The following is a 57664-nucleotide window of genomic DNA, read 5'->3' as shown; positions in this document are numbered from 1 at the left end:
ATTTCCAATAAACATATCAATTACATGCATCATACCTTAATGATCGTCTACATGAAAATAAAATTATTTAAACCTAACATTTGGGCCATGGCAGAGAATGGCTTTTGTATAGGTATTAGCCTAATGGCTTTCAAGAGACCTTTTTCACAGCAGCCATTTTGACATGATACAGTAGGGTAAATACAGGTGTTACCAATGACCCCAATTAAGGTTTCATTACACTAAGTGTAGCAGAACCTTCCCACTGCACAATAGCATCCCCCTGAATCTGTTTGACCTGAATGGAACTGAACCCAACTTAATATCACTGGTGACACCTGTGTTTACCCTACTATTTCACGTCAAAATGGTTGCTGTGAAAAAGGTCTATAATTTGCTTTTAAAAGCTTCTAGCTCTGCCTGTGACCGTAATTATTACTTACTGCGTGTTAGGGAGGTGTTGAGGGAAGAAATTACTTGGCAATGTGCAGCAGGAGGGAAAAATGTGGATTTAATCTGAATTGCGGGAATTGTAGTTTTGGGACTTTCTTAGCTCCACTATCTTTGAAAAGGAGCAACATGTCGATAATATAAACATCCACCTGGGCAGGAATAAGTAAAACACCGGACAGTGTAAAGGTGAGTACACCTCCCTCCAGAGTTACCAGGGGTTGCACTCATTCAAAAGCAAGTACAGAACACCGACTTCAAATCCCAGAATGCTTTGCGCGCAGCGAGTTCCTTCTGGTAGTTGTAGTCCGTCAAACGTCGTTTCCGTGTATCTAGCCGACGTTTAGGTGGTGGAATCTGCTCTGCAAAGACAAACACATGTGAAATTATTGATCAGGTAGGGCACACAGTTTATTCTGTCGGCTCCCGCCTTTTGAACTTGTCGATCGCATTAAAAATGTCCATTCATTTCTCACGGTTAGTCCTTTTTTTGTTTAGTTTTTTTTTTTTGTGTCCGTTAATACAGAAGCTACAACCAGTGTGCAAAATCAGCGCTTACATGGCGATGCATTTCCTTTTGTTCAGCTAGCTTATGTGTAGAAATACAGAAGGCACAGTTGTCAGAAATGTAAAAGTCATTTGAAACAAACAGTGAGTGAAAGGGTTCATTAAGCTTGGCTCCATATCTGTTTCCTATTTTAGACTCACACTGCAGCTACACAACCACACTCGACACGTCGGCATTTATTTTAGCCAGTGTAGGTGAAGTTATACATTTATCCGCTGTATGGTTAGCTGTACAAATATATATATAACCTGTAGGTTGTATTAGCATTTAGCTACGTTACTTAGCATTAGCGTTAGGCTTGTCGCAGTAACGTTGTTTACATCCGGTAATGCAGGTCTGTTGGCTAATTTGCATGGCAGTGTTTGAGTTCAGGGCAGGCAGATCTGCTGAGTAACTAGAGTCCGTCTGCTGCACATTAACTACTGAATAAAAGATCATTTTATGTAACCTGAATTAAAGTGTTAGAGAAGAGTGTGAGCGTCAGCTGGTCCTGTCACTAACTGGATTGTGTTGTGTCTCACAGGGTTGTGTGAATTTATGGAAACATGTCAAAGAAACGGGGCAGGTAGGTTCACCACTCTTCTGACTAGAATACTTCACTGTGCAGCTCGAATGGATGCAGGAAATACTCCTAATAACTTGTCATAACGACTTTAATCCCAGTGTTTATAGCTTTCCCCTTGAGTTCAACCTCAGTTTAGTGGCTTTAAACCTAAATTAAATATTATCCCAAAACTGTTTGACATATGTTTTATTATTTACTAACTTGTTTCAGCTCTTCACTAAAGCCGATTCAAATTCAGACTGAGGGGGTTACATTGAATGGGTTTTTGTAACGCGTCACTTTATTTTGTGATCTGTTGTTTGTAATTCAGTCTGGCAAATGTTCTTCTGTACTTGAATGATAATTAAACATAATGTTGTGTGTGATAGGGCTGTGTTTGTAATGATAAAAGGCACATCATAAACAGTACTGACACTATTGATAAGCTAAAGTAGTTATTGTACAGTACTGTTGGCTCAGATAACTCTTTACAGTGAGTGTTTATTGAGTTTGTTTGTGTCAGTAATGGCATATTTAGAGGCAGTAATCAGTGGGAAGATGACTAAACATGACATATTGGTTAATTGGTTAAGCTGTAACACTTTAAGGTGGAGGCACTTGTGGGTATTACTACAGGCTATGACAGGCTCTCTTCCTTGTGTGCATATGTAACATTTCTGTAGAATAGAGTCCTCTGTTTGTAGCAACTGTACACATGTGGCACCGTGGATGTTTGCTAAAGGCACAGTACCAGTTCATTTTATGTCTCCTCCTCAGTCAAACCAAATAACCAGACACTAATATTGATTGAATAGCTCATAAAGTACCTCAACAAGTTCATCCAACTTTCAATCTACAGCTTATACTAATATGGATCCTATTCACTCCATGCTCACAGGAAGCGTAGCAGTGGAGAGCTGAGTGAGAGCTCGGCGTCGACCCTGAGCCCAGACCCTGACAACCTGCTGGGTCGCAGGATTCAGCACACCTGGAGGGAGAAGGGCAACGTGACCAAGTGGAAAGGCACCGTTCTGGAGCGCCTAACTGTGAACAGCTCCCTCTACATGGTCAAATATGACGGCTTTGATTGCGTGTACGGCATCGAGCTCTTCAAAGATAGCCGGGTGTCCAACCTGCAGGTGTTGGCAGAGAAAGTCGGTGAGTGCGACAACGTCTCTCTTTAATCGTGGACATTTGCTTTGCTTTCTGCATTTTGTAAACAGTAATGTATTAAGACGTTGTGTGTTGACTGCTTTTGTCACACTTGATCATTTATGCTGTGTGTTTCTCCGTCCCTCAGGGATCACCTTGCAATCAAACAAGGTGTTGGTGTTTTTCTCTCAATGTTCTTCTCATGTGGTGACTATTGTTGTTAGGACTAACTCCCCAGTTCTTCTTTTGTTTATTCTGATACTAATACGCCTGTTGTGGCTGACAGAAAATATCAGGCTCTCACAAGTACCACCATTACGACCAGTGTTAAAATACAGTAGCATAGGCCGACCCTATTCAGCTACGAACAGTTCACACAGGAGGCAGGTTTATTCCTAATAAGAAGATTCTGAATTGTTGACTGTTGTTGAATCCTAAACGAAGAACCAGAGCTAATGTGGTGGGAAAGTGGTACTCCTGGTTCACACTTCTCTTGCTTATAGTTCCTGTTTGTGGTGTTTTTGAACCGTTCAATTCTTGCGAACTCACTTTAGCTTGTAACTAATCATGGATGTATGTGTATAGTACGTGCATGAATGTTGATATTGAAACAAAATATGACAGGAAATACAGAACTTATTTTAAATTACATTTCAGTGATCTCATAGTTTTAGTATTTTCATTTAAGATGTTGAAGTGCATGAGGAAGTTATTTACGTAAGAATGTGATGGGTTATCATTTGAAATGAGCCACTTCAGTCCAATCGATGCTGATTAATTATATCCGATACATCATTCAATCTTTTTTATTCTGGTCACCTAAAAACATTTCATTACTTCAGGGAGCTATTGTTAAGCTGATATTAAGCAAAACCGATAGCCTGTCAAGGGTTTTTGTATATTTTATTGGTGCTTTGTCAGCACTGTAAGATAATATAATATTTTAATCTCCTTATATAATGTGTCATTTGGGATCTATAACGTTTTCCAGTTAACGTGCTTATAAAAAATGTCTTCTTCCTGCAGTGAACAATAAGATCAAGGTGCCTCCCGGGGCGGAGGAGCTGGTGGGCCGAGCTGTGGAGCATCTGTTTGAGAAGGAGGACGGTGAGAAAAATGAGTGGCGAGGCATGGTGCTGTCCCGAGCCCCCATCATGACCCACTGGTATTACATCACGTACGAGAAGGACCCGGTGCTGTACATGTACCAACTGTGGGATGACTATAAAGACGGAGATCTACGCGTCCTGCCCGAATCAGGTACGGTAACCAGAGCTTTATTGTTTGTGTGCATAAAACTGTCAGCGTATCAAATTTTACATAATCTGGAAAGGTGGGAGAAAAAGAACAGAACAACATTACAAAAACAAATTTCTATGCTCCCTTTTTTACAGAACATTTTGTGCAGGTTTTCTGCTTGATTCAATAGTAAAAGAGCTGGTAGGGGTTAAGGTTCGGCTTCAAATTGTAGATAATTTACTGGCTTAACCTTGAAGTTGTTTTGCAAATGTTTAAACTTTGGCTGCTTAAAAATGATAGAAAAAGAAATCGCACACGCTTCTGTTACATTGGTCTTATTTTGGCTGTTGTTTATCTGTCCGTCCTCCAGAAAACAAACATCTGCTGCCAGCAGACAGGAAGCCGGGTGAGGAGCCAGAGAGCCTTGTGGGTAAACAGGTGGAGTACGTCACAGATAACGGTCTAAAGAGGACGGGCTTGGTCATCTACCAGGTCCCAGCTAAGCCCACCGTGTACTACATCAAATATGACGATGATGTCCACATCCACGTCTACGATCTGGTGAAGACCACCTAGTACTGACTGTCTGGTTTCATCTCCAGCTGAAGGCTCACCTCTGACCCGACCTGTCATTACCTGTTAAAGTGTTTCAGTTTTCCTCCAGTGCGAGGCGATGTGCCGAAGATCAAAAGCCCCGGTCTTTTTTTTTTTTTTTTTGGCCTCCAGAAGCTTGTTTCATTCTCACATTACAAGACACGTTGGTTTTTGATTCCCCAATTTTAATTTGACCTTAATATATGACTATAAGGTTGTTTTCAGTGTAAATAAAGCAGGTCTGAGACCGTTGTATAGCCCAGCAGATGAAATGGAGCCTAGACGTTTGTTTTGGTTGAATTACACTTGTATAGTGCAACTTTCAAACTCCAAATTCATACTTTTTGTAAGCAACACATCAAACTAAAAGAGTTCAGCTTTCTTACCTATACCTCCGTGTTTTACTCGTATTTCATTTCACTTTTATATGCCTGTGCTATTTATTTCATCTGGAATATCTGGCTGTGCTGCTGGTAACATTTTGACAAAACGTGTCTGCTGTGCTTTCATGTGTCACTGGGTAGGCCTCAGTTTGTTGAATATAGAAGTAATATTCATTTGACCAGTGTGCTTATTTTACCATCACAGTGAACTCCATTTCAGTTGAAGTGTATAGGCATCGACGAGACCTGACTGTCTCACAACATGGATTAAAAAAAAGAAAGATTATTCTAAAAAAAAAAAAAAAAAAGTCATGTATCATATTTCTGTTTTATTTTAATCATGTAAACTGCAAGTTTTCTACATTATAATAATATATGAAAAAGACTGGTGTTGATGTCGAGTTGTTTCAACAGTGTTTGTGCTACACACTATTTATGTAGTTCAAATTGGCCACCAACATTGTTTAGTTTTTTGGACTTAATATTATTTGCCAAAAATGAATGATGTGATATCATATATTTAGGCCTTGAAATATTGTTCATTGTGACCCTAAATATGTTTTGTTCTGTAAATATAATCTGAGACATTTTTATGAACGTAAAAAAAACAAAAGCTGCTTGAAAATTATTTTCTCGTCCAGTTATTGTGCTGTTTGTGTTGCAGTGGATATTTTCTTTCATCATGGTTGTAAAAGGTACAATACACGCATTTAATCAAACAGTTAACACGATTTTACCTGATTAGGCCCCTGAGCAACTCTATAATATATAGAATAGGCTTGCATAGTATACTGAAAAGGAAATAATGACATGATGTCCTTGTGTTTGACTAACACTTGAAGCTATAATTCATTATCCAAGGTTAGGGTTATATGTCTTTATCTATATATTGCTGATATAGAATATAGAATTAAATTCAGGTCCAATGGTTGTATTGAAAACATAACAGAATGTGAAATCCCACTTTTATACAATTATATGAGCAGAGACGTCTCTCCTTGACCTCTCTGAATACAGTGAACACACAGGGACTCAGATACTCTACGCGTCATGAATATAAAGATATTTTTTTATAAAAGCACCCGTCTTCCTCTTTTAAATGCGCTAGGTCCAGTAACTCTACACATTAAATAAAATATATATTTTTGAAATTGATTATATGCCGTCCCCATCATCCCAAAACACTGTCATGTTATGAACAATATACACATCACATTACACATAACATTATGGGACAGAGGACAGTATGAAACATTTAACAACCTACTGTTAACATTGTGCGAAAAAGGTGGCTAATAGCTCAGGTGTGTTTTTGAAAGTAAAAGTAGTGCTGAGAAAACTCAATCGGCTCCCTGCATAAATATATAAATACAATATATAAAATCGACATTTTTTGCAAGAGGTGATCAGACCTTGACACATGCGAAGTTCCAGCATGCAGTGCAGGTTGATGTTTACACCTGCAAAACAAGAAACAGTTATCTCAGATTAGAGCAGGAGTCAGGAACTTTACAATGAAAACAGCAGCAAAATATATTTGAGCCTTTTAAAACAAATTAGTTCACTATTAAATTCTGTTTTCCTCCAAGACTTTTGTTTTCTTGGATTTAGAATTTATAGCTAGCCTAATACAAGAGCAGAATACAGAGGACAGGACATATGACCCACAGTTTAATGATGAAATGTTAAATTTTTGTGGAGAATGTAAGAATCACTTTAGGCCATAACAATGACAAATGAAAATAACTGTTATTTATCTCCATATATTTTTTTATCAAAGCCACAGGGAGCCACTGGAGAGGGGCTGAAGAGCCACATGTAGCTCTGAAGCCGCAGGTTGCCAACCCCTGGACTACAGGAAGGTCTGTGCTGCATGTAGACGTGAAAATGTTTCAGGTGTCAGAGGTGTTTTAGTTTTCTATTTGTCATTGTGGTGGATGCATTGCTGTGACCAAGTCAGAAACTCAGTCCTCAGCTCATATAGCTTATGTAACACGGACAGCAACACAATAACCCAGATAATATTGGTCTAAAACAGGCTAGTGGACATTAACAAAAAAAGTGAATCAGTGATGTCTGTCATACTTTAACAAGACTAGAGGTCTACAGCCACGCTAGCAGCTCAAGCTGTACTTTGACACAGTGGTGCTTAACACTAACATTAGCATGCTAACATAATAAACCGAAGTACTGGACCAGTTAAAATCTGAATCCGATGGTGGCGAACAGGCCCTACATTAAAAGACACAGGATTATCAGAGTAATTCAATTAATCCTTAGGGAAATATTAGTCTCTGTAACAAGTTTCAGTCTATCCATTCAATAGTCTTTTACACATTTCACTCAAATGTAGCGAATGTTAATTTTTCGCGTTTGTTTGAAATTTCATGGCAATCCATTTAATTATAGTTGTTGAGATATTCAGCCTGGCCTCACGTGGTGGACTAACCAACTGATGTTTTCATCTGGATCAAAACTTTGTTCACATGGCCCTAAGTTCCCTAACCCCTAACCCCAGTACTGAGGAACATGGGGCCGTTTGTGCCCGTTATGTGCCATTTAAATCTCGGGAATTACCCTTTTGTGGGACTAGAAGGACTAACAATAGGGTGTTACACCAAATCAAAAAAAAATCAGTATGTTGTGGTTCTCAAAGTAAAGTAACTCACAGGATAAAGCATGACTCAACATTTTCCCTCTAGTTCTGCTGCTTCACTTTTTTTTTAGCCAATTTTAATCAGATTCCTGATTAGCTTCTGCATTTAAAGGCCAATGAAATCAGTGGAGCAGAAACTATTAACTTACACAGTAGATAAATTCAGAATCATATAAACGTCTATTTATACAGCAGAAGACACTCTGTATAATCTAAACGTTATCATAATCCTTATTGATTACTTTATAATTCTGACTTGTGCTCCATAAAGTGGGCTATTAAAGCTGCAGGCAGCAGCCGCTATTTCCCATACAGTGCTGTAAACCATTTATCATCAACAAAGTGATGTTAGAGATGACCCTGCTTAGATATTTATAATTATTTAATGCCAAGCACAATCTGCCATGAGGTGGAGCTTATGTCTGAAAACAGGATTGATCTGTTCCTGTTCATCAAATGTCAGCTCCGCTTTGATGACGAGCAGACGTGTTCTCTCCTCATTCCTGCTCTTCCTCCTGTCCACACATGTAGCCACATGCTGACTGCTGACGGCCTCTCCCTCCCCCTGAGTCCCTCCGAGGTGCCAGGGTGCTGCTGACGGGTGCCAGTACAGACGGCGGGGGAACAGTTGGCATACCATCACGCCAGGCTGGGTGCCCAGATAGTAATAACAACGAGGAGGGAGTACATGCATTACACAAGGTCTGTGCTCTTGACAATGTGTCTGATGCAGTTTGTCACCTGTTGTGCACTTCCTTTTACACATCCATCACTATTTTCTATAATTTTCTTTCTTTTCGTATAAACCATCTGCCTGGACTCTTGGCAACAGCCTTTATTGTTCAGACATACTGCTTATAAACTCAAGTATCTTTGACTATGAATGCGTCTCTTCTCACAAGGTCAGAGTAGCTTTGATTCTTAATTCAGGACAAATAAAGGACCATATTTGTCTGGTTATGGCTGTGATGTGTGATTCTGTCCCAGTCCTTTGGGTGGCAGGAGTGCTTCGGGGCCCACAAAGCTGGACATGTAACAGGGGGCATGTTTTGTTCCCCTTCTTTGTGTACAGAACAAGGGACACAACCAGAGTGTATTATAAAATGGTCAAATTCAGTGCTCTTTAGGTGTTGAATTTATAGAGGCTCTTTCACACAAAAAAGAGGGATTAAGTGATAATTTGTATGTTCTGTATGGAGCTAAAACCAACAGTGAATCAGCCACCTTTTTACCAAACAGGCTGAGGTCTGTTTATGAGACTTTTTTTTTATGCATAACACTATTTATACCCTCACTCAAACATACAAAAGGTGGTTATTAGAGAATCCTCGGCTCAATTTTTTTTTTTGTGTGAGTTACATTATTACAGGACCTTCCTCTAAAACCTTGAAACTTTGTCTGCATTCTTATTGGCCAATAAACAAATGCACTTGACTCTTTTGTGTTGCTTAGCAACGCCAGCCAGTCCCTGGTTTTTATATATGAAAAACCAGCATGCTGCCAATCTGGAGACTTACATGGAGAGCAGTGTGAATGAGACCAGCCTCCGATGCATTTTTAATTAAAACGTTGCAAGCTTTTCTGACTGAAAGGGGCTGTAAGCATTGTCTGGGATCATTATTAACAGGAGATGGTGACATGATTGATTTTTTTCCCCATTCAATGTCAGTGAGAGATAAAGATGATTCATCATTTAAAATTTAACTTACGTGTTGGTTTGGTTTCAGCTTTGGATAAATTAAACAATCCTTACATTGATTTAATTTTATGTAAATTAAATGACTCTTTTACAAAAAAAGTGTTTCTTTCATTTGAGGTGGGTTTGACATTTCTGTTCAGAGCACCCTGTTTGTCATGCATAACAAAAATGGGGATCCTGTCAGGTCACTCATGCAGGTATCCTGGTAACAACAGAAAAAAGAAGAGTATATGTGGTGTGGTTTCATATTGTTAACGTCTGAAGCCTCAAGCCTTTTCCATTATTTTCATCCAGTCCTTTTAAATTCCCTTTTTCTTTTTTTTTTCCATTTTTCTCTTTACAAGTATTTGTGCTCACCTTCACTGCTCTTTATGCATTTAAGCACAGCTGGTAGATTTTTACATTATACTAAAGGATATTGATTGTTTTTTAATCGTGTCTGTTACTATATTTCTTCTTCTTTGTCAGTTAAATTTCCTCATCATCACCTCAGCATCAGCTGTTATACCAGCACTGGAGCAGAGAGCGGGATCTATCAGACTTGTATCTTTCCTGGCGCGTGAACATACCTCTCAGACTTCTCAGTGACTGTAGATATCTTATATTTGCTCAGGTCTGTTTACTGATATTAATCAAAGCTCAGGAAAAGGCTCTGCATCCACCCCATATACAGACCAAACACTGGCAGAGAAGTGTCATAAAAAGCAAGAGATCCTACAAAAGGGGATGGATCTTGTGTGTAAGGGACACATTCCTTAATTATTTCTCATCATAATGGGCCCCTAGCACTGCCACTAAGTTCACACTGAAGGCTTTCTTTGGCGCCATGCAGCAAAGCAATGTGTTCGTCAGCATCCAGAAAGTCACAAATGTTCAAACACTTCTTTTATTAATTAGGATGTTTACATTCATTGTTGGTTTTGTTATATCTTCACCAATCGCCACCCCAACACTGGGGAATTTACTCCCCTTCTTCATTCACCTCGTCCCTCATAACTCTGACACATACTGAAGAAACTACCAAAGCACTACAGGAAGCAAGTGTGCTATCCACTGTCCATGCAGTCACTTAAGTCCACAGAGGGATTTTGACCCCTCTTATTGATGGATGACGTGTGTTTAGTCCTCTAAGTACTGTTGCACATAGTAAAGTGTTAAGGCTTTCTGGCAGCAGGCCATCTTATCTAAGAGGAGTAATATGTGTGAGTGCAGAATGGAGTGTAGTTTGTAGGACACAGGAACAGGATAGACCAGAGTGCTTTGGGATCTCCTCAGCACCTAGTGTGTGTGGTGGTCAGTTTGGTACTGAGATGAGAAAAAAATGCAATAATACACATAGGAGGTTTACATTTGGGTTTTATTCCACCAATATGAAAGGCTAGAAAACAATGAACATTTAAATTAACAATGACATTTATGTAACATGATTGGACAGAAATTAAGTTTAGAATCAATGATTGGGAAGGAACTGAAATGAAGAATAGTGGGTTGTACCAGTGTGTTTTCTATAAAGTGTACTGCTGTATGCCATTATTACAGTATTTCCCTAAGGTTTTAGAGCACTTTTCATTCTAGGTGAATCACTTCCATGAATATCACCGCTTAAAATTATGCTTTTGATTGCATTTTTGCTACATTGCTGAACATTACGGCTATAGCCCATCACACAGGGGCATACAGGAAGGGATGAATCAGAACCTTTTAAGTGCAATTTTAAAAAGGGCAGCTTACATATTGTTGCAGCTGAATAAACAGGAAAACTCAGTTACAGTGGCAACATTAAAATGTGAACAAATTCTGAATTGAAGAGCTGGTGTAGGTTAAAGCTGATGTAGACTGAAGAGCTCTGCTTGTGCTGAGAGGCAGACTGGGACTTGTTGTTCTTTGATCAGCGTCACAACAAAATCACTAGTCTTCCACTCAGCACTACCAACACTTTGCCAATGCATCCTCTCATTTCTCCACTCCTGCTGCTTCAATCTGTAATAAAAGGGGGGAAAAAACAACCTTGTAACACCACAGGGCCTTTATATACTTAAGCTTGAATCTTCCCTCCAATGTTCTTATGTTAAACATATCGATTTTTCATCGTCACCTATGCAGACTTCAGAGCTGCAGAGCATTTCAGGATGTGCATGTGTCTCAGGTGTTGCAGAGCGTCCGACCACTAGGCTAGAGGTGTGTTGATAGCTTGTGAACTTTAGATGTCTGAGATGGAAACACTACATGCAATTCCCATCTCTGTGTTTCCCTCAAACCATTTCTCTCTGAAGCCTGTTGACATTCCATCCTTCCTTTGTTGTTGTAATGCCAACCTTTCAGCTCCTCTCAAAAGAGGGAGACAGGAGGAGGAGGAGGAGGAGGAGGAGGAGGAGGGGAGGAACAGAGAGGATCACAGCACAGCACTTAGAATAAACGCTGTTCACCATATGCAATGAAACAGAAAGGAAGAAGAAGCTGTGCACAATTTGCAATCACACCCTATTTAGATTGACGAAATGTAAATGTAAACGCAGAACAGCAAACTCAATGATTTGTGTTTTCTTTCCAACAAGTCACATTTGCACTGAAAGGGAGAGGGGAGAGAAAAGAGACAGACAGATTGTCCTGCATCTCCAGTATGTTTTCTGAGCTGGTAGCTATGCAACAAGACTGGGAGTCAGTGGAAGAGGGGGGATGGGAAGATGGGGACAGTTTAGTTGAGAGGAAGGAAGGGAGGAAGGAAGGAAACAAGGAAGGAGGGAAAAGGGGGGTGTTCTTGAGTGCAAACTAGAGAAAAGAGGAGTGCTGAGCAGAGACAATACTCTATACAGACCAAGAGGAGACCCCAGAAGAGATAATCAATAATGTTCACTAAAGTCATTTTAATATAGTATTGATTAGAAATAAATTACTTCATCTGCTGCTGCTCTTTCAGGCTGATATTCAAGCATCTGCCACTCAAGCATCCGTCCAGTTCAGTTTCCAAACAGCAGGGACATTTGAATGCTGAGCATCAGGTTGTGTTAATATTCACTACACATGTCAACATGATTTTATAAAGCGACACATAAAGCTGTTATTCCGTCCAGATCGCGGCTGAAGAGAAGTGAGTAGCCCCTCGACAGTGGGAGCTGTCCAGTGTCTCGGTGCTGAATGACGCCCTACTTTTCCACGTCCATCTCCTTCCTCAGCATCTCGCCTCGATTCCGGCCCGGGAAAAAAAACATGCCACCTGTTGCTGCACCGAAGTTTTCTCTCAGGAGGTTATAAAGAGAAAAAAAGACCGCTGATATCTGGCAAATAATAACCTGCAGTAGCCCTGCTCCTCATCTGAAAGTAAGGTCAATTCTCCTTTTTTCCCTTCCTCAAATCACGGCAACATGACGACATGATAAACATTTTCCCCCAGGCGAGGCAGGAAGAGGAGGGAAGGGGGTTGTCATTTAATTTCCCGTAAGACGCAGTCGGGATTTGAACAGCTATTTTATTTTTATATGGCTCGAAGGTTGTTTTTTTTCCCTTTGCTTCATCATATTTGTTTTTCAACCCTGAAGTGCAAGGAAAAAAAAAAGGACAAGCAGATTTTTTGTGGAGCGAATAAACATTGCGAACACATGAATATCCTACAAATAAACAGCCTCACACTGCATACAAAGCCTATAAGTGATGGACTCACCGTGTGTCGACGGGAACAACAGGTGATGCCGACATAACGTTGTGCAGAGTGTGCTGGATGAGTAGCCAAGGCTGTTGGGGATTTTTTTTTTTCTATTGAAACCAGCCACGATCTGGAGCCTGTGCGCCCTCCCATCCGAGCTCCACGTAATGGTTATCATGATGTTACTGGGTAGGCTGGAGGAGAAAGATGGATCAGCGTGTTTATATACGTCTGCTGCTCGGGAGAAGACAAGGAGGAGGCGGGACGATGTGGAGTGACGACTGCGCGCAGGAGGCCAATTGACGTGGATTTTTTTTGCAGACCTCGTTAAGGGTGCGGCCCAAACCAGCAGCCAAAATACATTAAAAGAAGCTTAAGGATGTATATGAATAAAGCATATGGAAGCTGAGGATGTATATCGATGGAACATGCCTTTGTTTAAGGAAAGCTTGATGGCTGTAGGTCAGTTTTCTAACCTTGTGTCAGCGCGTAATTTTAATCAGATCGAGGAAACACCTCACACACACACACACACACACACACACACACACACACACACACACACAAAAAAGACCCTAAATTGAAATCATGTGTCTCAAGAGTGCAAAAGACTTCACCTGAGCACCTGTGGCTGACTGTGGTGAGGAGCTCAGATGTAATTGAATTAAACCTGAACTGTGAGATCAAGATTATGCATCCAATTAATTGGTAATGGAAACAACAAGTGGGAAATGTTACATACCTAAGGGGCTGTGGAAATTGCAAAATGGTAAAATTAATTGCTTTGGAATACAACTGAGCTGAATACAATTTCATTTATCCTCATGTGAAAATACATTTATGCACTTTACACACACACATACAGAGAGATCAACTAAAAGCCCAACAGATATTTCAGATTCAATACTTTAATGCTCTTTAACATAGTGGATGCAAATTAGCTTTTAGCTCACATAAAACATCAAATGCAATAATCACACTGAGACATTAAACAAGCGGAACATTTTTCATAAAAGAATAAAAGAAGAAACAAATGTTGGACGTTATCAGCACCACAAACCGTGATGTGATGTGTGCCATGTACCATTACAGCATCTTAAGGACAATTACACCAGTATTTTAGAAGAAAGGATGAAGAAGAGGGTGAGAGGAGCCTTGTATCCCTGTTTTCCCTTACAGCTGAATGGTGTAAATTTCAGCAGGGGATGGCTGTTAAACACTGATGTTCTCAAATCTAAGTGGGTTGGGAGATAATAATCATAAGTCATTTCTGCAGTAGTGTTATCTTCAAATGACATAATAGTCAAATTATACTGTTACTCATTGTTTTTGACCTCTTTGATAGTTTAGCAGCAGTTGTAGGCTGGTAGGGCACAACAGAGTGATTTAAATGTGCAATTATTGTATGTTTAAAAGCTTTAGGGTTTGGGTTTAATATTTGGCTTAATATTATCGGATTTTTGTTCCAGTGCTGTAATGAATGTGAAACTGAGCAACATTATCACAGTCAGCAGGTGTGTTCCGGTTTGTTTTATTTATTTAATTTCTTCATCTTATCTTAACCAGAGGCAAACTGCCCAACAATGACCTCTGAAGAATTAAAAAAGGACATTTCAATGTATGACTTTGGGTCTATGTAAGGATTGGATCCTTGTAAATTAGAATTCCCAATTATAATAATTGTAAGAAAGCCTCTGGGTATTAGAAAGCTTCGTCAGCAAATAGACACATAAGGCATCTGCCTTATGAAAGTCCATATACACAGTATATCAGCATGCAGCCACAAGTATCTGAAAGCCAATACGCATGCAGAAACATACAGAATCCTGCTAAAAATGTCTTGTGTGAATGAAGACTGACTTCTACTATTTTTACTTTGTCTATAAATTTCCAAAAATGATCCTCAAATTCTCTTCACAAGTCACCAAAAACGTGTCAACATTCAGTTTATAGCCCCACACAGAGAAAAGAAAGCAATTCTTCATATTTGCAAAGTTGCACTGAGCATTTTTATTTGTTTGGGACCAAAACTGGAACCCATTTATTTAATATGAATTAATTTGAGCATCATCACATCATCACATCAAAGCTAAAATTAAGGACAGTCTAACTGGGGGGGTTCCTGCTGCTTTCAGGGCCCATGTGTGATATTTTATCAAAATCTTCAAAAGCCTCAAAACAATCAGCCACGACTGAATCTTTATGTTGCTTTTTCCCAGTGAGCTATTTAAAAAAAATAAAAATTTCTGACACCTTCAATTTGACAGCTTGTCACAGTTTACAGGCTGTGGAAAAACACACCTACCAATTCTTTATGAATGCAAAGGTGCTGCTGGGTTGGGTGACTTGTGTGTCTTTTTTTTGTAAATAAGACACATGGGTGACCCTCTGTGCTCTGTTCTTGCTGACAAAATGACCAAAAAGAAGCCTGGCTGGCTGCAGCTATTAGTTATCACAAAAGCCTTGTTCCTTTGATATATCCCTGCAGGCCGGTTATCAATGCAACTCAAGAGTCGGGCTTAGGGAGGAACCGGGGGGAAGATCCTGCTTGCTGTGTTGTGAGGCTTTAGTTGTATAATGAACATCAGACTCTGCGCTTCTTGATAGAAACATCAGGAGGTAGGATTACGCATATTAGCGGTCCCCCTCCGTTCTCCCCTCTGCTTTCAGGGCTTAATGTTAACATCTGCCCACCGAGAGCCACAGATGAGCTGGAAGACTGTGTTGAATGTCTTCCATTCAGATGATTTATCTGATCACTATAATGCACTGTATGCATGTTATTTAGATGACACTATAATGGAGTCTGAATGGGGAGAAAGGCTGAGGCTCTCTGGTATTGATAGAAGCTGAGTCACACAGGCCTACAGTAGCTGATCTTCATCACACAGAAAAACATTTTTCTTTTTAATTAACAGTGGTATTTTTCATTATTTTGTCTGTATTAGTAGTAGTCAAATTCCAACATGTTCAATATTAGCCGTTCTCTGATTTATATCCGTAAGTTATAGCAAAACCACTGGAGGAGAATCATTTAAGATCCATTTTTCCTTCATGCATTCAGACCCTTCAGCTGTTGTTTACACTGATAAAAATCCATTTGCTGTTTAAATGTGTAATAGTGAGTTTGGATAGGCCACAGGGCACAAGCAGAGGTGTGGGAGCTTTGGGAGGCGGTGAACATTCATTATTTTTCATGCTCTGGGTCAAAACTATGCGTGTGTGGGCAGCACTGGTAATATGTTGAAAATCTGCCGACTTCCAGGGAACAAGGTGAAAGCCACAGGGTGTTTTCTGGTCGTTCAAAGCTCTCGTTCTGACAAATGCGGTGCGTAAACTGGGGATAAAATGAAACCAGATACAATGTTAGCAGGATGTTTAACCTTCCTCATAGCCTGTTACAAAGACAAGTCAGCATTACTGGAAGGATATTGTTCTAGTGATCTGATTCTCACCTTCAAGGTAACATAGTTAAGGTTGATTGTATGGGTGTGGTAGCAGCAGTGTAGCACTGACTATGGAGCTGCTCATAGAATGGCGCCCTCTGGTGTTCACTGTGAATTGGGACAACACAGGAAAACACATGTACTGAGAAGCATTCAGACTGAGTGTAGAAAGCCTTATGAATACAGATTATTCTGTACAGTATGTATCAACCCAATTGAACACCAGACTTTTGTCAGACAGCACCACTCTTCACCATCATCATCAAATAATAAAATAAGGGAATATCTTTTGGGAGAATGGTGTTCATCCCTCCAGTAGAGTTCAGAGACTTGTCGAATCTTTGCCAAGAAGCACTAAAGGTGCTCTGAGGGCTCCACAAGACACTTGATGTTGGGTTTTTTCAGCTTTAATATTTACCAAACTGTAATTCTTCTGTTCAGAAGGAAAACTATAAAGAAACTGTGATAACGCAAAAATATATCTGCCTGACTTCCATGTTTCTGCTTTAAATGCCACATTTTTACTTGACAAATGAATAGAGAAATAAATGTGAAGCTCTGCATGTTCTTGAAAACAGAGACATGTATGACATGACTCAGATCAACCTCTTTTGGGATAAAAAAAAAAATGAGTTAAAGTTAAGTTAAAGAAAGAAAAAAGTTAAAGGAGATGTGTGTTGTGTACGGCTATGGACAACAGGACTCTCCAGCGGGTGATTAAAACCGCACAGACGATCATTGGTACTCAGATGCCCAGCATCAGTGATATTGGTGAGGTGAGGTGCCTGTGCAGAGCCGAAAGGATACTAAAAGACAGAAACCCCCCCCAGCCACAGCCTGCTCACCCTGCTGCCATCTGGGAAGGGGTAGAAGCTTCCACTGCCGTACCACCAGACTTAAGGACAGCTTCTTCCCTCAGGCTGTGAGACTGTTAAATTTTTCCTCAACAATTCATTATACCAATTTATATTTCTTTTATGACTGATTAATTATTTTTTATTTTTTTAAAGTAGCATAAAGGGAACTGTATCTGAATTTCACAAATGACAATAAAATAACCTTGAATCCTTGGTAATATTCTGTTTTTCTTATTGTCAACAAATCCCATGAAAAAAACAAATCCAACAATGCATTAGTACATTTTTAGACCTCCCTAACTTGTGTGTTGCACTCAGTCTGAAGACAATTGGTTTCTACTGAAGATTTAAATCCTTAAAAACGGGTCACAAATGTATAGGTTAATTTCCTTTGTAAAAGGCAATCATTTCCGAAAACAGCTAGACACTTCAGTTTTTAACAAACATCCTTTGTCACATACATAACATAAAAAATAGTGCTTCTGTTGAGGACTATTTTCTGCTGTGCTGTGGAAAACACATATTTGGCTCTCTAGTGAATATTTATGGTCACAGAAGAGAATTAAAATAAACTACAGTGCCCATGTTCAATTTAATGAAGGAACATGTCATCCACTGCAACAGTTTGGCTCATTTGTGTGTTTTTTGTTGCTCTGTGGCTCAGGGGAATAAGATAGATCAGGTTTTGAAAGAACAGCAAATACTTGTTAGTACAGCAGTCACCTATAGAACAACACTATTCTACAAATAATGATATAACAATAGTGCCCCTTATACTTCCCAGCAGGAGACTGATTTTATGACGCCTACTCACAGGTTGACAATAAAATAAAACATTGCACAAAAAACAGCAGTGACATATGGTACAAGATATGATCATTTAATTGTTGATTATCTCTTAGTACAGAAATATTTTTCTTTTTAACATTCTTTCTGTAATTCAAGTTGGCAGCATTGTCTTGATTTTGAAGTGGCATTAAAAGAAAGTTCCATAGAGTCGAGCAGTGAAACCGCCCATCAGCTTCCCCTCAGAAAACATTAGTAAACAAACATGCCATTTCTGTACAAGAACCTTTGTACACAACACAAATAAATAGCATTCATTTAAATGTGGCACGCTATTTGACATAAACATTCAAACAGGGGAAAAAAGGAAATCAAAATGGGAGAAAATGTTGCAGATGATATGAAGTCAGATAAAAAAAAAAACCAAAAACAACAAAGTACAATAGCACGACTGCTCAAACAGAAATGGTCTGAAGTAGTGCCCCAAGCTTGAATATCTTAGCAGACGCAGCACAAAGCAGAAGCTCTGCGCAGCATTTCACTCTGATTTAATCCCAAATGTTTTTAACTCTGAGCTTTAGTTGCTGTTACAAACTACACTGATAAACCAAAGTATTTTAATTTTACCTTTCCTTGCCTGGTTTTCTATTCAAGAAAGTAGAGAAACAAGATGGATGAAAAGCTTCAACACAAGTCACATTAAAATCTTCAGATTTTCATGTGAATTACTTTTGTGAGTAATTGTTATAATCAACAGTGTTTAGTCAGTTATTTTCGTCAAAGATGTGCCGTATGCAATTACAAGAGAGAGATAATGAAACAATGAGCTAATTCTGCTTATTATTATTAGTCATTAGACTAAATGAACTTAATGTTATATTAAAAAAAGGTGATCAGGATCATTCATTCAATCCTCGTTAACCATTAATAGCTCTTGAAAGGGCACAGGATCTGTTATCAGTGTACATGAAACATTATTGTCTCTCAGCAAAATAAAAAGACCAGTTTTTTTTTTTTTTTGTTGAACAAAGCCAAACGTACTCCACAGATAAGACCAAAACCTGCAGTTACACAAATAAAAGGCAATCTAGCGGCCTTCGAAACAAACACACTAGTAAGAATATATGTTAAAAATGTGTAAAAAACCAAAATGAACAACAAAAAAAAAAAAAGGGAAAAGGAAAAAAAAGTAAAATAAATAGACAATCAAAAGGACAAACTCAATATTTGGCAGGTAAGCACAAATCAGTCTGTAAACAAAACATAATCACATGGGGAGAGAAAAACACCCCCCAAAATTCTCCTTGTTATCAGAGATCACTGGTCTGTTGGAGGAGGCAGTGGCTCCATTATTCAGGAGGAAGTGGAATAGTGTGCGTATGCATCTCCGCTGCCCCTCGACACTCTCTCCAGCTCCCTCCCACCTCCAGCTACAACTTGGCTAAATAACTAAGGGCAACGGAGGGGGCCCTCTGTAGACTACTGAGGCGAATACTCAAAGAAGGGGCCCGTTTACAGCTGGATACATGCAAAGATAAATTCCCTTCTCTGCTTTATTCCCTCGTAGTACAGAGGTGTGCTTACTACCGGATCCTGGTGAAAAGGTTCAGCACTGACACAGATTCCTACAAGAAGGAAGGAGACACAAGACAGAGGTAAGACAATAACAGATAAAAGCATGTGCAGATGGAACAGACTGACCAAATCAGCAAATGGGATCTTAGTGATTTATACAAGTGAGAAACAGAGATAATTAATACCTTAGTGGATCTCATTTTGCTAAAGACGTTCCAAAACCGAAGTGTTTCATCCCCAGCTCCTGTCACAATGGCCTCTCCGTCAGGGGACATGGCCTGCACATAAACTCATTATTATACACTGAATATACAGTATTATAACAGTATATAATCAGAGTGATCAGGGGTATGCAAGAATAGGATTTTTTTTTTGTTTCCTTGCAGTGTGGGTGGCTTTGCTGTCACAGGCGATCGTGGATGTTGAATAATTCGCTCTACAGAGCAGCACTTCCGGAAAAACATCCGGAAATAGAGCTCCTTCTATTTTCTTAAGCTGCATATATAAATAAATATATACACTTCTAATACTAAAAGGACACCTTTTTTTTGTTTTTTCCAGCAATGTTTTAGCATCTTGTTTTTTGCTTCAGTTTTAATTTTCTGTTGTAATCATGGGACCACTGGGGCAATGGTCTGCAGAACAACATAGTACGAATACACATAGTATATACTGACCAGGTAGAGTACTCTGTAGGAATGCCCAGTAAGTTTGGCCACTTGAGTGAGAGAGGGATACTTCCACACCAGGATCTGGTTCTGGGAATAACCGTGTGTGCTGACCTGCAGAAAGCAAACACAGTATTTTCATATTTATCTCAGGCTTAAAAAGAACATTATTAGTTTGGGACATTTACTTGTATACTGTCAAATAAAATCAATAACAGTTCCCCGTCTCTGCTTCCAGTACAGAGGGATGTGTTTAGCCTAGCTTAGCTTAAAGATTGGAAGCCAGAGTTAACAGTTGAAAGTGAAATAATACAGCTTCCAGTTATTTAAATACTGCATCTCGTTGGGTATCAAGCGAGTCAGCCACACATCCAAGAGTCATTTTGGGTTTGTGTTCAGAGTTACTACAGTGTGCAAATACCAACACTAAGCCAAGCTACAAAACAGTTTTTCGCACATTACTGTATTGTATGTAATCTATTTCACAACAGCACCGGTCCAAACCAAAAATATGACTCACCAGTTCGTTAGTGTGCTTGGACCAGGCCAGGTTGCAGACCTGAGAGCCGGTGTCTGTGCACTGTAAGGGCTGGCCGGTCAGAGTGTTCCAGAAGCGGATGCAGCGGTCGGCGGTGCCGCCTCCGGAGGCAAGCAGGCCGTGCTGGTGGGGAGACCAGGCGATGGCCTTCACTGCAGCCAAGTGTTCTGTGTACTGCTGCACCGGGAGGACGCTCGAGTGGTTCCACACAAGTAACTACAGGCAACAGGTTGAAACAAGGGGAGAGGAGGTAGAGAAATGAGTCTGGGATGTTTTAAGGTACTAATGTGTAGCTCACAGACAGACAGGTGACATTCTGTGTCTACATACCTTGTTATCGTTTCCACCCGAGGCTAGCAGCTGGTGGTCTGTGCTCCACTTGAGCCCGCAGACTTCCTGTCTGTGTCCTTGGAGACGGCGCTCTGACTGGAGAGGCGGGGCTCTGATGTCGCGTTGCAGGATCACCCGATCGCGGCTCCCAGACGACAGCTGGTCCGCATTCCATGCCAACGCACCTGGTAGCACAGAATGAAAGGCAGATTGGAGTGAAGGTGATTCACTGAACATGAATGAGAGATGTTGCTAAACGACTGTGTGAAAATGAACAAAGGCTGTAATATTTTACTCATGGCACCGTCTCCACCTCCACCTAGCCTCTCAACTCACCCACTCTGGCTGTGTGTCCTTCTAGTACAGAGAGCTTCTTCCCTGCTGCTGCATCCCAGATCTGTACATAGCCTTTATGAGTCCCCACTGCCACCAGGTTACCCTAAAAATAGGCAGCCCACTTTTAATATCACACTTACAAAAACCACATAGAACAGGAACTTTTTAAAAGCCAAAACTGAGCCTGCACACCAAAACTAAACACAAAATTGTGAATTTGTGAATTTGCATCTTCACTAACACCAAGCAACTGCCCTTTTTCGTAGTGGATCTTTTTTAGGTCAAACTGAAGACCTGTCAATTACTCTGTGCCTGTTTAGTATAAATGTAAATAAAGTTTGGTAAGCGGGCTCTACCACAACCTTATTTGAAGAGCTGGGTGTTTTTTTTTTTTAATGTAACATGACAACAATATAAAAAGATAGTAGATGACAGAGAAACCAACCCTCTCCGACCAGCCCACTGATGTTACAGAATCTCCTTCTACAGAAAGGTCACACAGACGTGTCACCTAAAAAGGTGGGGAGAAAAAATAATACAGATAAACATGGACATCCAAGAGGCATTTACACGTATATATATATATATATATATATATATATTTTGATTATTTTTAACTACAGTGAAGACCTCTGCTGGATGCTTCTTTGTCTCAGTGCACTCAATTAACAGATCACACACACACACACACACACACACACACACACACACACACACACACACACAGACACACACAGACACACACAGACACACACACACACACAGACACACACAGACACACACAGACACACACAGACACACACAGACACACACCTGGCTGGTGCAGGCACTCCACAGGTAGACACAGGTACCCAGTCCAACACTGAGCACATTCAGAGAGGACCAGTCCACTAGGTTGAGGTAGAAGTCATCCTGAAGCTCCGGAGCATCCAGAACTTTGAAAGGAATCTTGGATATTTTGCGTGTAGGTTTCCTGGGCGACCGCAGCAGTTTCTGGCTGCAATGCAAAAAAAATAATTTGGGAAGGAATACAGTACTACTTCGCCCACATGGAGGTGATAACATTCGAGGAATGACAAGGAGAACATATTACCTGTTGCTACTGACAGGTGATAAAGAATACGGAGAGACTGTGTTTCCATCCTCTTCTGGCAAAGCCCTCTTAGTGCTAACAGAATACTACAAAACACAAACAGATGATTAGTGGTATGCAGGAAAAACTCCCCATGAACCTTACATTAGAAGTTACGGCCTTGTGAACTGGTCTTACACTAAAAAGGCTCCTCTTGGCAGGAGTGGACGGCTGCAGACGGCGGTCTTCTGACTGGGGGTCCTGGACTTTCTCGATGCCTGCTCCTAGCAGCTCGTTCTTGAGCAGAGCAGAGTAAGCCAGGCCATCCGCTAAAGGCAGGGGGAAGAGACAGAGGGGAAATCAAATCAGGCTGTCGAAATGATTAAGTTCAAACACTGTGCCCCCTTTGCAATTGCTCAGCTCTCTCTCACATCTCTAAAGATCAGGGTGAATTTTTCACTAAGCTTTGTTTAGTCCTTATCTCCAGTTTCCATGAGCCTGCCCCGGCTTAGTAAACAAGAGAAGGTCAAATTATCCAGTTTGACCGGAGCAGACAGATAACTGTGGAAACGAACTGAAAAGGGGATAAAACTCACAGTAAATGTTCAGCCACAAAAGAGAAGAAGAACATCTGACTTTTGGGCTGACAATCACAGGATAACTCACGATACATCACTATCATGATCATTTCCTTATGATAACTAAGGTGTCATTATACAGGTGGTTCTGCTATATACAATATAATGGCATGGCAATTATAGATCCTCTTATCTATGAAACTGAAGTGGAAAATGCACACCTGCAATGGTGAAATGTATTTTCTAAAACAGGAATCAACCATGTACTGTACTGAATTACTGCATTTAGTCTGAGCTTTCTTTCGTCCAACCAATCATCACAGATGTATCGATACTGTGGTTTAGGTCGGCAGATAAGTAACAACAAATTGGTATGTTTCAAGTACTTTAGAAACAATGTCTCTAGTTAACAGTTTCTCCACCAGAGAGCACTGACATTTTTTTTTTCAAATGTATATTGTGGTCACAATTTTATTATAAATTTAACAGATCATATCCCATAAATGTTGGTTTATATAAAAAAGTAAAACATTGGCCGATGTATATCACTATTATATTTCCTAAACACTCAAATATCAATATTAGTATATAATATTGGGGTACATTTTTAACACACGTGTACCATCATTCAAATTTTAGCAGCAATAAAATGTACAAAAGTGCACACAACTGCCACAAAGGAAAGTAAAGTGAACTGAATATGTTTTGGTTTTGTTTTGTTTTTTTTTAATTTGAAATACATTTTCTGACATTCTATAATCAAAACAATGAATCGTTTAATCAAAAAATAATTGACAGATGAATCAGTTATTAAAATAACTGTTAGCTTCAACCTTAAACTAACTACCCCATTTGTACTGTACGTTGCTAAATGTAAATGTACAAAGTATAACACACTGTATCACAACATATTATTTGTCCCACTTCCACACTCTTGATATAAAAATGGATCAGTTACCTTTGTTGCTGTCTGTTGTGCCATCTTTGGTTTTCCTGTTTTGATTGTGCGACTTTTCAATTTCCTGTGCCAGAAATACAATAAATAAATGACCATTCTCAACCGAATCTTTAAACTTGTTAATAAATATATATAATAAATGAAAGAAAAGTGCTACTAGATACTATGTTTCCCATTATCAACACTTCAATCTTGAGAACACTGTTCTTTTGAAAGCAAAGACAGTGAAGTCCTTGGGTGTATAACAGCAGACTCACATTGATGCGGTGGAAATTGACACTCCAGTTGGCTCCTGCCCGGGAGGGAATAAAGCGATCACCGTGCTTACTAGGGGAGGATAGGGGGGAGCTGGTGGGTGTCAGAGCTCTCACTGCTCCTACAGCTTTCTACACAAGAGAGGAGAGGAGAGAGCATCTTTGACTGGAGGCCAAACACAAACAGGCCTTGGACAGTGTTTGAAAACTTGATAACAAAACAGGAAGATAATTTAGGAGGCAGATGGTGCATTTGTTCGAGGTGTTAACAACAGAAGGCTACATTCACAAAACCCAGTCATTTGGACGGTAAGGTCTTGTTATCACTCAACACTAGTGACATCGTCAAATGAAAGAGACTGGCCTGTTAAACCGTTAATTCTTCCAACACATTGAGAGTAACACCCTCTCTGCCCCTCTTAGCTAGTTAACAATTAACAATCCTCTTTGGGAGGGGCTCAAAGATCACCAGGCTATGGTCAAGATAATGACCTCATCATAATTGCCTTACTGGTCAACACTGTAAACCTTGGCTAGATAAGGCAATTTGTGTTCTTTTTTTAGGTTTTAGGTTAGGTGGTTCAACAAGAAATAGCAGACAAAAAATACAAGTGTGTGAAATACTTACTATGGGGCTTGCGTTCTCATTTTGGATGTTTATCTGCCTGAGCAGCCTGCACTCATAGTCCTGATCCATGATGCCTGAAAACAGGATAAGACCGATCAACACAATCATAAAATCACACCAGTTTCCTGAATACACGTGGAAGATAATACGTTAGTAACAGACACTGGTACTTTCATAAGGTATGACTTTTGTTACTTCAGGTAATTCTTCCTGACTTACCACTAATGTCTCTAAAAAGAGGGCAGATACCAGTCTACCAGTAAAGCAGCAAAATATATATTTCTGTAATTACCAAACAACTCTACTCTATTGATAGATAAGCCTATTTTCTATTTTTATTTATATTTTTCTAGCTTAATTGTGATTCCTATGCACCAATGCAAAATCCTCGTATGTGTAAACTTACTTGGCAATACCAAAACCCGATTCTGATTCTGATATTAATATCATAAATTACCTACACGCTAACTCAGATTTAAGGCTGCTGTGTAGCACTGCAAATACTTATTTTGAATCAATCAACTCATCTATTTATATACATTTTTAAATTATCCCGTAGATCTTCAGTCTATAAAGTGTAACACAACTGTGAAAAGACACCAATCACATGATGTCTTCAAACTGCTTGTTTTCTCTAAGCTACAGTCAACCTTTAACAATGTAAGACGGAGAAAAGAAGCAGCTGTTCACATTTAAAAGGCTGGAAGCTGCAAATATTTGGCATCTTGCTCGACAAGTTACTAAAATGATTATCAAAGCATTACTGATTTTCTGTAAATCAACTAATTGAGTAATGGATTACTTGTTTCGGCAACACGTCACTATTCAGTCACTAGTGAAAGCTAACGGAGCAGCCCTGTAATTACATATGTGAAACTCTTTGTATCACATTGTTCAGTAGACGTTTCATCGATGTCTACGTATCACATTTGTTATTAGGTAAATGGTTATGAAAAGATCACCTTTACAGTCTCCTCCAGGAGGCATTCCTACAGACAATCTTAGCAGAAACCCTGTTTTTGTTCTGTGGGGATAATTTAGCTAGGCAACAGAACTGTCTATTAAAATAAAATCCATCGATATGATTACACAGAGAATCCAAACAATGGTTGTTTGGTCTAGAGCCTCAGTATAATGACATTAGTTACAGTGCTCATGATGAGCTGCGGGTGGGCTCAGGCTTACAACAACACTTAACAATACCGTTACATTATCTTTGTGAAGACCAGCTATCTAATTATATCTGTAAACCCGTCGTACTGTATGTGTGTGTGTGTGTGCTGCTTCCAGGAAACAGGGGGAAAATCCGCTGTAGTTATCGCTGAGCTGAAATCGTAACACTAAAATCAATAAAAAAAAACCCAAATAATTCAATTCAACATACAGTACAGAGCTATGCTAATGCTAACGCTAGCTCAGCTGTCTGACCTAACGTAAGGTAGGCTAGCTGCCCGGCTAATACATTAGCAACATTGTTTGTTCACAATCTACACTTGTATTAACCCCTACCGTGCCCCGCAAAGCTCTTCCCGTTGCGCACAGTTGAATTACTCTCCTTGGCAGTGTCAATTCCAGTTGAAAAGCCCTATTTTATGCGTTTTACTCTTAAAAACAGAGCATGTAAAATACAAATGTTTTCTTTTGCCGAGCGTTCAATTTGGGCTCGCAAAGCATCACGGGTAAAACGTGACGTCGCTGTTTTTGAATCACACATTTTGCGTTGCTAAGGAAACGTGTCCCAGTCGCAATATCCTCCCACGTCTTCTGTGGACTGAGTTCAGTGAGGACAAATTATGTGAAGTACACAGGAATAAAATGCCACCTAATCGCAGTTTGAGTCCTGTGATGAAGCTTTTAGTTTTTATAATAAATATATAATATAATAAAGACACAGCTGGAGGGCAGCATGTGGCTTCATATCGTTGAAAGTGGATGTATTGTACAAACAGTGTGATGGGCTGTTGCACTTTCATTACCTTTCTGTCTTTAAACGGTATTTTTACATTAAAAATAACATTTTGTTGTAGACAAATTTCATTCTAGTTAACAAACGGCACACATGACTTTACAGTATCTTTCAAATGGCTTTATTAGTAAAAAAAACCAGATGCCAGTGAAATATAATCGAACAAGAAGTAAAAACAGACTAAATATGTCCCAAGTGCAAAAGTCTGAAATAAAGACACATTCAGTGACATTGTGTTTGTGGGTGTAGACTACTGACAATATATATAAGCTGTAGACTCCTGACTGAAATAAACAGTTTACCAAGGATACAAGAATGTCACATAGTAAATTGAGGTTGAGAGCAAACTTTGACCCCACCATTGTCCCCAACTCTGTTGTAGTTACACTCACAAAGACGTTTGTGTGACATTTAAAATAATCATGTCAAGAGTCTGGTATCCCAACATGGTCCAACAGCTTACCCAAAGGAATCTGATTCAAAGTGCCACAAAAAAAAAAAAAAGAAACAGTAGATTCAAGTAGATTCTTGAAATTCTGATAAAAACACCCTCAACACCCAGTAATAAATGTGCAAAAGTATAGTTTTTAAAACTAAATAGTCTAAATGGGATAGATGATGACTATATATTAAGATAGCTAAACATTTTCTTTCACAGAAGATAAAATGGAGTTAAAACGAGTGGCTCAACTCAGCAGATCAAAGGGCCCATGCAGTTCAAATCAGGACAGTAAATACTTCCAAAGGTTGTAAGTTTCTTCAGACTGCAGTACTTGATTAACGTTGGTTTACACCAAATGTTCAGCTGTCCTGGATTGATTCTAGTTAAACACAGTCATGCTCATATTACTAATAGTCCTGAAAGAAAGTCACAGCCACAGCTCTACAGCAAAAGTACTATTAGCGGCTCTAACAGTCACATTGTCTAAACGTATATTATGTCTAGTAGAAAACATGTTTTATACTGACAAACAATGGCATGTAAATAAAACAGTGTTGAGTTTTCCACATCTCCATGTTACCTGTAATTATTAACAATGACATAAAAGAAATAATCACTTTGCATGGCCTCAGATACTCGCTATAACATCTGCATAAGAACCTCTCTCTAAGTCTGGAGCTAAACTAAATACATTCAGAGCAGAGTAGATCTAAAAAGCGTGTGTGCTTATGCTAATGCCATAGTTTTCAAACCAGTGAGGAGTGAATGTTGGAATGGCAGGTTGAACTAAATTGAAAATAAAGTACATCTGGAGACAGGACGCTGGGTCTACAGGGAGGAGGTATCTCTGGGCATAAGTTGCAGGCCGTTGCTGACCTGGAAGCGGGTTTCATCTGATATACCATACTGCTCCAACGGGTCCTGTGGAGAAAGCAGATGATGAGTAACCAAAAGCTCAGAGTGAAGAGCAACTTCACTGTTACTGAAGCAGAATCACACTTTGTATTAAATGATTAGTTCAACAAATCACACAAACAAACACAAAAACTCATTTGATAACCTCAAAAAACACATTTCTTTACAGACTTTCACTGAGAGGTATTTTGGGGTCTGTGGATTATCCTACAACCAAAATCTTCTTCTATTGACCTACCCATCTGTCTCCTGCTGATATTAATGATACTGGGCATTTCAGTGGGTCAAGCATGAGTCGTTTCCACTTCACACTTGAATTCGTCCCAGTATGCTGGATAGAAGCACCGTTTGTGTGACTTGTTTAAACATGTTGCTGTGAAGGGTCTCACCTTGCCGGTGAGTCTGTGGATTTCAGTGCGATAGAATATCAGGTTCTTCCTCATGAACTCGTAACTGCAAGAGATAAGATGACATATTCATTTGACATTTTAAGGTTTGAGTATGCAACTTGTTTCAGTTCTATAAACCAAATAATTGGAGCTGTATTAGAAGAGATGTCACAATACACAATTTGATTCACTATAAGAATTTCTCGTGATTTTCTTTTAACAAAATGAGACTGAAGACAAATTATGAGAATATATTGTGAATATATTTTCTCTATTTTACTTCTCAAATAAAATCATCTTTTTTTAATTTCTGAGGTTAGGGTATAAACTGTGCAGAACATATTTCCTTTTCTCTTTGTAAAGGTGAAACTGATGTCTTTGTGCTCGATACAGCTGCTGACATGAGTGACACAGGACGTCAAACAAGTCAAAAGCAGAAAGCACCCTCTGCTGTTTAAAAATAGTATCAAGGTTATTTTTTATCTCACCGACTTCAATCTTCACATAATGGGATCGTGATTTAACTGTCTCAGGATATATCTTTACATTCCTATTTATAAGTCTAATACTGTCTCAATACGAAACATTGTGGCGTACGCTGAAAATGAAAGTGCACGTTCCACCCAAAAGGCTTTGGCTGAACCACAGCAGCCCAGCTCATATACTGCAGGTACAGTATCTTCATCGGAGAAATAAACACAACTTTTTAGAAGGATTGTGGTTTTCCCAAATAAACTTTAACACAGGGTGCTAAGGTCAAGTGGTGACGGCTCAGTTGGAAACAACACAAGTCACAATGTTGACTTTGTGTCTCTGGAAACAGCTGCTTCATTCATTTATGACCGTTTCACCCATGTGAGTCTGTTACTGGTTAACACATTCAGGTGCAAGTTATTTTAAATACCATCTTATTGCACATTAAGACCTACCAAAGCCACAACTATCTCCAGGGCAGCGTTTATAACTGCAGATATGTGACTATATTCAGTTGTTGAGAACACAGTTCTTAAGTCTACTAATAAAGTTTCATCATATGACCATCGTTTGTAATTAATTTGGAACAAACAGATATATTGCCATTTATTTAAATTTTTTTAGATTACTCAATGACTCATATGTATGAATGTTTTATAGTTTACAGAAAACAGTATGCTCCACAGTTAATTCTACGACTATTGACTTTTTGTTTAGCATTGGCATTTTTTATTTTTTATCAGACTGATGTCTTAAACTGTATTGTGTTACCGTCTGCGATTAAACTCAAAGTAACGATATTAAATTGTGGCATTTTTACTTGATAATTGACTGACATGATCACTTATTAAAGTTGTAAACAATTAATTTTCTTTCAAATTGTCAGTAAAATGTCAGTTACTGCCAGGTCACCAAACATATGTATATGATCTTAGTGTCTGTAAATGAGAAGAAAACAAGTCGGTCCTACCTGGCCTTGATAATGGCGTCCATCCACTCCCCACACTGTTCTTCAGACTCACACTCAAACAGATACTTCCTCTCTGCTTCATCCAGAAATGCTACAAAGTGAAACACATAAAAATACATGTTAGGAACTGTAATATTAACATGTAAGTGCATATATTTCTCAATTGCTCTATTGTCAGCAAATGACAAAGTATAGGTTGATAATGTGAATGTGAAATGTAACTGAGGATACTTGAACTCACTAACAGAGAAGGTCTGGCTGTCCTCTCTCTCCACCCGACACTGCTCCAGCAGCAAAGCTCCAATCGGCTGACAAATAAATCACAATTTAGATTCAACACTTTACAGGATGTTGTTTCACTTTATCATGAGCAGGGTTGGGCAGTAACTCATTATTAGTAATAATATCACGACTATTGGTGTAACTAATTATTAATACATTTCAGTAATGTCACCCTCTACTAATGAAATCAATCAGTTTAATCACATCTTTGGATACATTTTGTAATCGTGAAGGAAACTGGTTTGGAAGATGGAAACAAATGTTTGTTTGTAGATATGTATAACTGTACATATAGGTATATGTCTTTTTTTGTTGAACTTGTGCTGTTTATTTATGCTGTTAGTCTGTGTTTGTACATTGAGAGTAAAACTGGAGTCAGATTCCTTGTATGTGCACACATACCTGGCCAATAGAAGTGATTCTGATTCTGATTTACTTTGATTTTAACAAACAACACTGGATTTTAATGGTGATTTTGGGGAGAAAGGACACAGTTACCAATTTTTGTGGGGAGCAGCATAAAAGTAATGTAACTAGCAGTGTAACTAATTACTGTTGACAGGGAGTAATACGAGTAAAAAGAGTAATAAATGACCTTTATTGTGTAACTAACCCAACACTGATCATGAAGTAAGACAATGAGTACAGGCTGTGAGAATAATCACATTATGGACAGGTGATGATTGAACTGACCTCTTCCTCATCTGTCCGGAAATAGAAGAGGAAGTTAACGACGAGTTTCACCAGCCTCTTCTTCACAACTGTGTGACAGCAAAGAGGAACCGAGATGAAAACCTCACAACACACACAGACTGCTGTCACCACGGCTGCTGTTAACATTGGCTGCTGCCCAAATAACACGAGACGGAAGTGATATGTAGGAGTCGATGTGTAAAATGTAATAAAACCCTCCGTGTTACCGTCTCCTTTCTTGGGTCCTCGCATCCCCAACTCAGCTGCCTTCTCCGAGGGCTGGCGGCTCAGAGACACCAGCTCCTTCTCGTTGAAACGCATCACGGCCACTGACGCAGCAAAACACAGGTTGAGAAGAAGCAGTCCGCTACGACCGAGTCATACCCGACACCATCACAATGGAGTGACACACCGACAGTAAGAGGCAGTCTCGGTTTCCTCTGCACCCACCGACCGACCGCCCGCCGCTGTCCTCGCTGTTTAATGGAGGTTGAGAGTGTGTGTGGTCATTTTCTACCGTCAGGATGTAACACAGCGGGGTCGGACTTCTCCTTCATGCCACACACCGGACACACACACCGGACACACACATATATACACTCCTCCGGTTTGGCAGTGACACTCCTCGGTGGTAATAGTAGTACGGTAGTCGGTGAGGGTCACACCAGAAGAACAGTGCGTTCAGGATGCAGCCCAGTGATGGAGGAAATACTCAGATTATTTATTTATGATACTCATGCGTTAATGTGAAAGCAGGATTTGACTGTTGTAGTTGGTTGAGGTGGAGCTAACTATTACAGTACTATTACCTGAACAGGACTGCAACTAATGATTGTTTTTTATTATGGATTAATCTACTGAATATTTTTGTTATGGATCAATTTACTGGTTATTTTTTGTTATGGATTTATCTACTGAATATTTTCTCCATGAATGTACTGATTAATTTATTGTTTGATTTGTAACAATTCTGAATATTAAAGTGAAATAAAAATTACCCACAACGACACAAGTGACACACAGTGCTTAACAAAACAAAATTCAAAAATAATTACAATGATTTAAAATAATTAAAATAAATCTTCTCAAATACAAATCCTCACATTTGTAAAGTTGGAACCATTAAATGTTTTTACACGAAAAAAGACTGTAAACGATTATCAAAATAGTTTTCTGTCAATCTACTAACTTACTTTTCTGCTTTTAGGTAGTTTAATTTATAACAAAACATGTTTTATATGTTCTTCATATGTTTCGTATGGAGACATTTTTATTCGTAAAGTAGTAGTAGTAGTTGCAGTGAAGTAAAAAGGACAATATTTCCCTCTGACATGTAGCAGGGTTGAAGAATAAAGTGGTAAATGTGGTCCATCATCTTTTTATTATTCAACCCAGTCCAGGAGGTGGCGGTAATGAACCGGAAGCTGTTTGCTAACCGCAACAAAAACCAAAGAGGAAGAAGAAGCAGAAGAAGCCGCCTGAGCATGCGCACTACATATGTACGCCATGATCCTAACGTTGTGGCTTTAGCTAGGTGAGTGTTTGGATGAAGAAAAACTTGTTTAGAATATTTATTCATGTGTAGTTATCGTTTCTCGTGTAACTACACAATGAATGATCACATGTACAGAGCGACCTAGGTTTCATTTGACGTTTGATCGTTCATATTTGTTAAAATTGATTCAATACAAGCTGTTAACACTGGTAGCTTAGCATAAGCATTAGCATTATCATAATGCATTCAGTAGCTAGTGGTACGTTATGCTAACACAGTGTAGCTAACTGGAGTGAGTAGAGATCTCTAAATAGAGTGTGTTTGTGTCGTAGCGTGATAAAATTGAAGAAGTCTGCTGTTACCGTTTTGCTTTACGATCCAGTAGTTAGACCGATCCCTTGCAGTCCTCAGTAAACAGGTCTGAGAAGTCTGGTAGCGTTTTTAAAGCACATGAAACGCGACACAGAAAAGTCACGGGTGTAGTTGTTTTTAACTTTTATTTGAAATAATTAAAATAAATGATCAATACAATTAATAAAGTAAGTAGTCAGTGTAGATGTAACTGCACACATGGTACTGTGTTGTTCCTCAATCCAGGAATACATAGCTCGGTAACAACTGTGAATATTATTTATTTACATCTTTGGCAACAATGTGTGTTTTATCTTTCCTCAGATAATCAAGAAGGATCTACTTTGAGCACCTGTCCAGTGTTGACACGGCAAACAGGAGTGGCTGTCTGTGTGATTGAGCCCACCACTTTGCAAAGATGGATTTCCAGCATCGAGCTGGAGGGAAGACGGGGAGCGGTGGGGTGGCATCAGCCTCTGAGAGTAACCGCGATAGGAGAGAGCGGTTACGTCAGCTGGCCCTGGAGACCATTGACATCAACAAAGACCCCTACTTTATGAAGAATCATTTAGGATCATACGAGTGTAAACTTTGCTTGACACTTCATAACAACGAGGTGAGGAGGCACACAATGAATGTTTCCTAGATTGTGTTATTTGAACTGTGATTTCCTGTTATCTGTGTATCTTCTTTAAAGCAAAAGATTACAAACTGCTCCCTTCTTTATTTACAGGGCAGCTACTTGGCTCACACACAAGGAAAGAAACATCAGACCAACTTGTAAGTCCACATCTGGTCTATTTCCTGTACCCTATACATATCTCACATGAAGATTCTGCTGTTGTCCTGTCTCTTGTTTTGGTCAACGCACAGACATGTGCTGAGTTTATGTTGTAATTGCTGTAACTAATTAATTTGATCAAGCCACAGGTCCACTTCACACATACTTGGCTTGCAATTGATAATCAGCTGTTTCATGGTTGCTGTGAATTGACCCAGCAACAACCCACTGTTGATTAAAGGTTAAAACTACATGTTTTGTTTGTTTCAGAGCGCGGAGAGCAGCCAAGGAGGCCAAAGAAGCTCCTGCTCAGCCAGCTCCAGCAAAAGTTAAAGTTGAGGTCAAGAAGTTTGTCAAAATTGGTCGACCAGGATACAAAGGTAAACTGGCTGAATGGTTATGTATCAGTGCAGTCATTCATTTGTTTATGCTGATAGTAATTTCGCTGCAAATGTATTGTATTTTACAAAATGGTCCATGTCTTTCTCTTTTTTATAGTAACCAAACAGAGAGACCCAGAGACCGGACAGCAGTCCTTACTTTTCCAGGTTAGTGTGTTCTATGTAAAACCTGTTGATTTGTTTTTTGTTTGTTTTGTTGGGAAGCAAATTTACATCAAAGCCCCACTTCAGAGGGATGCTATAAATGTATCTAGTTTGCAAAAATTATTTCTTTTGCATGTCGTCTTCTATCACCACTGCAGTAAGAATATATTTTACAGCTTCTCACTCCCCACTTACCTAAGGCTGGCAATATACTTAGTCTTTCTCAGTTTCAAACAGCTGTCTAATACAGCACCATGTGCTAAACCAAAGGCAGGTTGTTTATTGGCATCTCTTATGGAGGACAATATGCAGTACATGGCTCGACCTGACTCTGTGTTGGCGGGATTCTTAGCTGATTGTCATGGTGACTTCATGTGAAACTGCCGTGATGTTGTCTTCAACGCGACACCAACACAGAAACAACAGAGGATATAAAAGGGATTATTCTTGATTCGTGGCATGTGGCGGTTTATTGCAGCAAGGGGACAAACTTACGTTAATAAAAAACTGAAGGAAGCAAGACAAAAGACAGCTGAAAAAAAATCCAGCAGTTTGTGAAATCCTTTATCAGAGCTCAGACGAAGGGGCAACTTGGTTGCTCAGTGTTGCGCAAGTGACAATTCTTTCTGATCAGTCCACCTTTTACTATCGGCACAAGTTTTGCCAACAGAAAACCAAAGAAAAAACTTTTCCAACCAGTCAGTCTGAGCCGTACACATCACCTCGTGCATCAACTTATACAATTGCTTCCAGCAGCAGTGATGATAATCACAAACAATATTGTTTTTTTGTCAAAGGCAAACCAATAAAATATCTGTTTTTTGTTCAGATTGACTACCCAGAGATCGCTGAAGGCATTGGACCCAGGCATCGTTTCATGTCTGCTTATGAACAGCGCATCGAGCCCCCTGATCGTCGCTGGCAGTACCTGCTTTTGGCTGCTGAACCATATGAAACTATTGCCTTTAAGGTGAGTGAGAGCTGCATTTCTATTGTGCTCTTTATAATATGTTTGTTCTTTCAGTGACATAACATCAATATCTTTGCTCCTTTAGGTCCCCAGTAGAGAAATTGACAAAGCAGAAAACCGCTTCTGGACCCACTGGAACAGAGAAACTAAACAGGTACTGATAGGCTGATTAACATTTGTCACCACAAAGCCAACCTGGGTATTACATCTGAGAACAGGAAACGTGGTTTAACCTGTCTGCCATGTTATTTTCCTTCCCAGTTCTTCCTACAGTTCCACTTCAAAATGGAGAAAGCTGTTCCCCAGTCCAGCGGTCCACCACCTCCTGCAGGTGTGAAGCGTCCTCCTCCCCTCATGAGTGGCGTTGGACCTCGCCCACCAAGTGATTCTATGCCCCCTCCCCCGCCAGGAGGAATGCCCGTTCCCCCTCTCCCACCTGGTGCCCCAGGTGCCCCCCATATGCCCCCTCAGATGCCCATGCCCCCCATGCCAATGAGGCCGCCTCCTCCCGAGGGCCTTACAATGTCTAATAATTGATCCCTTTCCTGCATTTCATGATTGCTTTCTTTCATGGTGTACAGTCACACTGCCCTGCCTGTCTACACTGTCCATCTCCCTCTAGATATTGCAGGTACATTCAGTTTGACTATTTCCATGATGTCTAAAGTCCACATTTAGTAGATTTTTATACATTTTTTTTCTGGGTAATGTGAATGCGTAGGGCAGTCCATATGACCACACTGTTTTGTATAAATGCTTAGATTCTGGAAATATGAAGCTATGATTGGAGATAGCTCCATCTTTTAAGATGCTGTTTTGTAATTAAATTCTGTGGAGAAAAAGAAATGTGTCTCAAAGTCTTTTTTTTTACAAAGACATCACACACACAAAGATTTACTGATGCATTGTATATAGCTAGAAAGTTGCTGATTGGGACAAAAGCTTGAATTTATTGTGCGTAGTGGGTCAAATTATTGATGATAGATTATTGAAACCCCCAATTTCAGTCTTCAGTTCGCCATGTTCAGTCCCTTCTAGCTGCATACTATTGACAGTTAACTGAGTTGGCATGATTCATAAGAGATTTATTAAATATGTTATAGATCTTCCAACAAAGGGAATCAAACATGGAGAACAAAAAGCAGACAGGTCAATAAAGTCAATGAAAATGCAGACATCTTTACAGGTAACTCAAAGCTCCGTTACATACAATCACATCTGTCTAGCAAAGCAACAAAAAGCTGTAACACATTGACATTCATTGTGTATGGTCAACTCAAATCACATTCATTTTGAGTCTCAGTGGTGATATTTGACAGACAACATTGTTTGAATTCATACCACCGTTTAATACATTTTACATTTGATAAAAAATGTATTCAGGTGGAAATTGTTTAGAACAGAATTTGTGTCTGTCAGTAGAAAGAATCAACTCATCCCTTTTGAATCTTTTTCTTCTCTTTCTGTTCCTCCAACTTTTTCTTCTTCTTGGGCACTGCCTCCTCCTTTACTTCATCCTCATCTTCATCACCCGCTGCTTCTTTGGGTTCTTCTGTTTTATCTCTCTCTTTCTTGTCTTGGATTTCTTCATCCCTGTCTTTTTTGGCTCTCCTGTCTTTTAATTTCCCTTCTCTTGGCTTCGTGAGTTTTTTGACTGGCAGTGGCTTGTTTCTGAGACCTCTTGTTGCCGGTGCCGTTGCTCGGCTCTTTGACTTTCTTCTTTTACCCTCTTCATCATCCTCTTCCTCCTCATCCTCTTCATCATCAAGGTCTGGCAGCCACCAGAACATGACTTCCCATAGAGTTGTCTCGGGCTAGAGGAGAGGAGAACACGTGAAGTAGTTGACAGTACAAACTGTGGTGCATGTACCGCCGTTTATCTTACAGTTGGAAGGTAAAAAGATGAAAATGAAGGCCTCTTTACCTCTGGTGGTTGTCTTCTGTGTCGCAATGAGCCCGACCGTCTCACTGCCAGCCCAAGTTCCTCCTCCTCCGCTGGCCCCTGACCACGTAGAGTTTCTGTATTTTGAAAAGAGACAACTCAGCCTCAGCAATCAGGTCATTTTATGTCTGTGCTTCTACTTTGTCTTGTTAGTTTACTTGCCATGAAGCCTCTGAAAGCCTGAGGTGAGCACCAGGATGGTAATGGCCACAAACAGACAGCGGTTCAGGGTGACATTCTCCCACGGCGTTTCAATCTGGCTCAGGTTTTGGATGGACATTGCTTTGCGCAAGGACGCTGAAGCGGATACAAGAAAGAGGAGGGGAAGGGGATTGTTGTAATCCCGTAATCCAAGACACTTAGAAACTGGATTGTGTTGAACAGAGACATGGTAATGACTCACTTGTTCTGGGGAAGCTGGGTTCCCGGGGTGAAGTCCGGAGTTCTCCTCTTGGTTGCTGTGAAACTGGAGGCATTTCCTATTGGAGAACAACATGCAGCTTAGAAGAAAAGATATATTAGGGATGTGGACACCGTGAAAAATTGGCCATGTTGGTTGTTTTCCAACTAACCTCTCTGACTTTCCTCGTGGCGTACATTTCTGAAACAGACAGATGGAGATTTAATGAGGGGTGATATCATTAACCATAAACAACAAACAACCATGCCTTCAATCTGGAATGTATCCTCATCGATTTTATGTATAATTGTTGGCTGACATATGCTCTCATTTACACTAAATAGTCTACTGTGCCAAACTTTATGCTACAGACAGACATAACAGATGTGTACCACCGTGCTAGCCAGTCTGTTAAGCTAAATTCAAACATTAGCCCACCAACATACTCACAGTGACAATGCTAACATGTTCACCATCTTTATTTAGTGTGTTAGCATGCTAATATTTGCTAATTAGCACTAAACAAAAAGCACAATTGAGGCTGGTGGGAGTTTCATTAATATATATAAAGTATTGGGCAAATTATAATAATTTGAACTGATGATGGTGCTGGATGAAAAGTAATCAAAGTTATTATAACTCATCCGTAAGAGCACATTAATGTTTGTACCAAATGTCATAGTAATCCATCCAATAGTTGTTGAGATTTACTTTTTTTTAGATTACTTTATTCTTGTGTGATTTTTGTGTGACTTGTATGTTTTTGTGTGATTTACATATTTTTGTGTGATTGTATATTTTAAGCACCATTGCACCAAGATAAATTCCTTGTATGTGTAAAAACCTACCTGGCAATAAATCTCATTCTCATTCTCATTCTGATTCTGAGATGAAAAGTAATCAAAGTTATTAGAACTTATTAGTAGGAGCACATGAATGTTTGTAGTAATCCATCCAATAGTTGTTGAGATATTTGACTCAAAACCCAAAATGTCAACTTCATAGTGGCCTAAAAGAAAAGTCAGCCAAATTCATCCTCTGGGGGTCATAAAAGACTGTACAAAATGATTTCAGTCTGGACCAATGTGCTGGCAAATATAAATACATTCTCCTACATGGTCTCTTTAGACTCTTAGAAGCTCTGTCTCACAAGGAGGATTTTGTGTGCTTGGAGAGATTGAGGCTTATTACACCCACCATCCATTCAGCACAGCAGAGGTGCATTATCACCGTGTTGCCTTTGACCAGGAGTCATATTTCAGTGGCTCCCTGTGCTGCTGCTCCCAAGTATTTATAGAGTTGTACATATGTACAATGGATGAAAGCTTTTACAGTGTGTGCAGACATTACAGATTATCTCTCTTGTGTGTGTGTGTGTGTGTGTGTGTGTGTGTGTGTGTGTGTGTGTGTGTGTGTGTGTGTGTGAGCGTGTGTGTGTGTGTGTGTGTGTGTGTGTGTGTGTGTGTGTGTGTGTGTGTGTGTGTGTGTTTGGTGTGTCACCACCTGGCCTGCGGATCTGTCGAACAGGCTTCTGTGGAGGAGGATCTGCTCTTGGTGGCCCTAACTCCTCTTCAAATGTCTCATAGCTTTCTTCCATCCCTTCCCTGAGAGAGAGAGAGAGAGAGAGAGAGAGAGAGAGAGAGAGAGAGAGAGGGAAGAAGATGGAAGCGACTCAAAATTGTGTTTGTAAAAATGATTTGGCAGATTAACATATTCCACAAAGCTTTGCATGTGAGCCTGTCTGTTGTCAGAGGCCAGTTCAGCCTATGGACAGTTGGTATTTTCAGAATGCTATTGTTGGCAGCTGTTGCCTTCCAGAAACCGGATTCAAGGGATCACAATGCTGCTGTTCTTATCAGTATTCTTCACTTTGTACCATAGAAGAAAGTTTCTCATCAGCATTTCATTTTGGCTGCTCAAAATGATTCAAGTAAAAGGTCAGCTCCTCCAGTTTATGAATAAAACTGATGCAGTTTCCTGACCTTCACATTTACAGATGAATGCTGTGAGGCCCTTATGTCTTACATGACATTTCTACACGGACATTGAGCTAATGTCCTAGCAGCCCTATAAATAGATGAAGCAAGGCCACCAGAGAGACAGATGGATACACACTGCATATAAATACACAAAAAGAAAAGGGCTGATGTTCCCATTATACCTCTGGCTAGCCTCTGCCATGATGAAGCCTAACCTTTGACCCTGATTGAAATAAGGACCTGACCTACCTGCCTCCACATTTGGGGTCCCCCGGGCAGCGTCGTGGGAACCTTTGTCACAGAGCCTGTTGTTCCTCTGCAGGGATGGCAGCCGAGTCACGCTCTGAACTGTCTGACAGCCAAGCACAGGTGCCGGAGAATGAAAAAACAAAAAGAATTGAGTGTCAGTCAGAGGCAGGGTTGACATTAACATTCACTGTACAGCTCTCAAATCCCAAGAGAAGGCTGAGAAGGGAAGGAGAAGGCCACAGGTTGAACCAAATTTTGGTAAACCGTGAGCAATGTTGGAATAAACCTTACTAAGATGTTATCATATTTTGTATCAAAGGAGTTACAGTGCATCAATCGCACAAATTTGAGCAACCAGGACAACTCCAATTAATAAATACTGTAAAAAAAGAATTTTTTTTAAAAAATCAAAGAAGAAAGATCTAATATAGATGTTGCAGTAGATGTTCAATTTTAAGATGTTTTCCCACCTTTTATCTGAATGTTTGGACATTATATTTCACCAGCAGAGAGCGCCACTATACTACTTCAGGCTGCTCTGCTCTACAGATGAAGTCTGTAGTCTGTAAAATTAACAGAAGGGCTGACACATTTCCTTTTTATAAGCTAACCATTAGCCAAACCCTCTATATCAAGCACTTTAGACACACATGATCATGTTGTCAATCATTTTGTTTTATCAAATTATATTCTTTATGTTGCATTAGTGTATCTTTATCAGCAATCTTGTTAACTGAATGAGGTAAGTGGATATTTTCATACTGTTTGTGTGTGTTGTGAGGCTGTCAGGCAAATTCGCCCTCTTTACATGATATGGAGGCCACTAAAAAGAAGCAGTGTAAACAGATGTAAAGATGATTGGGTTATATCAGGGTGAGGTGGTTGCAGGCCACCTTTATGTGGGAGGGGAGAGGAAGTGTTGGTAAACAGACTTGTGGCAATGTTGATGACTCATACCTACATTTGCTGGGACTCTGCCCAATTCCAGCTGAATCATGCATTGCTATACTCATCAGTAATCACTTTAAGTTTGGACATAAGCTCTTTAACCTCTGCCTTGGGGAAACTAACCAAGAGAAGGCTGGGGTCTCAAATGGTACCCAGAGCAGCATCATTTTGTGCTTTTTATAACTCTTATCTTATTGAAAATACTTGATTTAATACATTTTGGCTATCTTACCATCATTAAGGTTGTTTCTGAGACTGTCTGGTTTCCTTTTACAAAGTCATTCATGTGATTTATAAATCACCATACAGAGATACTATGTATACAAAAAACATTACCATCATCCAGTTAGAATCATGCTAGTGCTATGCTATGCTAGTGGCATGGCTCCATTGATAATAATGTTGGTCAGTTCACCACTTTCCAGACTGACTGACACTGTTTCAACAACTGTTGGATAGATTGCCATGTAATTTTGTTCACACATTCATGCTTGCCTCAAGATGATTGTGACGTGCTGACATTAGCATTAAGCTCAAAGCACAGCTGTGCTTATGCCCCAGTTTCAAAACATATTACATTGGTAAAGAAATGTATATAAATGACCATAAAAAAACATTACAACCAACCTTTCAAAAAAAATATGTCTCTTCTTAACCCACCTCTGTTGAATCTCCATTTTCAATGCAGAATAGCAAATTTGATATTCGTTCCCAAAACCCAGTTTATTCATACCTTACCTGTCTTACCTACCATAATACTTATGAACAGACTTAACTAACCTCAACCTCCTTTAACTTCAGGTTTTGGGAACGAATATAACCCAGTGGACTGGTTCCACTGCCTAGTTAAGTGTTTTGCGCATGTATCCAGTATATGTAAAGTGTACCATATGTTATGCACATATGTGTAAGATACATGACTTCATATTCCAGTAAACACACAGTGAATATTATAGCTGCATCATGTGTTCATTTAGTGTTATTCTTTGTATAATGATGAGCTTGTCTGCAGACTTAATTGACCAAATGCATACTCTCACCCCACTGATTTGTCAGTGCTTATTAGTCCCAAGGATACATCAGGAGTGCATCATCTGTGTGAACAGTGCTAATAGAAAAGGGCATTTAATTTGGATGAATTAATTCTTCCAAATCAAGCCTTCCAATGTCACACTGAGCCTGCAGATTGACAGATTTACTCCATAATAAGTAACACTCTTTCTATCTTATTCATAGCACACATTGAGGTAAAAAAAAAAGTGAAACGCTGCAAAGTTTGGGCCAAAGTCTTAAAGAATGTTTCAAGGGCAACACAAGCCCCTCTGTGTATACACCGTGCCCTATAAGGTGAGCAAACATTGCCTGCAGACATCTACGTTCCAAATTCAGGCTCTGGAGAGATCCGAGCTGGGTGAGGCTTTCTGTCCCCGTTTGTCCTTACATAATGGGCACTGTGCTCAGAGGACACACTGACTGCCCAGTGCCCAGTGGGAGCTGCTCTATGCCCTCCCTCACAGAGTATGTTGGACCGTGAAACAACATTAACGATGTAGTCTGTCAGGAACTCACAGGCTTGAGTGACTTACGGCGACTTGAATTAATATTGGATTTAATGATTGAGTTTTAATTTTCAGTCATTGTAAATGAAGAGCTGATGTGTCTTTATGAAGCTAACACTGAAAGATGATGTGTCCCGAGGTGTAGAACTGAGACTTGGACTTGAGTCAGACTTAAGGCCTAAGTATGCTTGGTTGTGTCAAAATCCTCCTCCTCTTAAACCTTTCCAACGTCTGTATTAGGGCTACGTCTAACAATTGTTCTATCATTCTGAAATGTACAATCCAACAGAATTGTCCTCTTCACACCACATTTGGTCATGTGTGCAGAGATGAGAAAGTTGGATTTGCACTTCTCCCTCAAGCTCACTTTTTCCATTCTTCACACAACTACTTCTGTCACTTTTCCCCAAACGATAAAGTTCATCGCTGAGTTAGCAAGCTACAAGACAGAATATATAAATATATCATTGCACAAGGATAGAAACATTAGGGACCAGTGGCTGAAGTTTATTTTCTTCTGAAATACCAGAGCATTTTACTCCAATTTGGACCGTCTGTTCAGCTCATTTCATTGCTGACTGCTTCCTCAATCAGGGACAGTCGGATAACATTTTCCTCAGCAGCGGCCATTAGCATTTGCATTTGAGTTTTTACCAAACTACAGTAGGCTACAATCCATTACCTGGCCGTACATCACTCAGAAGAGAGGTTTGTTAATATTCATGAGACAGACACAGCTAGAGGATATGAGAGAAGTGTGAGAGACAAGATGTAAAACTAAATTGAAAATTGGTACATAAAACCACAAATATCTTCTTATGGATATCAAAACTTTAAACAAAACAGCAGAAAAGAACAAAATATGGGACCTTTAACATAGCTTTCTAATATATTAATATTATTGACAAAACAAGCAGCATCCTGAGAGGCAGTGGAACTGAGCTAGAAACTCTCATTTACCAGACAGGTTCACTAGACAACCTGCCTGCCTTCCAGCATAGATATCTGCCTATCCTCCTTCTCAGATGTGCTGACAGTGTAAAACTTGTATTTGAAGAAGAATGACACTGGATCCACAAGGATTCAGTCATATGTCTCAAAGCTGTTCGCCTTTCACTTTGAATCTCCAACCAAAGCCTTCATGTTCTCTTGGAGCCACGGTGGGACTCTGTGTGTTTCTCTGTATCTCTTCAGGCAGCTCGCTCAGCCTTTGATCTTTCGGAGACCACAACATGTAACTGACCGGATCATGACTTTGAGTCCTGCAGAGTTCATGGGGGAGCGATCTGCTGCAAATCCAGACCGTGCCCTGAGGCAGATAAATGTTCAAATGTCCAAACAATGTAGTAATCTGTCCCTCATTTTCCCATGGAGGGATGCAGGAGGCAGAGGTGTAACGTCCAGAGAGATTCTTCTGAGAAAGGAGCTGGATTCAGATTCTGACCCAGAGGAATGCTGGGACCTGCTGGTGGATGGCACATGGAATGGGATGATCTGAGACGATTAGGCGAAAGATTTTCATCATGTGCAGGCAATGCCTTTCCTCCCATTGATCTTTTTCTCCAAATATCTTGAGGCCTTGTTTCATCATTATGGGACGAGCGCACAGAAGATAGAGGGAAAATGAGAGAACTGAGAAGCAAAGAAGAGTAATTGGTTAGAGATATTGGATTTCTTAAAAGGCAAGGGAAATCCAATTGGTAGTGTTTGATCGTGACTATTAAGTTCAACTCATCTCCCTGCTACAGAGCCCATTGTCTATATTTATGTAACTTTGATCCCAAGCTGTTATGACACCGATATCTTTTGTTTTAGCCTGCTTTCATTTTCTCTGGTTTTGTCTTCTCCTTCATAATTTCTTTTCTCCCAATCTTAACCTTTTAAAACTGCTTTGACATTTATTCTTTTCTGTTTGTTTCTTTGGGGAGGTATGACCGAGTGATGGACTCTTTTTTTAAAGAAATGAACCACTTCACTTTCACAGTCAAACACCTGAGAGTTTCTTGGCCTTAATATGTTCAGTCCCTCCTCCTCCTCTGTCTCTCATTGTGTCTGTAGGGCATTTTATTGATAGGGTAATTTGCCCTGAGATTGTACTGCAGCCTCCCGGGTGCTATGTGTATTAATTACCATCTATTCATCTGAGGCCGTTCAGCCTTTCAGCGTGCTCCTGAGCAGCGGTTCCAGGCCAATGCCTCACAGCCTCTGTCACAGCCCTAATGCTTCAGCAGAAGCATGTGTGTCTGTGGGAGACAAGTAATGTGAAACCTCATGCACCGAGGAAGAGTGTAATTTATTATTGCTGCTTCTCAGCGATGGCCGTGGTATTGACATCTGGAAGAGTCGCAACATAATCGTGAGCAGTGGGGAAGACATACTCAGATCTTTTACTTCAGTAAAAGTAGTAATAGCTGAGCATAGAAATACTCTGTTACAAGTAAAATTTACTTAAGTATTAACATCAAAATAACCTTAAAGTACCAGAAGTACTCATGATTCAGAATGGCCCCTTTCAGATTAATATATATATTATATTATTGCATTTTAATTATTGATGAATTAATATGTTATGTGTAATAGCTGGTAGCTAAGTTTAACTACTTTATATTGTTGGGTTGCTTGTGAATTCTACTTTAAGTACAATACTTGAGTAAATGTATTTAGTTACATTCCACAACTGCACTAGAGTGGACATGTGAATTTTTGAACGTTGGTCACATGATATCATAGATTGAGGCTTTTTGTCTTTATTGAGGTCTTCAGCCCCCACCCCGTCTAAATGCATGTTCTCGTATGTTGGTTGTCCGCTCACAGGCCTATAATCAATAACTCATTCCAGAGTCTTAAACTCATAATGAATTTGTGAAGCTGCTAATCAATTTAAGATAAAGCTTTCATGTGTACACAGAGTGAGAGTGAGACAGGAAGATAGAGAGAGGAGAGAAAACGAGGAGGGGAGGATTTTTGTTTTGCAAACACGGATAAATAATTAAACACATACACACGGAAGAGGAGGTGAAATGAAAAGCATACTGATCTGATTATCCCAACAAATCCACTTCTGTGCTTACTTTTTGTTTCTCTTATCCTCTCTGACATTCAGTCGAGATATACCTTCAGTTGGACACAGTTACATCTCTCTCTTGCAGAATTCAAGCTTAGTTTCATCATGCAAAAAAAGGAAAGAAAAGTTGCCTCTCCTTTACTGTCTTGCTCTTGTTATATGATGTTGAGAGGAATGACTGCTGCATGACAACATCCTAAACCCTCCTATTACTCATCCATCAGCCTTCTTCTCTGCCTTAATCAAGGAGCCTACATGCACTTAGTTTCTCTCTGCTCCTGTGAGCCATCAGTGGTAGTGTTCAACCTGTGCATTAGGAATATAATCCTCTAAGGCTTTATGAGCAAGATAAGTAAGTATCAGGAGGGCAAATGTGACAAAATATCTTGCACAAGTGGCAGCCTTGTGACTCAACTTTAATGTTTTGCTAAAGTAGGAGTAAAATATTGTTTAAGTAAGCCAGTATTCAGGGTGAGAACTACTGGGAAGCCAGGGGGAGCTTGGCTCCTCCTAATAGGACATGAGCTCGCCTGAAAACATGATTTGTGAAATCTTTTTTTTTTGGGGGGGGGGTCTCTAAAATATTGACAATATACTATTTTTGCCATGTATTTCTGTATCTGTATCATCACGGATCGTGTGTAAAATAGGCTGTTGTTGATGTATGTATATCTAGCCTAACGTCTAAATGATATTAGCTACGAATGTTTCTTTGTAACTATCCCTGTCCAACTGTCTTTGGCTGAGCAATGTGCTCTTTTCACTTCACTTTTCATTACAAGCCTCATATCCAAGGTCACCAGCCAGGGTCACAGTGTCTAGGTGTTCAGTTAGATAACAAGGTATACATGTGTAGACATGTAATAGTTAAGTTAGTTACTTTACTACATTACTGACCAGTACTGAGTGGGGTTTATGCAGATATGATGTACATTTGTGCAGTAAAAGCCTTGAGATGTATTATTCATGATTAAGTGGAGTAGAGTAGAGAAGCACACACACATAAACATTAATTTCCTATACTAACTATATTTCCTTCATTATATATTCTTCTTTCTGTGTTTCTGCTTTTTTTTCTTGTGAGGTTATTTTTATTTTGTTTTCTTTAGTGTGATATATTGTTTTGCCTGTATTAATGAAAACAAAATTCCTTAATTATAAAAAATGTCCCATTGACTTTCATAATTTGTCTGTATTGTCTTTCTTTCTTTCTTTGTTTCTCTCTCTTTTATATCTTTCTTTTGTCTTTTATTGTGAAGTATGTGACGTATGATCTAGAAAGGGGCTATATAAATTCAATTTACTTGTTTACTTACCTTATTTATTGAGTTCACACAATGAGACAGAAAATACATATATGCAGCTGTAATGTTATAAATATAGATAGAAGGCTTTAGAGACACACGCCAGTCCTGTTCTCAGTATTCACATCTGCAGCACTTTTATTTGAGACAGCTTTATTTGACAACCTTGCTGGCTGATTTTGAATCTAGCATCACCATTTTTTTTTTCTTTTCCCGAGATATTTTACCCTCCTTGCCCCTCGATGCCTCTTTCCCTCCGCCGTGTTTGTGTGTGAGCAGCCTTTCAGCCGGCCCCTGGTTGTCGACTGATTGTAGATAATTACAGCTATTTGACTACAGCTTTCACAGCCAGTCCTTTCTGGAGGCACTTACAGAGGGAGAACATGCCAAGCAGAGGCCTTTAACTGCCTCTGCGGATAACTACAGACACAATGGCAGAGTGAATATGATGAATATAAATCATATATTCCAGGCATGCTGGTGCTATCAGGTATTCACACATAAAGCTCTCCTGTATGGATTCTGCAAAAACCTCAACATCTGTACAGCAGAGGTTTTCATCTGAAGAACTAAAATTGAGGAGGAAATAGCAAAGATGCAGTATTATTATCTCTCCAAAACATAAATTGCTGCAAATCAGTTCTGCAGCAAATTAAATCCTTTTTAAGATCCAAGTGCTTTTGAAGCAGAAATGTTACAACATTTTGGTTCAAGTCTTTGAGATTTGATTAAAATATCTACACTTGGAACGAACGTCTCAATTTTATATTGAGGAATAAAATAACTTGGAACTAGACATAATTTGGTGGCAGTTTCAATGGAAATTGAGTTCTTGCTCGGTGTAGTTTTGTAGAGACTGGCCCGTTCTCTCACATATTATGAGACTAATCCTGGTTTGAAGGACTGTAATTGTTCTCGAGCTGTCGTACATTAGCTACATGCCTCTCAGCTCAGTGCTATATCCAGAACAGTAGGAATGAGTCAGACTCTTTATGATGACAGCTCTCCCCGTCTTTCTATGTCTGCCTCTCTTTCTCTCACTGCCTGCCTGACACTTTTTTCTCTTCCCCTTCTTTCTCTTTTCTCTGCTCATTGTCTTCTGCGCCTTCCCTCCCTCCTTCGTTGTCTCTTGCTTACATAAGCTGTGTTGTGTGCAGTGACAGTGGAGACTGGAGGACTCATCACAGCCCCTCACTCAACAGGAACCCCACTTCTGTCTGTCTCCTTGTTTCATGGGGAGCCATGACAGCTGCACACTTGACCGCAGGCGAAAGCGGATAATAGCAAGAGAGATCAAAGCAGAAAAAGATAAGACACACGCAATTTCTCTTTCCATCTCTCCCACATACACTCCTTTTCTCTGAGTCTCACTTGACATACATGAGTACCTTTTTTTCAAAGTTGACCCAAAAGTTCAAAGTAGTAGCTTGTTTCTTAAGTTTTTTGATTGTATTCAGTGAATGATTCATTAGACTCTACCAGACATTGTCCCTGTGAAGAAAAGAGATGCACGGTTGACAGACATTGGAAGCAAAAGAGGCACAAGGACATGTCTGCTGGTACTCAAGGAGCAGCTAACAGGAGCCCCAACTCTTCTGCAAATTTAACAGTCAGACTATGGTGACAGTACAGACTTACTTTAGTATTGATTTTTTTCCCTGTGCTCTATCAACCTCTCACTGCAACAACAGACCAGTGGTGGTTCTCTGAGGGGCAGGGGCAAAAAAAGAAGTCACGATGCATTTATGGTGAAACAATAAAAAACCGGGGACAATTAACTATTTAAATGTACTACAAGGAGTCTTTAACTGGTTATTAAATAGTCTCAATTTATGACTCTGATATACACAACTAAACAAGACCTTCAGCTATTTCAAGATAGATTTACTATTTCTATACAATTATACTTATGGTACAGATACACAGAATCCAACAAGAAGGCATCTAGTTGCACCGGACCACTGAACACTCTGGCTGTTGTGTAATGAGACTGCCAGCTGGCCAGTGCTTGGTGTTCGATCTGCAACTTTCAAGATGTCGACCGGCCGACAAACTTTTACATATTACAGTAAACTAAAATATGTTTCTGAAAACATTTTAAGTAAGAAGTAGGCTATGTAGTAACAGAATCTCGATTCATATTTCATCAGCATTTTTTTTTTACAGTTTGATCTGAGTTTTGTGAGCCTGCTAAGTTGCACTGGAAGGACTTAATTTGCATAAAGTTGAAGATGAGTCGTGTTTATGCAAATTCCAATACATTATGCACTGCGCAATCTCTGGCTCTCCATAGAAAATAAATACGATTCGTCGACTTCACATCAGTCAACATATTCAGTGTGTCTGGACCATTAATGCCTGCCAATGGGTTGGATTTAGTCTGATTCCCCTTTAAATCACTTTAAACGAGGGGTTGCCAGAATCAGCACAAAAGTTCCATGTAGGGGCTTTAACCATTTAGAGGCACATAGCAATTATCAATTCATTATAGTATAATTATATTATATTAAAATTAATCTAAATGAATGTGTTACCTCTGTCAGCATTTAACACCAAACTGGGGTGTCAAGGCCTTTTTAGGCAGTTGCCACCCCTTGCCATCCTTCTAGATCTGCCCCTCGTTGTCCAGAGGACAGCAAAAGGCTGCCCTGGAGTGTAGCCTCGGGTTGAACTGCACATGCAATAAGAAGTGTAATAAACTTTAAAGGACAGATTCAAACTGGTTTCAAGACTATTGGCAGGCCGATATGTACACTGAATGAGTTATACGAGTCATACTTGCAGTGAAGAGATCCCTTTCTTCAGTGATACGACTCCATTGTAAAGAATGGGTGCAAAATCCAACATGTTTATAGAGGAGAGGAAGGATTTCAACAACCACAGAGGTTTTCAATGTACATATGAGCATGTGAGAATTGTTTTAAGACTGACTTGAGAAAATCTGAAACCATCCAGTCTGTAACAACTGTAGGATTTATTTTAATAGTGTTCTTTTTGCATTAACCTTATAAAAAAAACAATAAAATGGAAGCAATCAAATAACTTGCAGCCTGTCAGATATTTAGTTGTTAAGCAACAGAGCTCACATTATGACAAGCACACTAGAATACCAAATAGATACTTTTGTGTGTGCCCTGATAGGATGTCTTTTTTTCCTTCTTGCTGCTTTATTACTGGTCTCAGTTTGTATTTATGGGCTGTGAAATGAGGCAGTCAGAGGAATAGCAGGTGATAGAAGGACTATGGAGGGAATGATGGCAGTAAGTATACAGTTATTGAACTGAACTGTGCCCCTAGTCTCCTTCAGGCTTGTGTTGTCCTGGGAGGCAGAGCACGGATTCAGATGCGCGCACACACACACACACACACACACACACACACACACACACACACACACTGATAAATGGGCAAGCCTTGCTTTTTGTTTATCTCACCACTGCAGGCACTCAGACAAACCCCTCTGATTTCACATGCAGACTCACATGTGTGATCGTTATACCCACTGAGTGTTTGCTGGCACCTGACAGCAGATTTCTTATTGCCTGTTTGTTCAGTGTATATGCACATTGTAGCCTACATGCCTGTGCATATTTGTGCGCAGTGATAAGTATTCTCTCTGAAACACAAGAACTAGCAGTAATTTTTGAACATTCAGGCAACAAAGATGTTTTCAGCCAAATTTTCACCCCCTGTTCAGTTGCATATTCTTTTGCATGTGTGAATGGTTACGTAGATGGGAAGGATTTGCTTCCGCCTCCTTTGATTCAGGCTATTTGCATGATTGTGACCCTGTAATGCCATCACAGATCATCTAATACATTTTGTGATTATTCATGAAGCATTTTTTGCTTTAGTAGAGTTGTGCTTTTATCTTGATGTATTTGGTATTTACAATAATCCAGAGAGATACAATCCAGTTCAACATAGAACTGCAGCATAAAATAGCAATCATTATGTGATCAATACAGGAGGGAGGTGTGTGACAGGTAGCTTGTATACTGTATGCATAATGAAATGCCTGCTAGTCTGTGTATTTCTGTGTGTTTTTGTTTCCGTGGACCTGCAGCTGGTGATAAGCGGATGATCAATGCATGCTCATAATAATATTCCAAGACTGTTTCCATGGAAGTCCCACGCCAGGTGCCAAAATAGAAAAAAAAATCCCCTTTTATTTTCTCAATGCAGTTAGAGCATAGTAATTAATGCAAACCTGAGCCTCATTTATCAGAGTTTTCTTTTTTTATGCATGAAATGTCATGACGCTTGACCAAGTGCTTGTTCGTTTCTTAATATATCACAAGATAATTGGTGCCCACTGTGAAAGTAAACAGAGCTCAGAATTAGCACAACTCACGCCAGAGCTATCACCCTTTCTGCAGATGTGATGCATTATAAAACAAACTGTGTTTTTTTCTGCCATTACTTTGGCAAGGCTTGTGCTGAGACAATAATTCACTGTGTATGTGCTCTCTATAACAATGAGACCTCTATCAGCTGTGGCTTGCTGTGCTGCCGTGGCCTTGGTCTCAGGTGTTAGGTGGTCATGCCAGGCAAAAAGCAGCCCGGTCTACATCAACACACATAATCTATCCTCCTCAGTCTCATTCTCCGCTGGGAGATAGAGCTCTCATCACTCACCCCTCTCCATCAGCTCCAGTGATTGGCTTATTATGTCCTGCACAGACAAAGAGTGGGTCATGCATCACTGCACACATTGTTGCTTCCACACACAAAAACTCATATGAACCCCTGTACACATACACAAACAAACACAAACATCAAGGAATCCAAAAGGATAACAGATTTTTTTGTCTCTGTCAGTTGTTATAGCCTGGTGGGACACAAGCATTACTTTAATGTGAACACACACGGGTGAACACACACGGGTGAACACACACGGGTGAACACACATGGGAGCAGAAGACAAAAACATCTCAAAGACATTGGGCAATGAAACAATGCTGATACTGTACTACAAAACCCGCATGTCATCATAGATACAGGAGTTAACTTGATGGTAAATATCATGTTAAAGGTACCAATTTTATATGTCAAACTCAGTTTCCTACTCATGACTCGCGCTATCAAGTGTCATGATGTCCTTTGCGGCTCTGGAGGGAGTTTTGTCATGTCTGAAAAAATAACCCTGATGATGTTATAGCAATGTCATCAGGGCTATCTTGGCTTAGGCTTGGAGAAAACATTTTTTTTAACAGAAAGAGTGCATGATGAATTAGTTAAATTATGGGAAATCCATAGGATCCAATGTTATTGGAGCTTGACCTGTACCGGGGAATAAATTCAGGACATGTTTGCCTCTGATTTTTTATTTTTATTAATCTGTCTCTCACATGTTATGGAAGTGCAATACTAAAGGACTGTTTATGGTTCTGAGTGGTATTAATGAGCTACAAATCTCCCCATACATATTTTTGTGGAAGCCTCACATACCATAGCTGTATACTGCAAGGCTGCAGCAGGCTATTTAAAGTCCATAGAAACTATAATGCCACATTACATCACATCAGTGAGTTCATAATGCAAGTCAAAGGCACAGCGTACCAGCTGTTACTACCTGTCTCTGTTTATGGAAAGGTATGCTAGCCCCAGGCTTAATGGCCCTTTACTTGGCTGAGGGTCCCAGCCATCTAGGATTAGTGTCCTGCTCCAAAATATTTACATAAAATCATTACCAAACAGGAAACAACACTGAGACAAGTGGCGAGGGCCTGTGTGGTGTATTGGCCAAGCTCTTTAGTGGGTATATCTGCAGCAGAGCGTGGTTCTGGTATAATAAACTGCAGTGTGCTGGAATAATCTCTCAGTGTTTCAGGCCTGATTTCACTTCAGTCATAGAGCAAGGACAGAGAGCCAGAGAGAGAGAGAGAGAGAGAGAGTGAGGGAGAGAGAAAAAGTGTGGTGGCTCTATGTTGGAGTCAAGGGGTCCAGGCATCAGCATCCTGCCTCGTGTGTGTTAAAGTGTGTGTGCAAGAGAAAGAGACAGAGAGCATGCACGTGGGTGTGTTGTTTTGCCTATAGCATAGGATATATTTTTCAGTTTGAGGTGAACGGAGGTAACCACCAAAAGCCTAAACAGTCTCCCACCTTCTTTCTCCCTTATCCTCTTTGCACAATCCGTTCATTTTCTGGCCTCTCCGCCATCATGTCTTCAAATGCACTCTAATTCTGCAACCAATTTCATACTGTATTTCTGCCAAAGCCTCCATTTTCCCTTCACTTCTACCCACTCACTTGTCAATCCTCCTCTACTTCACACGTTATAGACCTCCCTCTTTCAGGCCGGTTAATCTCTCCCTCTCCTGCTCCAATCCCCACCTTTCACTTTCCTCCTTTCCAGAACCTTTTCCTCTTTCTCTGCTCCATCCCTCTGAGCCCTTCTCCCTGACCTCTTCCAACCTGGCTCTAAGCCTTCCTTCTCTAAACCCTGTGAGATGCCCCGAGTGCTTAAACAGCATGAAACTGCTTTTCTGAGAGCTCGGAGAGCTCGAGGTTGTGTGAGCTTTAGTATCTTTAATGTTTGTGTGTGTGTGTGTGTTTCAAAGTCTGTCAGGGGAGTTGTGAGTGGTGCCGTCTTTTCTCCCTTCATGCAGATCGGACATCCTGGGGGGCAGCACAAGGACAGGAAGTGGGGCAACGGGAAATAGGAAGTCATTTAATGTTTCTACTTTACATTTTCATAACAGAAAGCCCCCCCCCTTATGTTCATAAAGTTAATGTGGGGCAGCAGTGGAGGTGTAAAGGTGAGTAAAGGTGAAAGAATCTGAGTGGAGTCCAGAAAGTTTGGGTGGCACCAATGAATAAAGAAAACTTTTGCAGCAATTTCTACTTTGGTGGCCTTGAGCAAAGTTCTTGAAGAGCAGTACTATAAGTTTCACATGTTTTAGCCTGTCAGCTATAAACTGGATGTACCTTCCTATCTTTCCAAACAGCTGCTGGTTTCCACTCATTTATCAACAGTCTGAAAATCAACTGGCAAAAACCTTGCTTGAGACAGCCAGTATCCCTCAGAAATACGTCTATATCAGATGATTCTGCACATCACAATTGATCCAGTTTATTCTATAGGAAGTGAAAATATTGATGTAAAGGTCTGGGTGGTGGATGGGCGTGTATGGAGTCTGACTTCCTAGTTTTCTTCCCTTTACCAGCCTGCATTCAAGCCCCTGCCAAACAAGTGCACACAATGCTAATTAAGCCTATTACTGCCTGGTATGTCTCTGTATTTTATTGTATACACAGTCTGTGAAGACTTTTAACCAGCAATGCTGGCACAAAAGGGTGCATCTACTTACCAGTGGAAGAGGCCGAGTCCTCCCTGAGAGTGATCGATTAGCTTGCCAATCCCTGGAAATGAGCCAAAAAGTCTGTATTTAGTACCGTTATTCAACTGTTCTGCAGAATTGGATTATTCTACAACTCCATCCTATAATTACACTGTGGAGTCACCATCAAACCACTCGGATCCCAGGATGGCCATTCCCTGGAGGTGACAGCAGCACACTAGGCCAGACTTGTTGGAGAATCACAAAGTTTGTCTGTTAGACAAAAGAGGCGTCACTGGGATTTATCTTCATGGGTTGTGAGTATTTTGTGTAATTACCCTCACTGCCAGAGGGGGAGATAAAAATTCCACATGGTAGCTTTAATGTTTGTGTTTTTATTAACCATAACCATGCTCTTTATGCTAACCATTGTTTATTGTCCATAACCACAATATGCTGTTTATAATATACACCATGCCTAATAATCATGTGCATATACTGCCGAAAGTGAGAATTTAAAAAAATGGCTGTCACTGAATACAATCTGCATATGCTAAATCATCCAATCGTGGTATTCTTGTCTGTTTGGGTGATTCATCACATTTGGTCACTTTCATGTCAAAATTACTGTATTTGGTCACATGGTAGTAAGTGAAGTATATCTGAATAACAGACAATTCTGAAAATTCTTCTGTCAAATGCCAAAATTCATCCCCAAATGGCAACTAGAGTATGGTTAAATTAGAAAAATAATGGTGAAGATTAGGCAAAACACTAAGGCGAGGAAAAGATTGTGGTTAAACGTAGTTGTGCACAATATAAAAACAAGCATTTATTGCAGACCTTTGATGGGATTAGAACTCTTTCACACCCTTAGTTTCTGCCTTGCTACATATAGGATATAGGGCACAATATTTTATTTATTTCTCTTGCATTGGCACTGGTGTCAGACTATATTTGTAGCTGCACTCATGTACGCCCACTTGCTTTATGTCACGTCTGATATATAATAATCAGTTAATGACATAAATGAGAGTCTAATTTCACACATGATCCATCATGATAAAGATAGAAATGCATGTCTAAAATGGCAGGTTGTCTATATTTTAGTCACCCAAGATTTCACAAACCATGTTTTCAGGGGAGCTCATGTCTTATTAAAAGAACCTAAGCTCCCAGTGGCTCCCCTGTAGTTTGCACCCTGATTGGCACTGAACATTGGTACTGGATGCAAATCCTGCGGAATTGTTATTTCTTGGGACATAGGAAACATCAAGCAGATGCTTTTAGGAAATTTTAAATTCAGTTAGGGCTGCCTCCTAATAGTCGACTTGATCGTTAGTCGCTGAGTCTTAGTCGACCCCAGTCGGATAGTTGCAGAAAAACACAAAAATCAAACGGGAGCTGTGCCTTGTCACTGGGATGAAAGTACCACTCTCTTGCAACACAGGGAGTCACTCACCGCTGTGCTGTTGCATTTGCTAACTGTACTGTACAGCTGCTGCCACTAGCTAGTTAGCGGTCCCAGCAGGGAATGCCACCAACGAGCGGTGTCAGAATGAGCTGCAGAACAGGAGCTGAGAGGACCAACAGGGGCCATCTGATTTACAGCAGCTCCGAACAAAACTATCATGACTCTTGGGGGGAGAGGCATCAAACGGAGGAAGAGGAGTGGGTTTGTAGCGAGTTCATTTGTAAGAAACTGTTAACGTTCATCATCCATCGTATCCACCAGTATTTGTTTTTTTGAAGTTGGAAGTTATTTATTCTGTGGTTGAAACAACCAGACATAATGTGATGTTATACTGTGTTGAAATAAATGACTAAATGTTCAGTCTGGTTGACATATTCAGATTCATAACCGTTTTTTCATTATCATTTAATTGGTTGTTGTTAAAAAAAATGTGTATTTAAATAATTAAATTAATTAAATTAATATCATAAATAATTAAATTATTAAATTAATATCATAAATAATTAAATTAATTAAATTAATATCATAAATAATTAAATTAATATCATAAATGCAGCAACTAGTCGACTATTGGCTTTATTTTCCGACTATTAGTCGACGAGGAAAATCTTTAGTCGGGGGCAGCCCTAGATTCAGTGTTTTTGTGTAGAAAATGATGTGTATGTAAAATGTTGATTCACTGTTAAACCATCTGTTTAATAACTCAAAAGGGCCAATAGATGCATACACAAATAGATTAAATAAAGCAGACTCTGTCTTTATTGTGTAACATACGTTCAATAATGGAAACCAGTGAAAGAACTTGGAAAATAGCATCTTGCAACTTAAAATGTTCACAATTTGTAGTTCGTAATCAGCTAAAAGGCGTATGGTCTTTCAGTCTCTAACTAGTTAAACCACCAGAGCCGGGCAATAGCAAATAGGCAATTTTGGCACACTGGATAACACTGAGGCGTGAATATATTTACTTGTGGTGGTTTAAGCGAAACACGCTTAGTATCTGTGCTTAGCCCTCAATTTCTGGATGAAGGGTTTAAAAGAGAGAACTTGGGTGGATGTGGTTATGAGGTGTGATAAGGGCGTTGAAGAAATAATTGCAATTCTTCCGTCACGGAGGCTTGGGCTTGACTCCAGGTTACATTCTGCCTGTTAGGACTATAGAGCAGGTGGATGCAGGGAGATATAGACATGAAAATTAATTAAAATTCTCCCTCTCCTCCTATTCTCTTTTTATGCATACATAACCACTCACCGCTCATGACCACGGGGTTAAGAGCTGCAAAGCTAGGAGGAAGGCAGAGAATAAAAGGTTAGAGTGGAGATGGAGGGATATACTGCAACAGAGAGTCAGGGAGAGGTAGCACAGTGATGAAGGTGAAAGATTAATAATCGCCTAGTACTTCACTAACAGGCTACTAGACAGTTATATCCACAGCCACCAGTGTGTGTTGGCATTTGTTAAACCTTTATTCATCCAGGGAAAGGCTTAACGAGACCTAAACACTGCCCAGGACATCCCCTATCAGCCACCAAGCTTTACTTTAGTTACTTTATGTCCATAATCACCATTTCCTCCCAACATTGGATGTCTTTAATGCTAATTTAAGGCCCTGGAAACATATTTTATTAATCAGCTTTTGATTAGGTATTAAATGAACACACAACGTTTTGCCAGTTAATTAACATAAGAGATTTCTGTCTGTGCTGTTTTGTGGCAGTGGCTTAGTTGAAAAAAATGATACCTTATTAATATCGGATCCACATTAACTTGCTAACTGCAAGCTAGCTAGCTTGGACTGACTGAACGGACCATGCTCATGGCTTGCTAGCATGTTGCGGTTAGCTCGTCAGCTACAGTTTGCCCACAATGCCAGTGAGTAGTAACAACATCACCAAGCTTCTAAATCCATATTCAGATTTTTTGCGCCACTTTCTGGTGTTACAGGGCCTTAACATGGCTGTTTGTTTGTTTGTTGTTTGTTTATGTTGCCATGGAGATGTCACTGTCAATTAATACATTAATAAATAATAGGTACCTATTTTTTTTCCAAAATGTAACTTTGATTTCTGTTTCATTCCTAATTTTATGAAGGAATACTTGAGTTTTGAAAACAATGTTTTGTTTTTTTAGGGTAAACAAAGAAAATTAGTTTATAAACAGGACTATATGAATTTCCTTGAAAAACTGCTTCATTTAAATTTAATCAAGAAAGTAATAATTTATTGTTCATTTATAAATGCAATCATTTTGAGACAGAA

General features: G+C 39.7%; 5 protein-coding genes across 7 annotated transcripts; 2 read left to right on the top strand and 3 right to left on the bottom strand.

Annotated features, from left to right (window-relative positions):
• Positions 1–721: 721 nt before the first annotated feature.
• On the top strand, positions 722–5537 carry LOC127366132 (spindlin-Z). Of its 2 annotated transcripts, none has more exons than XM_051404898.1 (5): positions 722–826; positions 1521–1562; positions 2440–2699; positions 3720–3953; positions 4303–5537. In XM_051404898.1, exons 2-5 carry the CDS (start codon positions 1543–1545, stop codon positions 4506–4508), a joined length of 720 nt encoding a protein of 239 aa, XP_051260858.1. In that variant the 5' UTR covers positions 722–826; positions 1521–1542; the 3' UTR covers positions 4509–5537. The 2 variants fall into 2 exon arrangements, with proteins under 2 accessions (XP_051260858.1, XP_051260866.1); XM_051404906.1 differs by having other exon boundaries at positions 749–906.
• A 12534-nt stretch (positions 5538–18071) lies between these two features.
• LOC127362599 (fizzy-related protein homolog) lies at positions 18072–26616 on the bottom strand. Its single transcript, XM_051398515.1, has 14 exons — positions 26440–26616; positions 24931–25004; positions 24306–24434; positions 24049–24112; positions 22711–22841; positions 22534–22619; positions 22254–22437; positions 21886–21951; positions 21441–21543; positions 21105–21289; positions 20757–20990; positions 20246–20350; positions 19754–19846; positions 18072–19618 (listed from the first exon to the last, which is right to left on the bottom strand). The coding sequence occupies exons 2-14, from the start codon at positions 24997–24999 to the stop codon at positions 19577–19579; spliced, it is 1491 nt and encodes a 496-aa protein (XP_051254475.1). The 5' UTR covers positions 25000–25004; positions 26440–26616; the 3' UTR covers positions 18072–19576.
• Positions 26617–27001: 385 nt separating this feature from the next.
• plekhj1 (pleckstrin homology domain containing, family J member 1) lies at positions 27002–31732 on the bottom strand. Its single transcript, XM_051398547.1, has 6 exons — positions 31289–31732; positions 31062–31129; positions 30328–30394; positions 30087–30177; positions 28643–28706; positions 27002–28259 (listed from the first exon to the last, which is right to left on the bottom strand). Exons 1-6 carry the CDS (start codon positions 31380–31382, stop codon positions 28167–28169), a joined length of 477 nt encoding a protein of 158 aa, XP_051254507.1. The 5' UTR covers positions 31383–31732; the 3' UTR covers positions 27002–28166.
• A 706-nt stretch (positions 31733–32438) lies between these two features.
• Positions 32439–36049, top strand: sf3a2 (splicing factor 3a, subunit 2). Its single transcript, XM_051398531.1, has 8 exons — positions 32439–32595; positions 33232–33523; positions 33641–33687; positions 33959–34068; positions 34187–34236; positions 35063–35203; positions 35289–35357; positions 35465–36049. The coding sequence occupies exons 2-8, from the start codon at positions 33326–33328 to the stop codon at positions 35738–35740; spliced, it is 891 nt and encodes a 296-aa protein (XP_051254491.1). The 5' UTR covers positions 32439–32595; positions 33232–33325; the 3' UTR covers positions 35741–36049.
• Positions 36050–36267: 218 nt separating this feature from the next.
• LOC127363559 (junctional sarcoplasmic reticulum protein 1) lies at positions 36268–39873 on the bottom strand. 2 transcript variants are annotated; one of them, XM_051400220.1, is made up of 7 exons: positions 39774–39873; positions 39049–39149; positions 37718–37746; positions 37549–37624; positions 37308–37442; positions 37128–37222; positions 36268–37017 (listed from the first exon to the last, which is right to left on the bottom strand). In XM_051400220.1, the coding sequence occupies exons 2-7, from the start codon at positions 39140–39142 to the stop codon at positions 36637–36639; spliced, it is 810 nt and encodes a 269-aa protein (XP_051256180.1). In that variant the 5' UTR covers positions 39143–39149; positions 39774–39873; the 3' UTR covers positions 36268–36636. The 2 variants fall into 2 exon arrangements, with proteins under 2 accessions (XP_051256180.1, XP_051256169.1); XM_051400209.1 differs by having other exon boundaries at positions 39778–39872.
• Between the last annotated feature and the right edge of the window lie 17791 nt (positions 39874–57664).

This window comes from Dicentrarchus labrax, unplaced genomic scaffold, assembly GCF_905237075.1.
Source record: "Dicentrarchus labrax unplaced genomic scaffold, dlabrax2021, whole genome shotgun sequence".
Classification (NCBI taxonomy): Eukaryota; Metazoa; Chordata; class Actinopteri; family Moronidae; genus Dicentrarchus; species Dicentrarchus labrax.
The sequence above is the reverse complement of the archived record's forward strand: the minus strand, read 5'-3'. Positions and strand labels throughout refer to the sequence as shown.

Excerpts from the sequence above, each read along its gene's own strand:
- LOC127366132 (XM_051404898.1), top strand. The coding sequence starts at position 1,543 with ATGTCAAAGAAACGGGGCAG. Across the intron at positions 2,700-3,719 it reads GGTGTTGGCAGAGAAAGTCG|TGAACAATAAGATCAAGGTG; the intron begins GTGAGTGCGACA and ends TTCTTCCTGCAG. Across the intron at positions 3,954-4,302 it reads ACGCGTCCTGCCCGAATCAG|AAAACAAACATCTGCTGCCA; the intron begins GTACGGTAACCA and ends TCCGTCCTCCAG.
- LOC127362599 (XM_051398515.1), bottom strand. The coding sequence starts at position 24,999 with ATGGATCAGGACTATGAGTGCAGGCTGCTCAGGCAGATAAACATCCAA. Across the intron at positions 24,435-24,930 it reads ATGAGAACGCAAGCCCCATA|AAAGCTGTAGGAGCAGTGAG; the intron begins GTAAGTATTTCA and ends TCTCTTGTGTAG. Across the intron at positions 24,113-24,305 it reads TCAATTTCCACCGCATCAAT|GAAATTGAAAAGTCGCACAA; the intron begins GTGAGTCTGCTG and ends TTTCTGGCACAG.
- sf3a2 (XM_051398531.1), top strand. The coding sequence starts at position 33,326 with ATGGATTTCCAGCATCGAGCTGGAGGGAAGACGGGGAGCGGTGGGGTG. Across the intron at positions 33,524-33,640 it reads TGACACTTCATAACAACGAG|GGCAGCTACTTGGCTCACAC; the intron begins GTGAGGAGGCAC and ends CTTTATTTACAG. Across the intron at positions 33,688-33,958 it reads AAGAAACATCAGACCAACTT|AGCGCGGAGAGCAGCCAAGG; the intron begins GTAAGTCCACAT and ends TGTTTGTTTCAG.
- plekhj1 (XM_051398547.1), bottom strand. The coding sequence starts at position 31,382 with ATGCGTTTCAACGAGAAGGAGCTGGTGTCTCTGAGCCGCCAGCCCTCG. Across the intron at positions 30,395-31,061 it reads TCCGGACAGATGAGGAAGAG|CCGATTGGAGCTTTGCTGCT; the intron begins GTCAGTTCAATC and ends TTTATTTGTCAG. Across the intron at positions 30,178-30,327 it reads CAGCCAGACCTTCTCTGTTA|CATTTCTGGATGAAGCAGAG; the intron begins GTGAGTTCAAGT and ends TTCACTTTGTAG.
- LOC127363559 (XM_051400209.1), bottom strand. Across the intron at positions 37,747-39,048 it reads TCGACAGATCCGCAGGCCAG|AAATGTACGCCACGAGGAAA; the intron begins GTGGTGACACAC and ends TGTCTGTTTCAG. Across the intron at positions 37,625-37,717 it reads CCACGAGGAAAGTCAGAGAG|GAAATGCCTCCAGTTTCACA; the intron begins GTTAGTTGGAAA and ends GTTCTCCAATAG.